Source organism: Eleutherodactylus coqui, unplaced genomic scaffold, assembly GCF_035609145.1.
Source record: "Eleutherodactylus coqui strain aEleCoq1 unplaced genomic scaffold, aEleCoq1.hap1 HAP1_SCAFFOLD_427, whole genome shotgun sequence".
NCBI classification, from domain to species: domain Eukaryota; kingdom Metazoa; phylum Chordata; class Amphibia; order Anura; family Eleutherodactylidae; genus Eleutherodactylus; species Eleutherodactylus coqui.
In genome coordinates this window covers 3465-75553 of record NW_027101707.1, presented here as the reverse complement: position 1 = coordinate 75553, position 72089 = coordinate 3465, and the positions used below count along the sequence as shown (strand labels likewise).

Here is a 72089-nt window from a genome sequence, read left to right as displayed (position 1 = left end):
GGTATTGCTAAAAAATAAATGAGGCCCCACAGAACTATGTCGACGGAAAAATAAAAAAAAGGTATGGCTGTCAGAAGATTGCGGAAGAAAATAATTTTAAAAAATAAAATATCTCTGGAAAAAAAAGTGGTAAAGGAAAAAATAAAAAAATAAAAATAATTTTTTTATGTTAGTAATCGTACTGACCCATAGAATATAGTTCTCACGTCATTTTTGCTGCACTGTGTACGCCGCAGAAACAAGATGCACCAAAAGATGGCAGAATTTACACTCAATATCTGACCACCTTTGCAAAATGGCGATCGAGCCACAAAACAGAAAAGGTTGAATATGTGGCATGCGCCAAAATGTGTCACCTTTTTACACCAGAAACCCGGCAAACATCAGTTAATACATTTCCCCTACAACATCCTGATAAAGTAGTGTAGAAGGAGGCCAGACTAACGAGAGAAGTTCTAATTACTGTAACAACTATAAGGGCGCAGTCAGACAAGCAAATTTTTCACGCATGTAAAAAAAATAAAAGCACATGGCATGTAGAAAATAATCACGTGACCGGGTGCATTTTCACTCACACGTCCTATGTTTGGTAGGTGCGCATTTTAAAGAATTCTAAAAAACGGACATGTGACCGCTTTCATTAGAAAGCATTGGTTCTAATAGATTCGTTTCGGAAACGCGCCTATACATGCAGGAAAACTTTGCTGGTGTGACTGAGCCCTAAAGCATGTGGAATGTCCTCTTACACAATGTAACTACATGACCAGCTACCTTGGCCAAATGGGAATTCATCCACTTGGTAAATGTTCTCTTGAACGGCTTCTTGCTCATCTGAAAAAGAAAGATTAGAATTACGATAGGATATTGGGCATTGTGGCATTATGGGGCCAATGCTACGGCTTAGGCCCAATGCCCACGGACGGAAATTCTGCAGCGGGATTGGCACGCTATCATAGGATTGCGTTAGTTTATGCACTCTAAGGGCGCCTACCCATTGGCGTTGCTGATTTTCGTGCGTGAAAAACGCAGCGTTTTTCGCGCCTTTTTTGCGGCGTTTTTCGTTAATTTCCATTGACAATCATGGGTGCATTAAAGGGGTTGTCTCACGCCGAAACGGTTTTTTTTTTTATTCAATAGGCCCCCCGTTCGGCGCGAGACAAACCCAAGGGATGGGTTAAAAAAAAAAAAAAGTTTATTACTTACCCGAATCCCCGCGCTCGCGGCGACTTCTTTCTTCCTTTACCAAGATGGCCGCCGGGATCTTCACCCACGATGCACCGCGGGTCTTCTCCCATGGTGCACCGTGGGCTCTGTGCGGTCCATTGCTGATTCCAGCTTTCTAATTGGCTGGAATCGGCACACGTGACGGGGCGGAGCTACGAGGACCAGCTCTCCGGCACGAGCGGCCCCATTCACCAGTGAGAAGACCGGACTGCGCAAGCGCGTCTAAAAACGCCAGAAGACAGCGAATTTAGACGGATCCATGACAACGGGGACGCTAGCAACGGAGCAGGTAAGTGAATAACTTCTGTATGGCTCATAATTAATGCACGATGTATATTACAAAGTGCATTAATATGGCCATACAGAAGTGCTGAACCCCACTTGATTTCACGAGACAACCCCTTTAAGAGAAAAATAAGGAGACATATGCAACTGACAGTTCCTATGTGAAAAATTGCAACGCAACGAAAAAAAAACAACAAATGGACAAGAACACATTCTATGCTAATTGCTCTTCAGAAAAAACGCAAAACGCAATTTAGCATCGCAGGAAAAAAAAAAAAATCGCCAGTGGGTAGGCGCCCTAATGCTGGCTTATGATAAATCGCAGCATGTCCTAATTCTGTGCGGCCCCACGCTGGATGGGTAAGTATGAGACTCTATATGAATACACATATATTATATATATTCTAAACACACACATTTTATATAAATATACAAGGGCAACATCACACGGGCTTATGCACAACTACGATCGCCGGTACGGAGCATAGTTGCGCATTAATGGAGGGTTTTTCCCCCTTCTCGGCCCGTTCAAACTCCATGCCATTGTGCAGAAGGCTGAAAATAATTGGGGGAAGATAGGTGCGACGTAGTATTCACTCCCGAGAAAAGAGCTGAAATCAATTGTCTCGTGATTATCACGGCCGCTTAAAGGAACAAAATCATGCGCATGTGTTCAAACCCCTAGTAATACAGTATGCTAGGCTGAAGAATGACACCAGGGGTGCGGATTTTGACTGTTTTTGGTTGCAAAAATGCTGCATAATTAGCAGCAGAAATTTCTACCGTGGACAGTCTGCAGCACTTCTGCCACCTGTAAGCATACAGTAAGTCAGCTTGAGGTATGCTGCCACATACAGAGTGGCGTCAGTAGTAATAGTATCCCCCAGAGTGGCTTCACTAGTAATGGGGACCCCACCCCCACAGAGGCCTTGGTAGTAATAGTGTCCCCCCATATACTTACCCTTCTCCTGGTCTACAGAGCTCTCTCTTCTCGGCGCTGCTGCAGGCAGAAGTGTGTGCACCCAAAGCAACACCTCCTCCCTTCTCCTCTCCTCCTGTGGAACAAATGAGGATCGGTCAGGGGAGAAGGATCCTGGATGCACACACTGCCGTCCACAGCGCCACTGACTGATTACAAGCCAGGGAGCTTGGACCCTAGGAAAGGCAGGACACAGGGTCCCAAAGTGGGACTGTCCTGCCTAAATTGGGACGTCTGGTCACCTTATATAAGGGCTTAAACAGATGAGTGCGATATGTAGAGAATAGAACCCATTGATTGCAAACGGGCTCATTGCGGCTGTATTTGCCCTATCTTGTGCGTGTTTGTGCACCATAGAGTCCCACGTGAGGTGGGCAAGCGCGCACATCTGCCTACGCAGGTATGCACTAAGTGCAGTGCAGATCTGCAATCATCCACGTTAGGCAAATTAGCCTTTTAAATCAGGGTGCGGTGATTCCACTGCTTGTGTGAACGAATGGAGCCTGCGGACATACACTCCATATTTGCACAGGCATGAATGTTAAATACACTCGTTCACTGCGCAAAAAATGTGCAGGAGTGAGCGTGTTACGTTACACGCTCGTCTGTCGTTGCCCTAAACCTGACTATATCTTGCACACAACCTCTTATTCTCCCAGACTTTAGATTGCACTCACAAGCTTGTCTAATAAAATAGTCTTTATTGTCTCAGTGTAAATAAAAAGTCCTATAATACCGTATTACTGCGCCAATTTGCAACCCCCAACAATAACTCACACAGCAACCGTAGATTTATAACATCCTCCTAACATTTCTGTATGACCCCTTTCTATCATTTGACACCTCAGCATTAATCCCCATTGTGGATAAATCCGTCTATGACCTCCATAGAAGCATCTCCGCCCGCTACCACCCAGATCTGCACTGGCGAGGGCGCTGCCCGCTGTAACATATGGAGATACACATCATGTATCTGGATGATGGACACTTATTAAATGACCTCTCACAAGACTTTATTATTCCTCTCATTAGCACAATTTATGTTTTTTCCTCCGCTGGGTTCATTTAAATTTCCAATCAACCGTAAGTTTTATAAAACTACAAAAGTTTCTGATGAACTATGGGCACCACTGCCAACCCAGACATCAAGTGCCATCCCTGCCCATCTACTAATAATGTGGCACTGGAAGAACCAGCTATGATTTTCTCCATTTCCCTGGGCACTAGACCATCACTCATGGTGGCCACATCACAGTGTATATGGCAGAGCAGGGTACTGGCAGGCAAAGTACTGGCAAGCCTGGTACTGGCGGCTTCACTGACCTTTGACCTCCAATCGGCCAACTGCCATTTCCTTTCAACTGACGACGGCAGCGGTTGGATCGAAGATTACAGGACTGAGAAAAATGGAGTCCAATGGACAAAAAGGAGACGTCGAAAAGCGCAAAAGAGAAGATGAGAGCGTGAGCGGACTCACAGCTATAAAGAGGAGGAGGAGTGGAGAGGATGAGGAGCCAAGACCAGGCACCAGCCAGGACCTTCTACCATCAGACCGCGGATTTGACATCAAGCGCTTCACCGCCCTTCAGATATTGGGCAGAGGAAGCTTCAGCGAGGTAAGTTATATGACTGTTATTTTCTGGGAATGGCGCAGTGACGGCTCCTCCACATATCAGTATTTTGCTCCCTTCTTTTTACGGTTTTTGCTGCGCAAAATTAATAGTTTGCTCAAATTATAGCACAGCTCATTACAGACACAATGATACCACATGTGGGGGGTTTCTTAATTTTTTTTTCATACAAATAGGGGAAAATGAGCAAAAAAATACTTTTTAAAATGTACTTATTTAATTTTGCTTTTTGACACTGTTTATGTCCCTGAAGGGGACCTGATCCATAGCAGCTATGATTACTATTACAACCTTATCGATTGTAAAAACAATCATAGGCAACAGTAAAGCAAGACGCCTCTATCTAGCATCCTGCCACCCATCGCAACCCATCGGCCCTCTGCGATTACATCGCAAGGGTCCAATGACATCACAAGGAAAGCGCCCTTCCTCTGTGAATCCTTTAATTTGCCGTGATCTACATAGATCGTGGTATGTAAGGAGTTAACAGCAGGGGTCACTGTCCTTCTGCACCCCGGCTGTCACAGCAGGAGGCCGGCTATCAGAAACAGTCAATGGGAAACCTCGCATCACACGCCATACAATCTGTTTTCCTGTCCCATTGAAAACAATAGACAATGGATTTTGAGGAACATGCAAAGAAAACATGCTGCAATTTTTTTTCCTTGCACCAAGATGCGGTGCGGGACAAAAAGAGAAAAACGCTCATGTATATGACTCCATTCAAAAGAACGGGGTTCTAATTTGCACAATCTTCTTGGCCATGTGAAAGCGCCTAGTGATAAATCCACCATGTGATAAATATATATGATTTTCCCTTCTGGCCGCTGTCAGTGATAATTTCTTATCTGCTTTCTTAAGGTGGTCCTGGCATCTTTTCCTGGAAGGAACACCTTCATGGCCATCAAGGTTGTTGACAGAGGAAAGAGCAAGGCAGACGTCATAAGGAGAGAGCGGCGGATACTCCTGAAGGCCCAAGACTGCCCCTTCATCTACCATCTGTATGCCGCACAGCAGTCTGCAGACCGGGCCTACTTCATCACGGAGTATCTGTCCGGAGGAAGCCTGGCGGCGATGATCAGGATGTGCGGCAGCTTGGACATCAACCATGTCAGGTGAGTAAATGACTAATCAGGAGACGGGGGGATACTGAGGGCGACATGACAGATATAGAAGAGTGGAGGGCGTACAGGTGACACTATGATGGTGACATGACGTCGGGGACTTATTTCATGTCATTGATACTACACTCTTTTCTCAGATTCTACACAGCGGAGATTGCATGCGGCCTCCAGTTCCTGCACCGACGCTACATCATCCATCGGTAAGCACAACTTTCCCACATCTCCCTGTTTCCCTGGTGAAGATAATGTACCCAGCTTTCCCAGAGTCCTGAATTAGGACTGGTTAAGCTGTGGTACATTATTTCTCTACTACATTATTACTGCATCACTCAACAGATTAACCTTTTTACTTTTCTTCATTGTAGTGACATAAAGCCGGCGAACATCATGCTGGACGGAGATGGACACATCCGCCTGATTGACCTGGGGCTGGCCCAAGACGGCGTCGTCCCGTCTAAGAAGATCAGCGGAGTGACAGGCACTTATAGATTCATGGCCCCAGAGGTGCTTCGTGAGAAGGACTACGACGCAGCAGTCGACTGGTGGGGCCTGGGGATTGTCGTATCCTGGATGGCGACAGGACAGTCCCCCTTCTACCACGGCTCCTCCAGGAGAAAGATCATCAAGTCCATCACCAGAAAGAAGCCAAAATTCCCATCTTGGCTAGATGCTGACGTAAAGCATCTTCTGAAGAGACTGCTGCGGAAGAAGCCAAAGAAGAGGCTGGGTGTCCACAAGAATATCAGAGGTCACCGATTCTTCAACACCGTGAATTGGGAGGAGCTGGAGATGAAAAGAGCAGAGCCGCCATTCAAACCCTTCAGCAGAGTTCCCAGGAATCGAGACCTGCCGTGGCCGGAGGGTGGTACACCCCTTCACCCTGTGGACGGATTTTCGTACACTTCACCAAGCTGGACCCGGTAAGATCTTCCTCCTCTAGGGTTGATGTTCTTCAGGCAGACCTCTGTGTTGATTATCATTGTTCCTCTGGTGTCAGACAGCTCAGGAGGTCATATAATAACATTATTATTGCTCCTGTAAATACCATGTCTCTACTTCTTCTTAGGATGACGAGAAGAATCCGATTGTGAAGGAAGCCGCGACCATCTGGTAAGTATCCTCTATACACACTCACACATACATATCTGTACACCTATACACACAGGACACCTACAATCATATCCATACACTGTAGCAAAACTTCACATACCGTAGAAAGCTTAATACATAAACCATTTCCTCTAACATAGCAAAGGACTTTGGGGAAAATATATTAAGACCAGCAATATGGCCTCTATTATGGCTTCCACAATCACAAAACTCCCAATACCTCATAGTAAAGACACAGTTGCAGAAAATAACTTTTTTATATCAGATCCCAATCAGATCCTGATACAAGTCATTATGTTACAGTAGTTCACTGGTTTATATCCACAACTGGTAACACTGACAATTCCTTCTTATGTCTTGTAGGCTCGGCCCACGACAACTGTCTGCTGAACACACGACTCTGCTGCTGTAGAAGACCCCGGCTTACCAACAACATCCTCTCTCCACCAACTGCATCCTGCGTATTACCATCATGCTACCCCGACCTTGGCATCCTTCGGCTGGCATCGAACATCATCCTCTCCTGAAGACCCTCTACGCCCCCAGGAGCGGCCTGTGCTTGATTGGTAACTGGCGAGTTCAGGAACAATAGCCCGAGTGACTATCATCCCTGAACTCCTGGTTACTAGTAAGACCTCGGCACAGGCCAGGTAAGCAGCACGCACCACATACATGAAGGTTAGACACTAGTGTAGACACTAACACATACATAGACACAAATATACACACAGATAGGTGTAGATGTCGGCTTTGATCTTGGGACTTGCTCTGATCGCCATATTTGGGGTCAGGAAGGAATTTTTCCAACTTGAGGACAATTGGCTCATACCTCAAGGAGGTTTTTGCCTTCCTCTGGATCAACTCACAGCCTTAAATAGGGTTAGGTCTTATTTATAAGGAATCAGCCACATAAATAACATAATATAAACATAAAGAAACACAATCTTTAGCTGACATCACATACACCAGGGAGGTGAGCGGCTGGCGTTTGATCCTGAGATTTATTCTGGTCGCCATATTTGGGGTCAGGAAGGAATTTTTCCCCCTTAAAACAGGATAATTGGCTCTTTCCTCAAGGGGGTTTTCGCCTTCCTCTGGACCAACACAGTCTATAAACAGGTTTAGTTCAATACACTTTAGATTCCCCACAAACAATAAATGGTAAGAGATTTATTTAGATTTCTGACAACAAGAATACATTCTAATAAGTCAGGTCAGATGTCGGCTTTGATCCTGGGACTTGTTCTGATCGCCATATTTGGGGTCAGGAAGGAATTTTTCCCCTTTATACAAGGATAATTGGCTTCTTCCTATCAAAGGGTTTTCGCCTTCCTCTCGATCAATAGCCTCAAAATACCTCATAATAAAATCTACCATTTCCTACAGCTAGAAATAAAATGTTCTTTCTCCCTCCATAAACCTTTGTGTCGGTGTCTTTATTTCTATTGGATGTCTTAGGCCTCATGCCCACAGCCGTGGCGGACTCCGCTAGTGGAATATTGCAACGGAGTCCACCACGGCGCCCCGGAAAACCCTAACACTCAGCTTCCGGTTCCGCCATGCTGTTACCGTCCTTCGAGCCGGTGCGCATACGCAGTACAGTGCATGATGCGCCGGCAGTGCCAGATGATGCAGGTAGGCACGCGTTTTTACGCGATACTTCCGAAGGATAGCATGACGGCTATGTCAATGGAAGCCGGCCACGCATATTCCCATGGCAAATAGAGCATGCCACCGTTTGTTGCACGCTGCGGAATTCTGCAGCGTGAACATTTAGCTGTTAGGTTCAATAGAACCGAATAGCTCCGGGGTAACGCCGCGGATTTCCGCCGCGTAAAATGTGGCAGAAATTCGGCAATGGGCATTAGCCCTTATTTAATGTTCTCTCAGACAAAAATGAGCGATAATCGCTACATGTAAACGCAGACATTGTGTACTTTTAATTTGATCGATGGATTTTAGCTAAACTTAAAATTCATCATGCAGCCGCTGAAAGACTGAGCACAAATACTCCGTTTGAACGTATTTTACTCATCCTTCAATAGACTGCAGGATGTTCTCCCTGTGGTATGTTTACACTAGCCAGGAGGAGAATAATGGAATGTGCAGGCAGCTGTTTGCACAGCTTGGAGTGTGTTTAAACACACACTGGTCTCTGCAAACAACTTCTAGAGGTCCTTTTACATGCAAATGAAGCTGATAAAGTGTTAATGTCCATTAACACTTTATACAAATAGATTGCTAAATCTTTCAATGTTTCAGTCCTTTGAAAGATTACCTTTGCACATAAAAGGGCCTGTAATTATGCCCCTTCAACCTTCAGGGCTCAGACAGACAGACATTTTTTACATGCGTATATTCGCGCATAAAAAAAAAACATGTGACCACATCCATTGACACCCATATGTTCTTTTGTACGTGTCAATTTTATGCACATGTAAATATCGGACATGTGACCGCTACCATTGAAAAGCATTGGTTCTATATAGATGCGGATCGCAAACGCCAAAAACATTCTCAGCAAAAAACACCCGTCTGCCTGAGCCCTCAGATCACATCTGTCTTTTTGAGTTCTAAGGAGAATTGATGGATCATCAAGAGTGCATGTACCACAGGGACACCACTTAGGCTGGGTTCACACAGGGCGGATTTACAGCGAAATTTCCCTGCAGAATTTCGCTGTGGCCGCTAATACCAAAATTAGCCAGGCATGTGGACGAGACTTGTCAAAAATCTCATCCACACGGGGCGGACAATCTGTTGCGGCAAAACCAGCATCAGCTGGCGCTACGGCGCCGTTTCCTTGGATGCAGCATATCAATTCTTTTTTTCGCTGCGGCCTTGATCCTCTCTATGGGAGAGCTGGACGCAATGGAAAAGCATGTGGCTAAGCCGCTCCAAAACCCGAGGCTAAGTCCTGTAGGTTTTGAAGCTGCACTTATCCTGCAAAAATCTGGCAGTTTTTTGCTGCGGCAAAACCGTGAAGCCGTCCTGAGGAAACCCAGCATTATGGTGTGAGAAGAAGACAACACAATATGATTAAAAAGAGCATCGCTATTAAGGTATTGTGCTTTACTGCCAAGGACTTTTAGTTCGGGTCATTATATCGGTGGTCAGGAGTCCTATGCGTCACCAAGATTTCTGGTTCCATCTATTTTAGGCCGGCTGCACACGACCGGGTCTGATTGCAGATGTGGATCCTGCACCATGACCTGCCCTGTGCCCGGCCGGTGACACCGTGTACCTGTCTCTTCATCTTCTATTTTGTACTGCGGATAGTTCGTGCGTGTCGACATCAGACACGTGCACTACAGTTTTTTATACCTCTGCTTTCCCCGCATCACCGCCTAGCAAGGACACGGGAGCGGACAATATGAGCGGACATGCGAATGTTCTATTGGCTTGAATTGGTGCAGAATGCTGTGGATTGTCCGTGCAGGAGGCGACTGCAGATTCCGTAATTCAAACCCCATTATGTGCACAGCAGAGCCCGGTTATGGACCTATTTGGCAATATGGCTATAAATTCCTTAGTACAAAGGTTTATAGCCCCTGTACACTATTGTGCACGTCTGTCGGGAACGGTATACATGGAAACATTCTCCAAGAAGCTGTAATCTTGTCATGTGAATGAGCCCCAAGAGAACCAGGGAGTTTAAAGGGCTTTTTCTCTGCTTTGAAGTTTTTAGGAAGAACTGTTAAAAAGGCCTTGGTGACTGGAGTTAGGGTCCTTTTACACAGTGATGATCATTTCTGCGCTTTTAGGGTAAATGCACACAGGCAGAAATTCTTCAGCGGGATTTCCCACAGAATTTCCGCTCGTGCACGCTGCCATAGGATTGCATTAGATAATGCAATTCTATGCAGACTGCCGCGATTTGACCGAGTGAAAACCCGCGCGGTAAACAAATCGTGTCACCTCTGGCGCGCCGCCTCTGCTCTGCACATGTGCCGGCTGGGCGGAAGATGGCACACAGCAGAGCGGAGTAGACGCTGGAGGAGGTAAGACGCGGGGGTCACTGCAGGAGCACGGCTCGCATCCCACTGTGAGAATTCTCGCAGCGGAATCCGACCCAGCGGTCTGCATGAGGCCTTATCATCGCTCAGTGAATGGAGGTGGAGGCGGCTGGGGATCTTTCCGGCCCATCTGCCTCTATTCACAGTAAATATGCAGTAATTCATAAATGTCGGTGCATGCACGTACACTGAACGATAAGTGCCAAAATACTCACCAATCTACTACAACACCCAGACAGATGGAAATATCTAACAAGTTAGTACACACAAGGGATTGTATTTTGGCCAGAATATGTAAGTCCACAAGCCCACGTCCTCTAGATGGCGACAGGCAGTAACACACACTGAACTGGACAATTCTCACCTAATGTGTAAACACCTACATACAGACCTTGAACATGTCACTGTTCACACCAACGAAGAGACAAGGGAATCCTACCCAGAACCTCATGTGTGCAATAACACCAAAGCAGAACATGCATGATGCCAAGCTCCACAGTTCTGAGAGGGAATGATATAAATGACAAATGACTAGAACCCTCTAGTAAGAGGGGCTGGTATATATGTGCAACAGACCGGTGGAGGTTGGCTAGCTGGAGCAATACACAACCAGCCAGCTCAATCATCCCACACCTGTGGAAATGTGCTGCTGGAAACCCGTAGCACTACAGGTCCCAGTAGCACAACATGACAGACACATATCGGTGTCAATGTATGTAATTCCTGCACTTCTGTATAGTAGTGCATTAGAAAGCCTATGAGGTTAGTAGAGGCTGAGCCTCCTCGGCCACAGACCCGGAGGCTACATCCAAGCTTCAGGGTTCCATAGCAACCCATTGAGACCTCGTAATCACATTACGGGGGTCCAATAGGTGACAGAGGGAGCCCCCTTCGTTTATCTGCCTCTTATATTCCGCCGTTACACTGCAACGTGCAAAGAGTTAAATAGCGTGTAACAAAAGGTATCTTCAGTCCCCACTGTTAGAACAAGTGCTCAGCCATTATCTGACAGCTGAGCACCTGCTCCCTCTGGCAGAAGAGACCTGCGACAGACTTCTAATGCAGCGCCATATTTCTACAGCGCTGAAGAAAAAAAAAGAGCTTTAAACGACCGCATCTGGAAGCAGAAATGCTGCATAATTTGCCACATTCCACAGCATTTCCGCCAAGTATAAACATAACCTAAGTCAGCTTAAGGTATCCTGCAGAGTGGCATCAATAGTAATAGTGCTTGCCCTATATCAGCCCCAGTAGTGATAGTGTCCCCCACAATGGCCTCAGTAGTAATATTGTCCCCTATAATGGCCTCAGTAGTAATCTTGTCCCCCACAGTGGCCTCAGTAGTAATACTGTCCCCCACAGTGGCCTCAGTAGTAATAGTGTCCCCTATATCAGTTCCAGTAGTAATAGTGTCCCCTATATCAGCCCCAGGAGTAATAGTGACCTCCACAGTGGCTTCAGTAGCAATAATGTCACCTTTATTGGCCCCAGCAGTAACAGTAGCCTCCACAGTGGCCTCATTAGTAATACTGTCCTCTGTATTGACATCAGTAGTAATAGTGACCCCCACAGAGGCCTGAGTAGTAATACTGTCCCCTGTGTTGGCCTCAGTGGTAATAGTGACCCTCATAGTGGCGTCAGTAGTAAAAGTGTCCACTACATCAGCCTCAGTAGTAATAGTGTCCCTTATATCAGCCCCAGTAATAATAGTGACACCCACAGTGGCTTCAGTAGCAATAATGTTATATATATATATATATATATATATATTGGCCGCAGCAGTAATACTGTCCTCTATATTGACATCAGTAGTAATAGTGACCCCCACAGAGGCCTGAGTAGTAATACTGTCCCCTCTACTGTCGCGCTTAGTAATAACAGTGACCCTCAGTAGTAATACTGTCCCCTGTATTGGTCTCAGTGATAATAGTGACTCCCCACAGTGGCCTCAGTAATAACAGTGACCCGCACAAAGGCCTCAATAGTAATACTATTACTGCTGGGGCTGATACAGGGGACACAATGATTAATGAGAATGTTTAGAATTGTAAGAATCATAAGATTTTTTGGTGACCTTTAAAAAAGAAAAGAATTGGTCACTAATTGTATTTAAAAAAAAAAAAAATCCCTAAAATCCTATATTTTCATACTGATCATCAACCCAACTTTTCCTGTTCTGTACGGAAAACTTTTCAGCAGTCACTATTATCACAGGCAGGATTGCAATGAAAGGTAACACCTACAATACATGTAGATAAAACAGGGTGTACCATTTAAAATAGGTAATGGTCACAGCTCACCTCTTCCCCCTCCCTGCGAAATTACCATTGAACATGTCAAAGCACATGTCTAGAACAGTCTCCCATAGAAGCAATGAGTCCCTTCCTGTCCGTTGTGTAAATGATCCATGAGGCTGCTGTAAAGCGTATCTCTAAATGCTGTTGAATGCAGAATGGGCGGCCCCATAGTCATGCACTGATAATAGAATTGAAGAAAAATCTACAAATCGGAAAATAAAAACAGATTACAAAAATAAAATGTGCTATTATCGGGTTTTAATTAGTAAAACCCTTTAAGGAACAGGCTGTTATGCACCTTAGGGACTGGACACTTTTTAAAGAATTTACCCATGTGCTGGTTTTACTGCCCTATTGTTTTTCCTTCAGCTACCAACATAATTTTTCCCCTGACATATGGGGCTATTTTTATATCTTTTTTCAATGACTTTTTTTTTCTATTTTTTTTCAAAAGATTTTTTGAAATTTATACCTGTTTTTTTCTTAGTTTATTTACGCTAAAATAAAGTACAGGAATGGGTTCCTCATTTTGCTTTGGATGTTTAGATATATATTTTTTGTATAGCTTCGGATTACAGGATGCATACGATGACGGTTTGGGTTGGTGTCGGCTTTGGGTCATTTTCTTTTTTACGTGTATAATTTTATTGTATTGTTTTGTTCTTTTACCAATTTTTAAAATAATTTTTGTTTACTATCTATGATAGCCATGACGTCGTTTTCACGACCGGCGGATATATGCTACCATCTGAGCTGTCTTCCACTTTCCCTCCCCCTCCCCGACTCACTGCCTCTCCTCTCCTCCGGCTGTTTGCAATGGCTGTGGAGAACAGGTGGGGAGGGGGCAGCAGCTTAGCTCCACCTCCGTCTCACCCCTCCCATTGCAAACAGTCAGAAGGGAGTAGAGATGTAGAGAGCTGTTGAGAGGGAGGAAAAGAAGAAGAAAGCTCAAATGGTAGTGTATATCGCCGGCCGTGAAAACGGCGGCCGATATACGCTCCTGTGAATTTTTTTTGCTCGTACCAATGGTAAAGATTAAAAATATTGCAGCAGGTTCTATTTTGAGTGATTTTGTTCAAGAATGCCCACTATTTTCTGTGGGTGCATGAAAAAAAGGCCTCTGGCTTCCATGACACCTGGACGGCTCCAGCTACGATTGTCAGAGCAGAGGCGTATTCTAAAGTGATAATGCGCTAAAGGTCAGTTTATTTGACGGTCACTTACCTTGCAACCTTTGCATCACATTTGCGATGTCCCTGGTGCTTCTGTTCGCGAGCCGTGAGGTGGCCATGTTGACTCTTCAGGGTATCCTTAGCTATAGGAATGTTGACTCCAAGTTTAGCTCTTAAGATGTCACACAATATCTTGCACGGCTCTCCTGAAGCATGCTCTACCTCCTATTCCCACTAGGCGGCTGATGCTTGAGTCACTGGCACCAAAACAACAGCAGACCACTCACGACTGCACTGCCGCTTTCAATCTCTTCTCATGGGTCCTGTCCTTAAGCTGCCTGAAAAGACACAGAGGTAGGATTTAGAAGAGACTTGCATGCTTTCTTGCAATGCTAAAACCTGTAAATCTCATTAGCAATTCCGACAAAGATTGGCAGGCCAGGATATGCAGTATTATTTATGCCAAGCAGACAATTACTGTTGAAAGCGCATTTCCTGCAACCGCGCTGTATAGAGTGAAATATCCGTAAATATAGTCATCCGTGTGAGCGATGCGCCAGTACTTTATATATCGAAGACGTAACTGCTACCTAGTACTATCCAAGATGCTTCTAATGTACTCTAACCCCGGACTTGTACGAAAGGCAACAAAACCATCAGCAAGAACACTATAAACGTTCTAAACAGGTAAGTGCTGTATAATGGGTTTAATCATTTCAAGCCTAATGCCCTCTAAGATGATTAAATACTGCAAATATATATACACCGAGGGTGTGAGAGCAGTGATCCCCGTAGAGGGACTGTCCATATAGCTGCTGTATGATCCGCGCCGGGAAAAGTCATTCTACACGCCAATATCCCGGTCTTCTGCTGTGTTAGGGCATGTAAGGGGTGTAAAAGACATTAAAGACCTCTGTGCAGGAAGATATGGGTAACTTCTAAGATATGATTAAAGGGAATGTCCTAGGGATAAAGAATAAGCATCTGATTGGCAAGGGTCTGACTGCATGGATCCCAACGATCAAGAAATTAGGAACTTTCACATGTCCATGAATGTTCGGACCAGTGGTCATGCGTGTGCACTACCTCTCCATTCATGACAGCCAAAGATAGTAGAGCAATTGGCTTGTCGATGTGACTACCACAGCCATGTGACCACTACAACCAATCACTGGCCTCGCTAGCATGTATGGCACATGTCTACTGAGGCCTCGGATTGGCTGAGGTTGTTAACCAGAAGTATAGTGCATCACTGCACCAGGAGAATAAAGAATGGCTGGGACCCCAGGAGCATCGGCACCAGAGTGCTGGGTGATTTAACGGAAGTGTAATGATTGCTATTTTTATAACATTTTACTGTTAGCTTTATTTCTTAAACTCTTGGACAATCCCTTTAAGAGACTGCAAAAGTGAAATTGACCAAACATAAACCCCTGACTATAATCCCTGTGGATGCCATAGAAGGTGGCTCCCGGCTCCGGATCCTTCTGTATGTGTGTCGCTCTATAAGACCAATTTCTGCATTGGCAGCACAACCCATAAATACATGACATTACCGGGCATCAGAGCAGCCGGATCAGGGCTGATCACTATTGATTTCTATTAAAAAAAAAGGGATGGTCTACCGAAGACAGATGTTTTAAAATTGAACACCTTCACCATAAAGGGCGTATATATACGCCCTCCTGGGGAAGGTTTGTGTGGAGCGGGACTGGGAGCCAATTTTACTCCAGAGATGGTGAATACCGACTATTTTTGACAGCTGATAATTCACCACAACTGCCATGATCAGCGTGAGCGCTAACACCGATGGTTAACCCTATAAATATCCAATCGGAGATTGAGAGTCCCGAACGGCGCCCTCGTGATGAGATTGCGAGGTGCTGTTCGCTTGTCATGGCAGCCCAAGGCCTTTTGAAGCCCTCAGGGCTCCCTGTGGCCCGTCATAATAGAATGCTGATAAAAATACCATATACAGCAATAAGTATTCCATCAAATGTTAAAGTCGATTAAACAACCTCAAGTTCAAGTACCCTAAGGGGACAAAAAAAAATTTATTGTAAAAAACATACTAAAAGTTAAAAAAAAAACAACTTTTCTTGTATTTATAATTAAAAAATACAAGCAAAAAAACCCCCCAAATATATTTGGTACCGCCGCTAATGTAAAAGTCTGATCTAAAAAATAATGCATTATCTATCCTGCAGGGTGGACGCGGTCAGAAAAAAGAAATTACACAATGCCACAATTGCGCCTTTTTGGTCACTCTATGTCCAAGAAAAATCACTCTGCATTTCATCTAACATTTTATTTTCTTGTGTGAATGCACTGGGGAATAAACCTTTTAACAGATTTGCTTTCTCCCCATCACCCTCTACCATTCTTACAGGGCCTACACATTCCATTTTAATCTGTTTATATACTGTTTATAGGAGAAGGGGCTAATAGATCCATTTTGGTGCACAGATGAATTATTGATTTACTTGTACTTGTAACACATAATCGTGTTATTACTAGTTGGGAATATTACCAGACTTGGCAGTCCTGGAGGTCACTGTTTGGCCTCAACCCATTAGTCCAGCCGTGAATCAACTCATCCACTCGCTGACGATTTGTGTCAGTGGTCGCAGCTGATGGTCTCCCACTGTGTGGTTTGTCTTCAGTGCTGGTTTCACCTTCTGTAAACCTCTTCATCCACCTGTGAACATTCCTCTTGTCAATGGTGTCATTCTGCAGCCTTTTGTGGATGTCGGACAGCCTTCATCCCTCCTTCATCAAGAACTCTATGACAGCACGTTGTTTCTGTTTGGAATCCATTACTGACCTGCAAGGAAGAACAAGATTCTGAAGGCCCCGTATAGAGGAAGAGTCCCTCCAACTACATGTGCAAGTTGAACAATCTACATCAATTAATAAAGAATTTATGACCACTTCTGCACTTTCGGTACAGCCCGCAGAAATATATACGTTTTTTTTTCTTTACTAATTTTAATAATAAAATGTCTTCTTTAATAATATAGTATTTTCTGTTGCCGTCTTCTCACCGCCATAACCTTTTTATCTCTTAAAAAGCCGAGTCACAAGTATAGATCCGTGACGGGAGGTGAAACTTTTTAAAAATCTTTTACGTGATCGCCGTTATCCATTGGATAGCAGCGACCATGTGACCAAGGACCACGGCCCCCTGTGGCATCTCCAGACTCTCGGCAACGTTTCGTAGCCAAGAGCGGGGGGATTTTATATTATCCCGGCTTTTGTGCATGCGCCCGCTATTTTGGCGACAGGCACGTCCGCAACAGCCAGGGTAAGGTCCACATATAAATCCGAGGGCCGATCGTAATCTCATCTCCCCTCACGGACATAATCCATGACGGGAGAGGTTTTCTTTTACACCTTTTTTAAACTTTTACATGGTCGCTGTTATCCATTGGATAACAGCAATGAAGTGACCGGGAACCACATACAGCAGCTTCCGGTGACAGCTCTGTGCTTTTGACTACTCATACTATGATCATGGGTTATTCGGGCGATACTGGCGATCGTGTAACTGTGGGAAGGGGGCTTCCTGCGGCCCCCCCATGACAGCTCCAGGTTGTCGGTTACCTCCGGGAGCTGGCAGCCAGGAACTGCGATGTCCAGAGCCTGCAGGGCTTTAATCCCCAGAGGAAGCATGTTTTTACGTCCCCGGGAATTACAGCTCACTTAGGCAGGACGTAAAAACACTATGGAGTGGTCAGATTAGCATTAATTGTGAAAACATGTCTCTAAAAATTACCAAAGAAGTATTTTAGTCAACTTAACTTCCTGGCAGAGGATAGGATAGGAATTCTTCACTTTCACCCCAAAACATTCATAGCCACAGTGTTGTAAAAGTGCTTGGGCTTCGCTATCGCGTTTCAAGTCATACAGGTGTCACACGGGTGTATTATTATTGTGCATGCGCACTTCTCCTATATGCAGCTCGTGATGTCGTTAGCCCATTGACTTGTATTGGATCGCTCACATCTGCGGGTTTTCACACGTGTATTACTGGTGCAGAGAATAAATCCACAGCATGTTCTATCTGGACGTGTATTACGTGTGCGTGGGGATTGGCGGGCGCAGCGAGTATGAATGTCACTGTGTGAGCCCGGCCATATACTCAGCATACATAAAGGGGTCGTATGACATTAAAACACGGACAGCGCAACGGCTTTCTTAGGCTGGGTTCGCACAGGGCGGATTTCTCAGAATTGTTGTCCACACGGGACAGCGAATCCGTCGCGGCAAAGCCGGCAAAAGCCGGTGCTGCGGCGCGGATTCGCTGGCCAGGCCGCTTCAAAACCTGCGGCACAGTGCCGCGGGTTTTGAAGCAGCGCTTTTCCCGGAGGAAATCTCACGCATGTGAGAACCCAGCCTTACATTACAGGACCCTGAGGGGCGGAATACGGCAGGATTACTTCATGTCCCTAAACTGTTGATCTAATTCCATGCTAGTCATCATACCCGCTCAGCTCCATGCCAGCCCTCACACCCCCTCACCTCCATGCCAGCCCTCATATCGCCCTCACGTCCATGCCAGCCCTCATAGCCCCCTCACCTCCATGCCAGCCTTCATACCCCCTCTCATCTCCATGCCAGTCCTCACAGACACCTGAACTCCATGCCAGCCCTCCTACCCCCTCACCTCTATGCCAGCCCTCCTACCCCCTCACCTCCATGCCAGCCCTCATACTCCTCTCACCTCCATGCGAGCCCTCATACCCCCCTCACTTCCATGCCAGCCCTCCTACCCCCTCACCTCCATGCCATCCCTCACACCCCCCTCACCTCCATGCCAGCCCTCATATCGCCCTCACGTCCATGCCAGCCCTCATAGCCCCCTCACCTCCATGCCAGCCTTCATACCCCCTCTCATCTCCATGCCAGTCCTCACAGACACCTGAACTCCATGCCAGCCCTCCTACCCCCTCACCTCCATGCCAGCCCTCATACTCCTCTCACCTCCATGCGAGCCCTCATACCCCCCTCACTTCCATGCCAGCCCTCCTACCCCCTCACCTCCATGCCATCCCTCACACCCCCCTCACCTCCATGCCAGCCCTCATATCCCCCTCACCTCCACGGCAGCCCTCATACCCCCCTCACCTCCATGCCAGCCCTCATATCCCCCTCACGTCCATGCCAGCCCTCATAGCCCCCTCACCTCCATGCCAACCTTCATACCCCTCTCATCTCCATGCCAGTCCTCACACACACCTGAACTCCACGCCAGCCCTCCTACCCCCTCACCTCCATGCCAGCCCTCATACTCCTCTCACCTCCATGCGAGCCCTCATACCCCCCTCACCTCCATGCCAGCCCTCATACACCCTCACCTCCATGCCATCCCTCACACCCCCCTCACCTCCATGCCAGCCCTCATACCCCTCTCACCTCCATGCCACCCCTCATACTCCCCTCACCTCCATTCCAGCCCTCATATTCCCCTCCCCTCTCTGACAGCCCTCACACCCCCTCGTGCAGGGCTTCCCTCCGCAGCCTCCTCTCCTCAGGCAGCCTTGTGTTGTGGCTGACAGTCCTGCTCCTTGGTAACCAAGTACAACAACTAGTCCGGGCTGCATGCTGACTAGACCAACTTGTTACCCCCGTGCCGTACAACTGACATGTCCTCCCGACCCCCATGCACACATACAGTATATACACACAGCAGTCTGTCTGTCGGGATATACAAGATATCACTGGCGTACATATACGGGGTGCTGGGGGTGCGGTTGCGACCCGGCCCCTGAGCCCCAGGGGGCCCACGGGGCTTACTTTGCAGTCAGTCAGGCGACACTGACTGACTGCACTTACTTTCACTATGGTCTCTGCGCAGGCAGGAAGCCTCTCCGGGCACATCGGCGCTCCTCCCAGGACCTCCGCTCAGACCCCTCCCCCATCTGGTTCTCCAGCACAGAGATCATCAGAGGGGAGGAGTCTGAGCGGAGTTCCTGGGAGGAAACGCCGATGTGCAAGAGGGGCTGCCTGCGCAGAGACCATAGTGAAAGTAAGTGCAGTCAGTGAGAGGGAACGTCCTCGGTATGATTAAGAGGGGGGAGGGGAGTGAGGGGTGTTCTGTGTGTGATGGTGAGTGGGGGAAACGAGGGGTGTTCTGTGTGATGGGGAGTGGGGGTGAGTGAGGGGGGTTCTGTGTGATGGGAGTGGGGGTGAGTGAGGGTTGTTTTGTGTGATGGGGAGTGGGGGTAAGTGAGGGGGGTTCTGTGTGATGGGGAGTGGGGGTAAGTGAAGGGGGTTCTGTGTGATGGTGAGTGGGGGAAACGAGGGGGGTTCTGTGTGATAGGGAGTGGGGGAAACGAGGGGGGTTCTGTGTGATAGGGACTGGGGGGGCGAGGGGGGTTCTGTGTGATGGGGAGTGGGGGTGAGTGAGGGGGGTTCTGTGTGATGGGGAGTGGGGGTGAGTGAGGGGGGTTCTGTGTGATGGGGAGTGGGGGTGAGTGAGGGGGGTTCTGTGTGTGATGGTGAGTGGGGGAAACGAGGGGGGTTCTGTGTGATGGGGAGTGGGAGGGCGAGGGGGGTTCTGTGTGATGGGGAGTGGGGGTGAGTGAGGGGGGTTCTGTGTGATGGTGAGTGAGGGGGGTTCTGTGTGATGGTGAGTGAGGGGGGTTCTGTGTGATGGGGAGTGAGGGGGGTTCTGTGTGATGGGGAGTGAGGGGGGTTCTGTGTGATGGGGAGTGAGGGGGGTTCTGTGTGATGGGGAGTGAGGGGGGTTCTGTGTGATGGGGAGTGAGGGGGGTTCTGTGTGATGGGGAGTGAGGGGGGTTCTGTGTGATGGGGAGTGAGGGGGGTTCTGTGTGATGGGGAGTGAGGGGGGTTCTGTGTGATGGGGAGTGAGGGGGGTTCTGTGTGATGGGGAGTGGGGGGGGTTCTGTGTGATGGGGAGTGGGGGGGGTTCTGTGTGATGGGGAGTGGGGGTGAGTGAGGGGGGTTCTGTGTGATGGGGAGTGGGGGTGAGTGAGGGGGGTTCTGTGTGATGGGGAGTGGGGGTGAGTGAGGGGGGTTCTGTGTGATGGGGAGTGGGGGTGAGTGAGGGGGGTTCTGCGAGCCGGCACCTGACTTCACTATTAGAGGTATGCTAGAACCGAGCCGCTGTATTGGTGACTGAGGGCTCAATGCCACAGCTGTAAGCCTACAACACTGTGGGAGACCACCGGCATCTCACACATTTCCCAACCATGCACGCTGCCGGCAGGGACCACATATGGCCTTGTGTAGCACTGCACATGCACAGGGGGATTCTTTTTTTAATTCCCCACTCTGTTTAGAGTGACAATGCGTATGAAAACAATGTAATGTGTATGGGCAGTGTATCATACAAGTGTACAGGGCTCACGTTACGTGGTACGCAGAGAAAGAGAGCATGCTGGGATTACCACGTGTGCATAATACGTGGTGAAAACCTGGTCGTGGACATGAGCCCTAACATGTGATAAAAGTTAGCTCATGCTGTCTCCAATGTATGTGTGCCTGTATTATGTATGTGTATATAGAATTATTTTTTTCTTTCCTGAGGAAGCAAAGCGTGCCTTGAGGCTTGTGTTCTGGATGTTTTAAAAATCTAAAACCCCTGATTACTAATGATCCATTGATGGGTCATTAAAAAAAACAGTAATGTAGCTAAAAGTGATATACAAGGAGTAGCTGTGAAAAGGAGTGGTGGGTGGACGGGTCTGGAAGGGGGCCCCAAGCTAAACTTTTGCACCCGGGCCCATGAGCCTCTAGCTACGCCCCTGCACGATATATCACAGCTCATCCTCCCGTCTCCCCCGACTCACCGTGTTCCCCGCCAGTGATGACTGCCGCATCCTCCTGTCAGCAGCCCGGCTCCCATCACCGGAGTAATGTCCTCCGTCCGAGACTGTAGCACTGAGGCGGAGAGTGAGGCAGCCGAGGAGGAGGGCTCTGCTCTGTCACCAGCCTGGAGGATGTCACGACAGGGGCCGTCTACAGAATACATGTCCCGACAGACGGCTGCAGTCCCCTTCCCACGGCCGTTCACACACTGCGGCAGCGGCCCCCATTCTGTAGGGAAGCAGCTGGTGGCCCTATTGGGGCAGATGAAGAAGCCATGGCTGGTGGCTGAGGGTTCTGCGATGGCTGTTACCTCACAGCCTGTCTCAGGGCTAGTCACACATCCGTATGTTTACAGCGTATTACATGGGATCTGTACGCTGTGCGATACGCGGTAACTCAACATCACTTACATTGCTGTACGCTTATCAGAAGGAACTGCGTAATACACAAGCACCATTAATACGTGAGTTAGAGCCCATTATTCTCTATTGCCAAGCATATATACGCGTATGTATATACAATTACATGCATACGGGCGGGGGGGTATACGCATCATCACTAAGGGGAGTATAAAAAGACACAGGTGTGCTGCGCATGGCGGGGTGCGTGAGTACACAGTCATGTGCAGTAGGATTTTGCCGCCATATGCAGGGTCACAGCCGGCTCCACGCTGCGCTTTACACTTTTGGCCGTGTGAGCCCGGCCTTAGAGCTTCTTCACACGACCATATGCAGAAAAACACTCGCCGCAGCGCATTATAGTGAATTAAGTATATTTGCGCTCGTGTTTGCGTGTAGTTCTGTACTTTGTGCGAACGCAGGGCCAGGTCACACGACACACCCCTCCGTGGATTAAAAAACCATTTAGCTTTAAAAGCTCCAGATGTGTTGTATTCCCCGTGTTTTGCGCAGTGTTTCACGCTCCCTCTTGCGTATTTGCGCTCCTCCCATAGACTTCTCTGGGGGACTTTGCTGCACAAACCACAGGAAAATACAACAGTTCCTACTTTTGTCCAAGTACGCAAAATCCTCGTGCAAAACGCACTCATCGGAGTAAATACATTGACGTTCTATTACACCTTTGCTTTAGGTACGCAAAAGCATGCGCAAATATGGTCATTATGTTGGCCATCGCTCCCGGGCCTGGCGTCAGCTGAAGGTCTCCCTCTCTTCCCTCAGGCGGCTGCAGCCTATCGGCCATGCTGGGGCCAAATGTATGAGCCCCCCAGGCAGGGCATCCCTCTCCAGGTAGTCGGAATAATGACAGCCCAGTTCCCTAAGGGCTCATGTCCACGGGCAAAAGAAGAATTAAAATCCGCAGCGGATTTTAACTCTTCTCCTGCCCGCGGATCCGCGTCCCATAGGGATGCATTGACCACCCGTGGGTAGATAAATACCCGCAGATCGTCAATAAAAGGGATTTTAAAAAAAATGAAGCATGAAAAAATCTGGACCATGCTCCATTTTCGTGCGGGTCTCCCGCGGGGACGGCTCCCGCGGGCTTCTATTGAAGCCTATGGAAGCCGTCCGGATCCGCGGGAGACCTAAAATAGGAATTTAAAAGAATTTACCCATCCGGAGCGGACCGGGAAGGTCTTCTATTCCTCACGGCCGGATCTTTCTTGCTTCGGCTCGGCGGATGTGCCCGGCGCATGCGCGCAGCACGCCGGCGACGTGCCGAGTTCATCCGCCGGCCGAAAAAGGAGATCCGGCCGTGAGGAAGAGAAGACTTTCCCGAACCGCTCCGGATGGGTAAATTCTTTTAAATTCCTATTTTCAGCGCTCATGTCCGCGGGGCAGGAGGGACCCGCTGCAGATTCTCCATGGAGAATCCGTAGCGGGCCTAATTTTCCCCGTGGACATGAGGCCTAAGGGCTCATGTCCACGGGCAAAAGAATTAAAATCCGCAGCAGATTTTAACTCTTCTGCACGCGGATCCGCACCCCATAGGGATGCATTGACCACCCGCGGGGTAGATAAATAACCGCGGATGGTCAATAAAAGTGATTTAAAAAAAAAATGGAGCATGAAAAAATCTGGACCATGCTCCATTTTCATGCCAGTCTCCCGCGGGGACGGCTCCCGCGGGCTTCTATTGAAGCCTATGGAAGCCGTCCGGATCCGCGGGAAACAAAAATCAGATTTTACTCACCCGCTCCGTTTCTTCTCTTCGCCGCCGCGTCATCTTCTCTCAGTCGCGGCCGGATCATTTTGCTTCGGGACGGCGCATGCGCGGGGCACGTCACCGACATCATCCTGCGCATCCGCCGGGCCGAAGAAAGAAGATCCGGCCGCGACGCAGAGAAGATGACGCCGCGGCGAAGGAAGTATCCGGAGCGTGCGGGAGGTGAGTTAATTCTGATTTATTCTGATTTTCAGCGCTCATGTCCGCGGGGCAGGAGGGACCCGCTGCAGATTCTCCATGGAGAATCCGTAGCGGGCCTGATTTTCCCCGTGGACATGAGGCCTAAAGGTGCCTACAGGCGGAGCGATTATCGTTCAAACAAGCGAAAGTGAATAAAAATCGTTCAGTCTAAAAGCGAGCCAACGACTGGACGACAAACGATATTCATTCGCGTTTCATTCATTTTCTGCAGGCATATACGCCACCATCGGCTCCTTCACTTATTGTTCCGTTTATACAGACTGAATGATTCAACAATGGATCTGCCTGTCTAAACAGAGAGCACAAGTGAACGAGGCCGCGGTGACGCCATTCGCCCGGTCGAACAATAATAGAATCGGCTCGTCTAAAAGGACCTGAAGACAACTTTATATTGAACAACCCGATAGCTAGGTTCAGTCTCCGGGGGACGGAGGTTGCAATTAGTTACAAACCCGCAACTAAAGAATAAGGCCAGTTTCACACGGCTGATAAGATCGGGTGAGATTTCTGCGTTGCGAGACGCACAAACATGAATCCCATTCATTTTAATAGGTTCATACACATGAGAGATATTATCCCACATGGCAGCACGGTGCTATGTGAGAAACAGATCGCAGCATGTTCTATCTGGCTGCGATATCGCCCATTGCTTATTGAAAGCAATGGGAGAACTCGGTCATCCTCCATTACAGCAGCGGCAGGAGATTCCTTCATCCTCTCGGGGAATCCCTTAAGATGTGGTGGGGAAATCCCTTCAGCCCTGACTGGGGTGAAGCGATTCCCTGCGGGGATGAAGGAATCCCCTGCTGCTGCTGTCACAGAGAATCTCCCAGAGTTCTCCCACTGCTTTCAATGGGGCTGGCGCTGCTGCCACATGAAAATGCCTCACATCCACAGGTCTTTCACGTGACCTTCTGTAACTAGTGCTGCTTAGAGTATATACAAGATTACTACTTGTACCCATTAGGCCGTGTTCACATGGTTGGACCTCCTGTAACTAGTGCTGCATAGAGTATATACAAGATTACTACTTGTACCCATTAGGCCGTGTTCACATGGTTGGACCTCCTGTAACTAGTGCTGCATAGAGTATATACAAGACTAGCTGATATACCTGGCTTTGCCCGAGTTAATTTGGTACTGGTGTTTATCTGGTGTTCACACGGAAAATCTTACGAAGTCGTGGTTACTTTAGAGATACTGAAGAAAAACATATGTTCACCATTTTGCATAGTTCTCTGCGTTACCCAGGAAACACCACGTGGAGGAAACCATGCGACGTTTCCTTTATATAAAATGTCATCAGGAAGTGAGAGAATTAGATTACGTACATAAAATTTGGACACTAATTCTTTTGCGCTTAGAATTGGCTAATCGAGTTGGGACCCATTAACTTTTCATATTTATGACACAATCAATGCTTGTGTCAAATTTCATGTTTTTATGACATTGGGAAGTGAGAGATTTTCATTATCTACGTAACATTTGGACGCTAATTCTTTTGCACATAGAATTGAATAATGGTGTTGGGACCCATTAGCTTTTCCTGTTTATGACATAATCAATGCTCGTGCCAAATTTCCCATTTCTATGACACCGGAAAGTGAAAAAATTACATTCCGCACGAAAAATTTTGAAGCCAATTCTTTTGCGCTAGAATTGAATAATCGAGTTGGGACCCATTAGCTTTTCCTATTTATGTCATAATCAATGCCCGTGCCAAATTTTAAGTTTCTATGACATTGGGAAGTGACAGATTTAGATTATGTACGTAAAATTTCGACGCCAATTCTTTTGCGCTAGAATTGAATAATCGAGTTGGGACCCAATTACTTTTCCTATTTTGGAGATAATCTATGCTCGTGCCAAAATTCATGTTTCTACGATATCGGGAAGTTGGAGAACGTTTGGCGAGTCAGTCAATCAGTCAGTGAGTCAGTGAGGGCTTTCAGCTTTATATATACAAGATTACTACTTGTACCCATTAGGCCGTGTTCACATGGTTGGACCTCCTGTAACTAGTGCTGCATAGAGTATATACAAGATTACTACTTGTACCCATTAGGCTGTGTTCACATGGTTGGACCTCCTGTAACTAGTGCTGCATGGAGTATATACAGCATTACTACTTGTACCCATTAGGCTGTGTTCACATGGTTGGACCTCCTGTAACTAGTGCTGCATACAGTATATACAAGATTACTACTTGTACCCATTAGGCTGTGTTCACATGGTTGGACCTCCTGTAACTAGTGCTGCATAGAGTATATACAAGATTACTACTTGTACCCATTAGGCCGTGTTCACATGGTTGGACCTCCTGTAACTAGTGCTGCATAGAGTATATACAAGATTACTACTTGTACCCATTAGGCCGTGTTCACATGGTTGGACCTCCTGTAACTAGTGCTGCATAGAGTATATACAAGATTACTACTTGTACCCATTAGTCCGTGTTCACATGGTTGGACCTCCTGTAACTAGTGCTGCATAGAGTATATACAAGATTACTACTTGTATCCATTAGGCCGTGTTCACATGGTGGAATCTGCATTAGTCTGTGTGCACACCTACCGTGTGTGCAAGTTGCGCCCGAGTGATTGGGGTTTAACTTGCATCGGACAACACGCGGACACTTGTCCATGTGCTGTCGGACTCACTTGGATATAGCACATAGCCATGCATCAGCGTGATACGGACAGGAATAGAGCATGCGATGAGTTAGCGGTCCTCGTTAATCTGCATAGACCCATAGGCTATAATGGGGTCATGTGCTGCCCGGGATTTACCACAGACAGCACATGGCCCAAAGGCTTCATGGAAAGAAGAGAAGTGACATGTCCCTTGTTGATGTGGATTCCGCAGCGGTGTATCCACATACAGACTGAATGCAAGTAGTTGGTGTGCGTACCTACGGCAGCTCTAATCCAGATCCATGTCAGAGATCTACCGTTAACATGCAGATTTATGCCATGGATTTCCATTGAAGTCCGTGTTGGATGTTTCTGACGCTGAATATGGCCTGACTACTGGAAGACGGGGAACAAGGGGTCTGGTGGGACAACCGTCATCGGTGGGGGGCATCAGGAGACGTCAGCAGCCGCAGGCACAAACTCTTCAGCTACTTGGTTTATGCAGGTTGAAAACAGACAAATATCCATCAAGTCCAACCTTACTAAGCGATTAAAATCACGCCCGCAAAACGTGACCAATGGTTTCACAAGCCGACATCCACAGAAGATCTGTACTTAGCTCTCCAAGATGTCTGGAACAACCTCCCTGCCGAGCTCTTTCACAAACTGTGTGCAAGCGTTCCTAGAAGAGCTGATGCTGTTGTGAAGGTAATGGGCGGTCACACCAAATACTGATTTAGATTCCTCTCTTCACTCACTTTGCATTTTGGTTTTTGATGAAACTGAGAACACTTCTTCTCTTTCTGAAAGCATTCTCACTTTGCAGCATTTTTCACACCTGCCTACGGTCTCCCTCATAGAGACATTTTTTACCACGACTAGAGCGGCGTTTTCAGCATCGCAGTATAGCGCTCCCATTGTTTTCGATTAGACCGCTCAGACAGCCGCTCGATTGCAGTGACTTTTAGCGCTGTGATTTTCCAGCAGGGTTTGTTCTATTTTTGAGCGTTTCGCGTTCCTCATCAAAACTAAAGTAAAATGCTGCAAAGCCCCGCAATATAAATCGTAGCGCTTACCACAACGCCTGTGTGAGGGAAGCCTGAAACTACTGTTGTTGTATGTGTTACATTAAGATTAGAGATGAGCGAGCGTACTCGGCCAGGCCCTTTTTTCGCCCGAGCGCCGCGATTTTCGAGTACTTCCATACTCGGGCGAAAAGATTCGGCAGGCGCCGTGTGTGAGTGGGGGGTTGCAGCGGGGAGTGGGGGGGAGAGGGAGAGAGAGAGGGCTCCCCCTGTTCCCTGCTGCTATCCCCCGCTCCGCCACGCCTCCCCCCGGCGCCCCCCGAATCTTTTCACCCAAGTACGGAAGTACTTGAAAATCGCGGTGCTCGATCGAGTAATTACTCAATACGAGTAGGTTCACTCATCTCTAATTAAGATCAAAATGTTTGAGATTCTAAAACATGAAATGACTTGGAAGTTCTGACAAACACATATATCCCACATACAAAACACGAGGCACAGGGATTACAGAATAAGGCCGCGCTCACACCTGCGTGACGGTCAGTTCACGGTTTCCATTTTTAGAGGAGAGAAAAAATGATTTATTACCCAAGTGATTTCAATGGGGTTTGAAAAATAACAGAAAGGCTTCTGTTTGCCTTCATTCTGTCAGGCCTACGTTTTTTAAACAGAAAAATCACGCTGCAGACTGCGCTATTTTATCATCCAAAGAAACGAAAATCTAATGAAATGGAAGCATACGGAAGCCTTTCTGCTTTATTGAAACCCCATTGGAATCAATGGGGAAAAAATGGATTCGTTGTTTTCTGTTTTATTTCAGTTTCTCTTCTCCAAAAATGGAGCAGAGAGACGGAAACCCTGAAGCGACCCCAACGCAGGCGTGACAGCAGCCTTATACTGCTAGAGAAGAAATTTGTCACATCTTAGAGAAGCGATTCGAGGAGCATCTGAGACCTTCCGGAATCAGCAGTAGTAATACTATAATAATGCTGACTAGTAATACAAAGTATAAGGGCAGGATCAGAATCTCCATGATTTTGCTCTGATTTGGTGATAAATCCAGTCTCATGTAACACTATCTTGCTGCAGGTTTGTATTATATAGCATCTTGTAAGATCCCCGATGAATATCCTTGGTAAGGGCCTCAACACACGGGCCGTTATGTGGCCGCATGATGGGACGATACGAAACCACTGATCACTGGTTTAGTTTCCACTACCGGGACGCTCGCATGTTGTGTGCAAGAAGAGTTACGGCAGGACCCGTCTTTTCACGCTCACACACACTGGCGCGAAGTTCGAAGAGTCAGAATATGTTGGGGTTTTTCTTGTTTTTTTTTTAAAACCCCGCTTCATACGCTAGAACAACAGGAGCTAAAATAATTCATGCAGATTAAAAATCAGCTTCATCCCTTTTAGCAGTGATTACTTGTGTGCAGTGACCTCTTCTTCTGCTTGTGTAGAGCTTGTTGACCACTAGACGCCTCTAAGACACACAGAAGGTTTTTCGTGGGATGTAAGAAGCTGGATGGTCATATTAAGGAATTGCCGACACCTGGACCTTTCTGACCAGACTGTTAGGAGGTGTTGGGACCAGTGGATGTGTAAGGGCACACAAGGGGACTGGGCTCAGGACCCCCTCGACAGACCACCAGTAGACAACATCATATGATCGTTCGACAAGTATGAGCAGTTCAGAAACAGGTGACACCATCGTTAGACCCCTGCATCTGTTGTATCCATTTCCAGGTGTTTGGCTAAAGGACCTTTGGTCTCATGGCACACATGATGTGTACTGCCTTTGACACCCACCATCACCATTTGTAGTGGTGTTATGCACGATTAAACTGGATGCTACAAAGTGGATTCCAGTTGTCTTCAGCGATTAATCCAGGTTTAGTTTGGGCATTGATGGCGGCTGTGTTCGTGTTTGGAGACCTGAGGGTGAACACTGCAATCCTGCCTTTGCTGTGGAGCGGTACACTGCTCACACTGCTGGTGTGATGATCTGGGGGCCATTGCATGACAGTCGGCTACCGCTAGTGGTGGTACGAGGGACAATGGCAGCTCAGTGATATGTTCAGCACATCCTGCAGGCACATGTGTTGTCTCTCATGGCGGCCTCCAACAGGATAATAGTTGGCCGCCCACAACAAGGGTTTCTAGGAATGTCTCTACAACACTGTCACACTTCCATGGCTGCCCAGTTGCCAGATTTATCGCCAATAGAACATGTATTGGACCATCTGGGATGCCAACTTCGACAGTCTACGAGTTTGCATGTTCTAGAGGCTCAATTACAGCAAATGTAGACCTCCTTCCTTGGTCTCTCACAACTCACAGCCTCTCCCACTCACAGAGATGGCAATACTCTTGATCTAGTCTTCCTCCGTCTCTGCTCTGCTTGCCACTTCACTAACTCCCCTATCCCGCTCTCGGACCATAACCTCCTCTCTTTGCCTGTCAAGCTGCCTAGAATCTCATCAGACCCACCAGCCTACCATATGTACAGGACCTTCAGACCGTTCACACCCAAAACTCTGGCATCTCCCCCTCCTAATTCAAATAGGCTATCATATCCCAACTGCTAAAGAAATCGACTCTTGACTCGACCGATGCTGCCAACTACCGACTCTTCTCAAATCTCCCCTTCATCTCCAAATTATTAGAAAGCCTAATTTACTCCCGCCTTAAAAGCTATCTATCAGAAAACTCTCCTCTTGACCTCCTACAGTCCAGCTTCTATCCTCTACACTCGACAGAAACTGCTCTGACTAAAGTGTCAAACAACCTCCTAACGGCTAAATCGAGGGGCAACTATTCCCTACTGATCCTCCTCCCTTGCTGTTGGGGTCCCCCAGGGCTCAGTCCTCTGCCCCCTCCTTTTTTCCATTAACACAGCCACTACCATCAGGACAGACCATCAGGAGATTTGGCTGTCAGTACCATCTCTACACCGACGACACCCAGTTATACACCTCCTCTCATGACATTACAGCACCGTTTCTTCAGTATGCAACCGGATGTACGTGGTCTCTAACCCTATGTCCACTCTCTACCTTAAACTGAACCTCCCAAAAACTGACCTTCTCCTGTTTCCGCCCCCTACTAACCGACCTCATCCTGACATCTCCATCTCAGTGTGAGGCACCACAGGCCCATTCGACTCCAATCCCTCCTTTACCCCTACATCCAATCTCTGGCCTGAACAGTTCGCTTGCACCTCAAGAATATTGCTGCGCTCCAGTCGGCAGCTCTGTCCAGGTCTTGGACAGCTCCTCTGCTGAAACCTAGCCATGCTTCTCTGTTTCCCTGTCTTGTCCCCACCATGTTCCTGATTAGGCCTCCTATATAAAAATGGCCATGCTTCTGTTTCTGATTAAGCCTCTTGTATAAAACCAGGCCATGTTCCCACCTCCTTTGCGTGAATATTGTGCCTCAGCAGCCATTGATCAAGCTCTACTACTGCCTGCTTCTCTGCTATTCAACGAAGACCTTCTGATAAGACCCCTGGCTTCCCTTCCGACAACGTGACCCACTTTCTCCATTTCTAACTCAACACTGAGACCTTCTGATACCGACCCCTGGCTTCCCTCTTGACAACACGACCCATCTACTCCATTTGTTCTGCCCATAAGACCTCCTATTGCGGACTCCTGGCTCGTCCCCAACTACTCTTTCCACATCTGCGGCTGCTACACCTAATGCTCCAACCCAGTACCTAAAACAGCTATAGAGATAATGTATGAATGTTCCTTATGAGAGGAATTATATACAACTGTAGAAGTGTCATGAGGATTTTTTACGGGGGTTCCAGGAGTAGGTGAATGAGCAGATTCCGCCAACCTGGAGTCTTAATGCCACACTGTATGTGAATGATAGATAATAAATGCAAGGCATTGGTTGGATGTTGGCCAAGATACATGAGCCCACTAGCCACTTCACGGTTCCTTGCGTTGTAGTGGGTCCCTACACTAATATAAATGCATCACAGAAGGGGAAATCAAGAATTAAAAACAATCACAGAAAATGGCCGTTACTTACTGAGTAAGGAGTGCATATAGATGCATCCTCTCACCATGCAGGTAGCTGACCACCAAATGGAGGAGCCAATAACACCTGTGCAGGAGACCGATAAAACAACCACTCACACTGCCTCTTGATAGTGAGGGGGGTCCTGCACAGGTGTTATTGGCTCCTCCATTTGGTAGTCAGCTACCTGCATGGTGAGAGGATGCATCTATATGCACTCCTCAGTCAGTAATTAACGGCCATTTTCTGTGATTGCAATGGGGCCGCCAACAGCAGCCGTGGCCCCATTGAGGGCAATGGACACAGACCTGCATTCATGCATGTTTGTGCATGTACATGGGTGCGCGGTTTTGTGTGCACCTATGTATGTACAAGCTCATGTGAATGCACTCTCATGCTGAAAAAAGACACATCCATCCAGGTGAGCCTATTACTCCCAAATGTTGATCCAAAGGAAGGCAAATAAACAAACAAACAGTGAGGTAGAAGCCAATTTTCCTCAATGAGGCTGGATGTCCATGGGCGAGGTGTCATTGCGAGATTCGTGGCAATAAATCGCACACGGAACTCGCATGCCAGGATTATTATGGAAAGCGTAGCCTACTGCACACAAGCAGAAAATGAAAGCGATTTTCCGCTCGTGTGATTAAAATTGCTGCATGCAGTGACTCTTCGTGGTGAGCCTATCATTAATATAGGCTGATCGCGAAGACCTTTTATTGCTTCCCCCTCCTCCCCTATGGCAGAGGGGGGAGCACTAAGGCTGCCTGTTCATGGGTGTTGCGGTTTTACGCCCGCGGGCAAGCAGATTTCTGTCGTGGAAGGACACTAAAGTCACCGCAATTATCCTATCATTATGATAGGTTCATCGAGGAAAATATCGTGACATGCCGCAAATTTTATACTTGAGCGGAAAATTGTGGCGGATTTCCATTTGTGTACATCGGGCTGCGCTTTCCATAGTTGTCCTATGGCAAGCGTTCATTGTGTTACCCGCATGTGGATTATCGCCGCGGATAACGCAATGCAGAATTGCCCGTGGACAGGAGGCCTTAGGGCTTTTACCCACTAGCGTTTTTTTCATGCTGCAATATCGCTGCGTTCCCATTGAAAAAAGCGCAGCGATATCACAGGGGAAAAAAAATCCTCCATGACTCCAATCTGGCGATTAGAATAATCCCCGGATCACCAAACCTTCTGTAGTAATCAGTGATATAACATGTAAGATTGTATCGCTCAAGAAAGGCGTCCAGGCCCCTCTTATATTCTTTTACCAACTTTGCCATCACCACGTCCTCAGGCTGAGAGTTCCATAGTCTCACTGCTCTTACAGTAAAGAACCCCCTTCTATATCGGTGTAGAAACCTTCTTTACTCTAGATGTAGAGGGTGCCCCCTTGTTACAGTCACAGTCCTGGGTATAAACAGACGATGGGAGAGATCTCTGTATTGTCCCCTGATATATTTATACATAGTTATTCGGTCGCCCCTCAGCTGTCTTTTTTCTAAACTAAATAATCCCAATTTTGATAACCTCCCTGGGTATTGTAGTCCGCCCATTACGTTTATTACTTCAGTTGCCCGCCTTTGTACCCGCTCAGGCTCTGATACGTCCTTCCTGAGTGCCCCTAGACCTCTTTTAATGCATCTGATGATCCTATTTGCCTTGGCAGCAGCTGCCTGACACTGGTTACTTCAGTTAAGTTTACAGTTAACTAAAACCTCCAAGTCCTTTTCCATGTCAGTGTTACCCAGTGGTTTCCCATTTGGTGTGTAATGGTGACATGTATTTCCCTACCCATGTGCAGAACCTTATATTTATCATTGTCCCTGCCATTTCTATGTTTTGCCTCTAGGTGGCAGAACTTACCTTACTATGATTTTGTACTTGCTATAGGGCACAGAGCTTTCCCTGTACAGTTCCACAGAGTTTATGGTAAAAAAAAAACAGACAAATCCCATTACTATAAAAGTAGTTATTTTATATGAAACATAACTATGTTTTAACCAGCCAGCTCCTTTGTGAAGACCCGATGTCCAGGTGCGGATTTTAATTATAAAATCCATGCGTGTCTCCTGCACAGGAGATCTGCGCGTCTTGCCACCCATAGGGATGTATTACCATCCGCATGGCAAGTAAAAGCATGCGGATATGATTTTTTTTCCAGTGTGCGAGATGCACGCATAGGAAGGAATCGCAGCATGCTTCAATTTCCAGCGGGTCCAACAGCGACGGGTTCTATTGAAATCAATGGAATCCACCCTCACCACAGCACACCTGCAGCTGTCACTGTGGAGGTGCTACAAATCCACAGGAAAGCAGGAGATTTGAAGGGAAAAAAAAAAGCCCAGACACATCCGCAGTGCTGAAGAAAGAAGATCCAGCCTGTACGGAGGGGAGCCGCGCTGGATTCGGTGAGGTAAGATAATGTTCTTCTCCTCTCCATGTCCCCGTGCACACAGGGATTCAGCAGTGTAATCCGTGCATGCAAGTGGACATAAGGCTTTAGGATTAGTTTTGACCACTCACAGATACAACTGAATATACAATTTATTCCACCATTATGGTTATAGTGTACAATCCACATGAATTAGGAGAAACAGAAAGAAACATAATTGCGGTTTCATGTCATGGTCAAAATTCTTGCAAATGGTGCAAATTTTCAGCAGTTTTTTCCTACATAGATAAGTGATAATGATGCATTATAGTAGCAGCATTCTGCTGTTTTATTACAGCTAGGCTACTAACATGACCAGCCTTTGCAATGTCTTAACCCTTTCCAATCCACTGTCTGATGTCTGAAGACATTATGATTTAAGGCTGTACAGCTCCGATGTTAGAAGACGTCCATCGGGGTTCTCTTACTGTATATTGCCAGCCTCTCTGCTGTCGGAGCCTATCCAACGTGTCACCTCATGCAGTACTTGCTTTAGCCAACAGATAGCGCCATTGTATAACAGCAGAAAAAGAGTAAGTCCCCTAGGAAAACCAGGATACAAATTGGATTGGAAAGGGTTAATAGTTGTAATAATGGTATAATGATAAGGTCTTATGATTAAAAAAAGATCAATTGATTAAATGTGTTATAATTGAGAAAGCGACCTGGCTATGTGCTAGGAAAGTAAAGGGTTTTAAAGAATACCAATACCCCTTCCCTTTTATCCATATGGCCCAGACTGCGATCATGACTTCTCCCAGTCACAACCTGTGTCTGCAGAATTTGACACATAGACATCTGTGACTCCTCAATTTTCTAGCCACCTGCCTTTGTTTTGCATACTTCTACATAATCTTCCTATCCAGAGTGGCCCAGATAGTAATAAAGCATAAGAGTATTCCCTTTTTGTGCTCTCTGTAGGCACCACAGAGTAAGTACCACTTTTAGTGCCCCATACAAAGTAAAAGTGCCTTCTTTTATACTCTCACTAAGTAATAAAATCCTATACGGGCTCCTTTAAGTAACAATGCCCCTACTGTCCCCGTTCAGTAATAATAATGCCCCTCATGGCCACCTTCTAGTAATAAAAATAATGCCTCACTTGTCCTTCTTTTGGTAATAAGAATACTCCTCCTGATCATAATAATAATATCCCCTTTGCCCCCTATTGTATGCATTAAAATTAAAAACCACATACACTCACCTGGGTTTCATGGTCACGTAATCGCTACGTCTAGTGCCAGTCCCTAGCATTGGTGAGGCTGGAGACTGATTGTAGCAACCACGTGACCGTGTAATGTGAAAATCAGTGCAAAACCAATGCTGAGTGAACTTCAGAGCCCATGAGCCGAGAAGACAGACCCCGGTGAGTAAATGTGTTTTTTTTATTTTATGTCACTTCTGCAGTCAAATTTAAAAAAAATTGTCACCCCCAGCACCGGCCCCAGGACCCAATCGACCCACTGGGAATTTTCCTGGTGAGTTCACTGGCCAGTCCACCCATGCCTATCATCAATAGAAGACCTGAGAACAAAGATCCCCATTTCAATTTTCTGGTTTCGCCTGTCGCTAGCTGGTAATTTGACTCATTTTGACCACTACATTCCTCACTGTTTATTAGCAAGAGCTAACCTACTGGCAGAAAGCTACACGATAAGATGTGCCGCTAAAGTAGAGGATGTATATATACATTGTAGCTGCATGGTGCATCAACAAATACAAATGCTGAAGGGGTTAATATTTGCAGTTTCAGTGCACTGGTGTTGATTGACAGTTCCTGATCAATTCTGAATTAAAAGGGATTTTAATATCATATAGCTACAAGAAAAAGTAAGTGAACCCTTTGTAATTAACTCTTTTTCTACATTAATTAGTAAAAAATGTGGACTGGTTGTTATATACAGGACAATTATAGACAAACAACTGTAGTTGCCTGAGGTTGGGGCCCCCACAGCTCTTGTTTGGCTATCTCATGTGGAATGTGTATGTGTGTATGTCTGTGTCATTGTTGTCACAACCAACTTGTATGTTCTTGCACCCCTGTCACCCTAACCTGCTCTGTGTGTTGTGAGCGGTTTCTGTCTGGGTTAGGATTGATTGGGGGGCAGAGTTTAATGTAGGGAGAGAGACAGAGAAGAGAAGATGTGGTAGGAGAGATCGGACACAAGAGGGAAAGCTGAGTCTCAGACCAGCCAGTCTGAGCCAATCACAAGCCAGGGAGATAGTGATACAAAGATGGTGGACCCAGCCGTCAGAGAGACTTTTTCCTCCCTGCAGCAGCGAAAGTACGAGTCAGAGCAGACCCCACGGAATCTGGAAGGAACACAGGCCTAGGCATTGTGAGTGCAAATTATCCCAACTAGGTCAGAAGTCCAATAATATTTGTGTATATTTATTAAAAGCGCCAAAATTGGGCAATTTTTTTTTAAATTCTCATTTTTTCACATTTTCAATTGTAATATAATAAATATGTACAAACATACTGTACACATTTTTGCTAGGATATATATTTCCATCCGTTTACCTTATTTTGGATGCAGATTTGAAAAGCTTTCGTTTTTTTAACCATTTAGAAGCCGTACAAATTTAACATTGATTACACTGCCCAATGATGATTTTGTTTCGGGCTCAAAATTAGCGTATTCTTATGTATTTTCATCTGCTGAATTCAAAAATCAACATACAAATGACCGATTAGCTCTTGCTTTGGAGATACAGTGACATATCATTTCTTAGAGTTTACATTCTTATTTTGTTGGAGGTTTTTTTGGGGTGGGGGTAGTTCTCACACCTCTCATCTGACATAACACAACGTTCTCCATATGTTTGTAGGTTATAAACATAATAAGTGTTGCTATGACTGAGTTTCATATTGTTTTTGCTTTACCTTTTCTCAGAATTTCTGGTTTTGGAGTGCCTTTGAAGTGTAACATTTTCTATATCAAAATGCCACAAAAATGTGTAAATTTAGTGAAGAATTTTTGTTACATTTGTGGTGAAATAACATTTTCGTCTCAGAAACGCAATCTTATAAAGACTGCCTATCAGCATTATTTTGGTATGAATGTAGGGGACCATGATAAGTCATGGGCTCCACATATATGTTTCAACTCTTGCTCAGTTAAACTACGAGATTGGCTGAAAAATAAAAAATTATCTATGGCTTTTGCCGTGCCTATGGTTTGGCAGTAGCCTACAAACCATACAGATGACTGCTATTTCTGCTTGACTCAGCCTATAAAGGAAGGATTGTCAATGAAGAAAACAGGAACAGTTCAATACCCAAATCTTCCATCTGCTATTCCACATTCAGATAGTTGACCAGTTCCTATTCCACCCCAACATTATGAGTTTAAAGTAGAAACTGAAGAAAGTGTGGAAAAAGAAGAACTCAACAAGCCTTCCACATCCCATGACCCTGACTTTGAGGTAAAAGATGATACATGGCACAGACTGAGTCATGCGGAGTTGAGGGATCTCATTCGAAAGCTTGACTTGTCAAAGGAGAAGGCGTAACTTCTAGGGTCAAGACTACAGCAATGGAGTCTTCTCCAACGTCAGGGGGATCTGCTTCTTTTTTTCGGAATAAAACCAATCTGGTTGCTTGCTGCGACGTTAATGGCTGGATAAAATGTTTGAATCTGAACCATGATCCAACTAAATGGAGGCTATTCATAGACTCCTCCAAGCTTAGTTTGAAAGCTGTATTACTTCACAACAGCAACCGTCTTCCTTCTTTTCCTGTTGGTCATGCAGTTCACGTGAAGGAGACTTTTATGCAAACATGACAGCCCTCCTCGACTCAATCAAATATGCTGAACACAAGAGGAAAATCTAAAAGTCATGGTTGTACTCTTAGGAATGCAACTGGGGTACACTAAATACTGTTGCTTTTTATGTATGTGGGACAGTAGGGATAGGAAAATATTTGAAAAGAGGTCTGCAGCACTTGGAGTAGGGATAGGAAATCAGATTACATTCAAGCGGACTGGCCTGCAATAAATCTTGACTCTGCCGAGAAAAATGTCGTTGCTGAGCCTCTTGTGGACCCAAAAGATGTTCTTCTTCTACCCCTTCATAAAAAGCTTAGTTTAATGAAAAAACAAAATGGTAAGAATTTTGCCATGGATTTTGGTGCAGTTTGCCTTAGGTCTTAAAGGTTGAATTCTGCTCTCAAAACCCACATACAGATTTAGAATCCGCCATGTACACTCATTGTCAAAAAACAATCTCTCCCATAAGAGAAGTTGTTGGAATGGAATGAAACTTTCTCTCTGATATTTGATACAAGTAAGTGATTACAATATCAGTGCAAAAGGATAATTTATTGTGAAAAACTGACCCCTTGAAAGGAGGCTCTAGTACCCTGCTGTATCGTCTCTATCTTGCATACAAGATTTGATAAGGGGGAGCATGGAGGCTCTAGTACCCTGTTGTACCGCCTTTTGCTTGCATACAAGATGTCATAAGGGTGGGCATAGAGGTCTAATACCCTGTTGGGCCGCCTCTAGCTTGAATGCAAGATGTGATAAGAGATGCATGAAAGTTCAAGTACGCTGTTGTACTACCTCTAGCTTGGATGCAAGATATGATACAGGTGGCTATGGATGTCAGAGAAATTCTAAGTACAGCACCAATCAGGCCCACCCCACTTGCCCCGCTGCCGGCGGTAAAGAAGAAAACACCACACACGGAAGTCTGGTATAGTTCCTCACACGGGGACATGACTGCGCCGCGCGCTTTATTACAGATTACATGGGATCTCATACCCTTTGGTCTCATAACTAGAAATGGGTGATGAGCTCATTGGCTCAACTCCACCGTATAACCATATATGGAAAGTCCGGATTTCCGGCCTGAGATAGTGAAAGTTCAGATGCATAGTTGAACAGTCGTTATCTTGATATGGCGCCTCTGGCTTATGTACAGAAAATCACGTATTCAATTAACTCCAGTGCAAAGAATCACCCACTCAATTCTAAGAAAGCAGCTAAGCATGCATTCTCCATATCTCTTCTCTCCTTCACTTTAACCTTCATCCAGTTTCTTTGGACATTCTTTCTCTGTTTGCCTTGCAAAGCATCTTGTCATATCTGATGTAAGGCGAAGTATTGTTTTTCATAGAGTTAGTACATATGAGAATAAAGTTAGTATACATATAAAAAGAAAGGCACATAACTATATCTATATAAATGTATATATTCCAGTGTTTTCTTTTCTACCTACAAGGATATATATATTTCCTTCTCAAACCCCCCTAAAAACTTAATACGGAGATCAAGCACCAGACCTTGCACTCTTCCTCGGTCGCCTCTCCCTTGTGTCAGGGTTTCTCCACTGCCCGTAAGTCCCTACTCCTAGGAGGGGGGATCCCTACCTCACCTCAGAAGGAGGCCATGGATTCCCTGGGCTTATTTCCGGGCATCCATACCCTCTATCTGTACAAGTTAACACCCCACAGGGTGTCCCCTCGCCGGAAGCTAAGGTCTTCTGCACTATCCCTAGGCAAATGGGAAGTCCACTGACAGTTCATCTTAGGAGATCGGGGCAGGCGAAGTACTAGTACATTTCTCCATTCTTCTGGTAACTTACGTGGTTGGCATTATCGGAACTGGCTCTTCATCTTTTTCAAACAAGGGAAATTTTGGTGTCATATTGTCCAGTCCCTTACTCACACTCTTTTTGATCAAAGGGATAATACACATACAGAAAGTTGCATACCCAACCTCTTTCTGCTAAAATCATATCCAGGGCCACTCTAGGGCCATGGATGCAGTGGGCCCTAACTGGTCAGCTAACCCTTGTAAAGCATCTCTGGTGTAGTTTACAAATCTCTGCCGATTGTAATAGATATAATTCATCCAATCTACATTATTATTAACAGTGACAATAGCAAATAAGGACTCAAAACCTGCTTTAATCTGATCTCAAGAATTAAATTCATCCCGCACCCCCCTTGGCACTCCTATTACATCTATGTATACATGTGGATCAAAGTTACCACCTTGAGTGTCAACATCTCTCTTAGCACGATGCGGTGTTGGATTCTTACCCTCAGTGTACTCTTCATATTGCACATTTGATTGTATTAATTTGTTCTGAAACAGGGGGCTAGTGTACAGTAGTCAAAGGTGTGTGTTAGAGGAATTGTACCACATTATAGCATGTAAAGGATATGCAGGATCATGAGTTTTTTCAGTGCGAAGTGTGGATCCAAGTGGGCTTTCCTTCGAGCTTGACTGCAGTGGGGGTGGTAAGCAACATCTGGTAAGGACCTTTAAACAGGGTTTCTCTCTCAAACTTTTTACATAGACCCTGTCACCTGGGTTCAGATTGTGACACTCATCTGTAGGACCTGGGAGAAAAGCAGAGACTGCAGAATGCATTATTGACAATTCCTTGGAGAGACCTATGACAAAATTAACAAGAAAATCATTCCCCAAACTCTGATACTGTGGCATGTACCCTCCTAAGAAAAAGAAAAACCAATGGGAGACACTCAATTCAAGATTTGCCCGTTTTCTTCATTGCCTTTTGTATCTACTTTCCCACTACTCCGTGGATGGTAGGGTGTGTGAAAAGCCTGGAATATACCCAAAACAGACATGATGTGTTGCATTATTTCACCTGTGAAGTGTGTACCTTTGTTTGACTCAATCACTTCCGGTACCCCGTATCTCCGGATTACCTCATTCATGAGCTTCTATGCGGTTACCTGCTTATTTACTTTGGCAACAGAGTAGGTCTCCAACCTGAAAAACATCAACAACAACAACAAGCACATATTCATGCTTCCCAACAAGTGGGAGCTGAGTGTAGCCAATTTGCAATCCCTGAAATGGGTAGAGTGGTCTAGGCAAGTGTTATGTGGCAAATTTACTTCTGCCCTGTTGCTTACGGCAAAGATCATGCAAAATTGGACAAATGATGCAGCAGCTACAGAAAACCAAGGAGCCACCCGTCCTCGTTCATGCGTTGACATAGAGGTGCGTCTTTCCGTGCGTCAGCTGGGCCATCATGGGGCACAGGGACCGTGGTAGGCAAGTGCTGTTGACTGTTCACCATATGCTGTCCCTTTTTATTCCATTTTTCCTTTTCTTCCTTGCTGGCTTGTAACTGTAAAGTCTTTAGCATATCAAAGTTCAAAGTTTGTATCAAAGTCCAAATTCATATCAAAGTCCAAGATCATATCAAAGTCCAAGGTTTAGTCAAAGTTATTGTTAAATTCTTCTTTTCTTCTTTTCTTCCACGGCTTGAGGGCCGCTACTTTTGCTGTGTGGTCTGTGATGGTGTTGCCTCTTGCTTCTCCGGTGTAGGAATTGATGTGAGCTTTCCACTTTGTCGGGTAGAAGTAGGGCCTCCGTGAGACCGCTGCATCATTTTTAATTGGCTGTCCTGCTGAGGTAAAAAACTGTCTGGCCTTCCCTGTTGGGCCGTAATCATGAGCTATGCCAAATGCATACCGGGAGTCAGTGTAAAAGGTTGCCGTCTTACCTGTGGCCACTCTACTCGCCTCAGTGATGGCCTTTTTAGTTCCGCTTCTTGTACTGCGACATGCGGAGCATTCTGCTTTTAGGACATCTTGTTGTGTGACCACTACATATCCAGTGTGGAGTCGTCAATCACCCTGGTACCATCTATAAAAAACAACTCAAAATATGCATTGTTAACAAGGGCTTTCAGTAACTTTTTAAAACTTAAATTTTCTTGTTGCATCAATGCTAGACAATCAGGCTGATATTCTATTTCAAAAAGATCAGAATCTTGTTGCAAAAAATTTAAAAATGGCTGATTTGCAATACCTAGATCACCTATGCCTTCTCCTCCCCCCCCCCCTTTGAACCAGGATACTCAATTGTAAGAAGAGTAGCCAAGTTCAAGGTAGTATCACATTGTAAAAAGATTTGATGGATGCAGATAAGGCCTGTAAGATGTTAGCACCAATAACAGAGACATGAGTTACATCGGGGCAGAATAATCTACAAACATCTATTAATATTGGAAATGTGATATCCTTTAAGCAAATTCATTATTAATCTGATCCTGCCTGCAATGTCTTATCAAATTTGAGAGAGAGAAAAAAAAACAAAAAAACTTTTACTAGCTGCTCAAGATCCTCACCCCCTCCCTTGTGGACAAGAGGGATGAAACATTACGTCCTTTACATCATCTAGCTCCACCCCTTCGATATTGGTCGCTTGCGTCTTTTTTTTTCACACCTTCATTTCAGCTTAACCGTCCAAGCATCCACATCACAACCAAGTAAAGTCCCATGCATGGGGGGGACCTCCATCCCTAGTCAATATCTGCATCACACATCCCACATTCATCACAGCCTGAGCACTGGGCATTAACTTTCATCCATCCATGCGCTCAAGTCTGCTCCGTCACCCCCTATTGAAGGTGTCCCAGTACACACAGACGCACAGACAAAAAAAAGTTTGACAAACAAACATACATCAGTTGAAAAACATTGAGGTGAGTGCTATAATGTTATAAAGTACATGATTCTATTGAGATGAGATTGTGAATGAGCGCTATCTTTGACAAATTATGTGAAAAAAGTTTGCTGAGTGACTGAGACATTCTCTCTTTCTTATTTACTGAAGCTATTATATGCTATATTAAACGCTAAAGTATTTTAGTTTCTGTGACCCTGAGTTTGGAGTGAAATCTGAAAGCCCCCACCTTTGTAAAACCAACTGTTATCTCTCCGAATATGCATTCACTGACTGAGTTGTTTTGCATTTTCAACCCCTGTATAAGTAAGAATATACCTTAGAAATTGCTATATTTCCTGCCTTGTAAGACAGTATAATTAATTAAATTCATTATAAGCTTTCATTCCATTTAAGCAAGCAAAGATATTTTCCAGGGTCATTATTTCATTCTCTCTACTTTATCGCTTGACCTTGAAAACTAAACACAAGCTCTGCAGCTTCATGTAAACAATCTTTCTCATCTAAAAGCAAGCTCAGTTAACCATTTGCACATACAGTATATACATATATACACATATATATATCCATCTAGTATGGATTATACATATTATACACCTTTTCCTCTCTCTTTGCCAACAAATCACATGCATTGTAACCTTCTTCTCGACTTTGCTTGTTCCCCATATTTCTCTCCCTACCTAACTGCCAATGTAACCTTCAATAGACACTCTCCCGACACCCTCTTGATCACTTACTGTACTTTCCAACATTTCACTTACGGATACTTTACTAAACAAATAATGTGTACATACTTAACTCTCTCTGACTGTCTCTCTCTCCTCCTCACTCCAGCACTTTCTAGGAAACCTTGGTCTTTCAAGGCACGCTTCTTGGTCCTAAAGACCTCCTCCCAGACACCATGCTGTAATCTACCGTGCGGGTCCTTGTTACACATTTTCATAAGTTTTCTTACATTTTACACATTGGAACTCCTGTCTCTCCTCCACCAATTGATCCGCACGGCGGCGGCCCATAAAGGGCTCTGTCTTCTTTAATAAGATCTTACGCATATTAGAACAACAACAATAATAATAACACGCTCCATAGAGTGCATCCCTCTTAATTCCAAATTGTCAGCCCCTTATATACCGGCAAAACAACCGAGGGTCCTTTCTCCTATGGAACCAGCCTCACAGAATGCATCTCTCTGAAATCAAATCGTTAGCCCCATATATAAGGCAAAACAACCGAGAGTCCCTTTTTCTATGAGACCTATCTCATAGAGTGCATCTCCTCCTCTGCTAAACCATTAACTAACTAAACTAAAACCGAGGGTCCCTTCTACTATGAGACAAAATGAAAAGTAAGAGGAAAAAAAATTCTGCAGATACAACAATCTCCACTATTGTTAAAACACTATGGACTTCAAAGTACAAATAGACTACAGACTAGTTTCTGGGTGAGCGATTGGTGCGCATATCACGGTCAGTGGTCCATGACGGCAAACCCGAAGCCCACACGAGTTACCGTGTAGAACTCTTAACCCAACCCGTCCGGTCACAAAACACAGATAGTCCCTCCTGCTGCAAGACTCGCAGTGTAAAACACAACATAAATATATGCTGGTCTTACGTGGAGTTCTGTGAGTTGATCAGGCTCGGTTTGCAGCAGGACGGCTTCCCCGTGGCGTGGATCCGGGTGGACAGGGCTGCACGGCTCCGGTTTTGTCGTCCCGGGTTTCGGCACCATTTGTCAGAGAAATTCTAAGTACAGCACCAATCAGGCCCACCCCACTTGCCCCGCTGCCGGCGGTAAGGAAGAAAACACCACACACGGAAGTCTGGTATAGTTCCTCACACGGGGACATGACTGCGCCGCGCGCTTTATTACAGATTACATGGGATCTTATACCCTTTGGTCTCATAACTAGAAATGGGTGATGAGCTCATTGGCTCAACTCCACCGTATAACCATATATGGAAAGTCCGGATTTCCGGCCTGAGATAGTGAAAGTTCAGATGCATAGTTGAACAGTCGTTATCTTGATATGGCGCCTCTGGCTTATGTACAGAAAATCACATATTCAATTAACTCCAGTGCAAAGAATCACCCACTCAATTCTAAAAAAGCAGCTAAGCATGCATTCTCCATATCTCTTCTCTCCTTCACTTTAACCTTCATCCAGTTTCTTTGGACATTCTTTCTCTGTTTGCCTTGCAAAGCATCTTGGCATATCTGATGTAAGGCGAAGTATTAAGTTTTTCATAGAGTTAGTACATATGAGAATAAAGTTAGTATACATATAAAAAGAAAGGCACATAACTATATCTATATAAATGTATATATTCCATTGTTTTCTCTTATCTACCTACAAGGATATATATATTTCCTTCTCATGGAGGCTCTAGTAGTCTGCTGTACCACCTCTAGCTTACATACAAGATGTGATAAGGGCAGCATGGAGGCTCTAATACCCTGTTGTACTGCCTCTAGCTTGCATACAAGATGTGATAACGGTGGGCATAGAGGCTCTAGTATCCTGTTGTACGGCCTCTAGCTTGGATGCAAGATGTGGTACAGCATGCATGAAGGCTCTAGTACCCTGTTGTACCACCTCTAGCTTGGATGCAAGATATGATATGGGTGGCTATGGAGGCACTAGTACCCCGTTGTACCATCTCCTGCTTAGATAAAAGATGTGATATGGGCAGGCATGGAGGCTCTAGTACCCTGTTGTACCGCCTCTAGCCTGGATGCAAGATGGGATATGGGTGGGCATGGAGGCTCTAGTACCCTGTTGTACCACCTCTAGCTTGAATACAAGATGTGATACGGGGGCATTGAGGCTCTAGTACTCTGTTGGGCTGCCTCTAGCTTGGATGCAAATTGTGATACAGGGGGGCATGGAGGCTCTAGTAACCTATTGGGCTGCCTTTAGCTTGGATACAAGATGTGATACAGGCGGGTATCCTGTTGCATCATTTGCAGGGAACGGGGCTTATGGCTGGCATCAGTATTGTGGAGGGAGTGTGGGGACTCCCACTGCTTCCCTAAAAGAAGCTCTGCAACTTCCTCCTACACCAAGTCCCTCCGGCTCCTGATATGGTACTCCACTCTCCTGATGTACCACAGGATGGGGTGCCCCTGCACCAGATAGATCAAGTGCTCCTCGTCTATATAAATGTATGTCGTGTTTTTGAAAGTTGCCAACAACTCCTGCCTCCACGCTGCTCCAAACAGGCCTCCACACTGCTAAGAAGCTGATGAGCACGTCCGCTTAAATTTGCATATATTCCCATAGCAATACGCATGAAAATGCATCACAGAAACATTGCAAGACAACACAAGGCAATGCGAGAATACAGAGGGTCCTTAGGAACACATGGGCAAGAAGACATACCATTCTGAAACAAGACAGGACATGCTGCGGTTTTTAATTCTCGCAGGATCACATAAAGAGAAAAGTCGCACATGGGAATAAACACATTGAAAAAAATACATTTCATAGTTGTGTCATTTTCCGGGCTCTTGCATCGCAGAAAACTGGCGCAAGTTTCTCGCCTGTGTGATTCCGGCCTTAGAAGTAAAGAGACATTCATGTCTGAAAATTATTTTGATAGTGTATATTTTGATGTTCTGCAGCAGCTGTGGCACAGCACTAAAAAATACACCCTGCAGCTGGTAGGATAACGGTGTGAGAATGGCATTTTTTGCCACATTTTAGAGTCCTAAGGAAAATGATCATACTATATACATTTAGAAGAACTTTTATATATGGCTTTAAGCTAAGCACAAAACTTTATATTCCCAGTAAAGTAATGGAGCAGCTTAGAGTTAAGATAAGTAGGTATATTTTCATAGATGCTAAATAAACAAAAATTAACTTCAAAGTCAATTAGTTTGAATTATTATGTTTAGTTTACCTGTTTGTACAACAGCTTCTTGGATTTCGCATAAACATTCATCTTGAGCTCCCAAAGCTTTTCTGAAATTTAATTTGTTTTAAAGGGGTTGTCCCGAGGCAAAACCGCAAAATTTTATATTATTAGCCCATTCCCCCTGTCACCCCCCGTCATAAAGCAGCCCTTTTGAGCGGTTATAAACCGCATCCTACTTACAGTTTAGCAGAAATAATAACTTTTAAACTTCTCCATGTAAGATGGCGCCTGCGTTGTCCCTGGGTGCGTTCCACGGTGCAATGCTCGCTCTTCCTGGAGGCCTTCATGCGCGCTCCCGAGACGCCGGTCACGTGAGCAGGTGACTGACGTCATCGGTGGAGGCGTGCACTTGCAAATGAATGAAACGCCGCTCCAGCCGCCACATTGGCTGGTCGGCAGAAAGCGTCACAGCGGGAGGTGGAGTCTACCGGAGAAAACAGCAAACAGCTGTTTCTCCCATCTCTTGACCACACAGAAGCGCAGGTAAGTGCACCTTTCCGCGGTACTCTTTCATGCTTTTATTAGCACAGGATCATTGCCTTATGCAGTGAGTCTGTGCATGAAAAATGTATTGTGCATGCCCTGTATAGTAATGTGTCTTACATTTTTATAGTGCCTGCCATGTGCTGCGTTTTTTTTTTCCTGCTGTGTGCTGCTATCGCGACTGCAGTGTTTATTGTGCATGCCGCCTGCTTCCATTCGCCTGCCATGTGCTTATTTTTTTATTTTTTGTGCCTACCGTGTGCTTTCATGTGCCTGCCGTGTATTTTTTTTTTATTTTTTTTTGTGCCGGCTTTTTTCTTTTTTTCTTTATTTTTGTGCCTGCCGTGTGCTTTCATGTGCCTGCAGTGTATTTTATTTTATTTTTTTGTGCTTGCCGTGTGCTTTTATGTGCCTGCCGTGTGCCTGCCAGGGGTATTTTTTATTTTTTTGGTGCCTGCCGTGTGCTTCCATGTGCCTGGCGTGTTCTCGTTTTTTTTGTGCCTGCCGTGTGCTTCCATATACCTGCCGTGTGCCTTCCATGTGTTTTTTTGTTTTATTTTGTTTTTTGCCTGCCGTGTGCTTCCCTTTTTTTTTTTTGTGCCTGCTGTGTGCTTCCATGTGCCTGCCGGGTTCTAACATGTGCCTGCCGTGTGCTTCTGTGTGCCTGCCATGTGCTGCTTTTTTTTCTGTGCCTGCCGTGTGCCTGCCATGTCCTTTTTTTTTTAATTCTTTTTTGTGCCTGCCGTGTGCTTCCATGTTTTTTTTTTTTTTTTTTTGTGCCTTCCGTGTGCTGTTTTTTTTTTTTGGTGCCTGCCGTGTGCTTCTTTTTTTGGGGGGGCCTGCCATGTGCTTCCATTTGCCTGCCGTGTGCTTCCATGTGCCTGCCGTGTGCTTCCGTTTGCTGCTTTTTTTTGTGCCTGCCGTATGCTTCCATGTGCCTGCCTTTTTTTTTTTTTTGTGCCTGCCGTGTGCTTCCATGTGCCTGCCATGTGCTGCAATGTGCATGTGACTGCAAACCGCTTTGAATCAGCATACATTCCGCACAATTCATTCATACAATTATCATGCAATCTTCGGAAAATTTGCATGGAATAGACATAGCATCTGCATGCAATCTACACACAAACACTGCCTTCAATCGACACTATTAACCTGCATTCTACATACAATATGCATGCTATCTGCCTACAGACTGCGGATAATGCTAGCTATCAACAATGTGTCCACAATCGCCCAGTAATCAATCTAAAATTTGCCTAAATTATGCCTGCCATGGACCTTTAAAAGATTGTTATTAGAAAATGCTGCTGCTTCCATAACTGTTATTGAAGTGCCACTAACTTGGTGTTTTTTTGTTTTTTTTAAAGTTTTTTTGTAGTCCAATTCAAGAACAAACATGTACCAGGAAGATCTTGAATTTGAGGAGCTTGATTATTCATCCGATTCTTTTGGAGAGGTAAGTTTTTGCTGAAAATAGAAAGGTTGCAGCAAACCAATGGTAATAAACAGAATACATTTTTTTTTTTTTTAGCAGGACTTTTAATCTGATAGCGAGGAAAATGATGAGGATTTCCCCGAAACTCGGCATTATTCGGCGGTATGTGTTGAAATATGTATAAAATTTTTTTTGTTTATTGTTTGAAACCGCAACTATGCATCAGTCCTGTACAATTTATTATTTCAATACATTATTTCATGTGTGTATATACATACACACACGTGTGTATATACATACACACACGTGTGTATATACATACACACGTGTGTGTGTGTATATACACACATGCGCGTGTGTATCTGTATATACATACACACGTAGGAACGAGTTTATGTGTATATACAGTCACACGTAGGAACGAGTGTATGTGTATATACAGTCACACGTAGGAACGAGTGTATGTGTATATACAGTCACACTTAATTACGTGTGTACACACACATTATATTTAATATATATATATATATATATATATATATATATACACACAGACACACGCGTGTACGTGTTTAGGCATACACCGGTACGCACGCGTGTACGTGTTAATGCATACACACCCGTAAGTCAGTATATACATACAAACACGTACGTACATCTGTGTATATACATACAAACTCGTACGTACGTCTGTGTATGTATGCACATATACATACAGGAATCTGTGCCCTGCCTAATAAGGATGATCATGCCGCTTTCAGCAACACCATACAATTAAAAATGTACCCCTTCCTTTTTTCCTAAAACATTAAATACAGTATTCTTCATATTAATCCCTTCTTAGGTTCAACAACAACTGGCAGACTCGCTATATGCTCAGGCGGACATAAGCAGTCTCCAGTGTTTTCAAAACGATCCGCAGGGTGCACCAGAAGCGGGTGCTTCAGGATCCACTGAAGATCCCCATGGCAGGCTTGCCAACAAAGAGTGGTGTCACTGTGGGCAGTGCATTTGCATGCCCACAGTGGCGGAGTGTGTCTGTTGTCGAGAACACGAAGTAGTCCTACAGATGTTACCAGAAGCTTGCGTATGTGTTACACAACATCCGTTATTTGCTCAGTATGCGCTTGTGCGCGAAAACATAGAACACGCGATAAGACTATCTGCACTGGTCACCCGGAGACAGTACGACACCACAAACAATAGGTATTTATTACAATTTTATTGTACAACACACAAGACAATGCAAGTATAATTTTTAACAAAGGAAAAAGTTTATTTGAAAAGGAAAAAAGGTTAGTGAAAAAGGCAACATGGAAAAACATAAGATATCAATGCGTCTTTTTTTTTTGTTTTCATGTAGACTATTAAAATTTTTTTAATAAGTTTAGAAATATTAATATATTTCCTTTCGTTTTTTCTTAGGGTTATGCGTGTGGGCGCATATCGCTCTTATACAGCGTGGATACATGGATTCTTGGGGAAAAACAATAGAATCCCCATACCAGCGTGTGTGATTAAATCAATACGGACAGCTTACCCTGATCCGCAAGGAAATTACACTGATTTCCAGTTCTACATGGACCCGACTGAAAGCAATTTGGATTTCCAGTTGAACTTGTAGGATGTTTTAATTTGTGCAATTTTGTATTCAGGCTTTACAGATTTTAAAATGTTAATACATTTTTTTGTGAAATATAGTGTGTGGTTTTTTTATTTGGAACGTCTCGACTATAATCACTAATCGTTCTATCATTATGTATATACATGACTACATATGCGTATGTTAGTGTGTATAATATATACACACACAAACTGTGGGTTGTGAGTGTATGTATTTTGACACACATATATATCTGTATGCCTGTGTATCTGTCTGCCTCTCTCTATCTATCTGTCTGCCTCTCTCTATCTATCTGCCTCTCTCTATCTATCTGCCTCTCTCTATCTATCTGCCTCTCTCTATCTATCTGCCTCTCTCTATCTATCTGCCTCTCTCTATCTGTCTGCCTCTCTCTATCTATCTGCCTCTCTCTATCTATCTGTCTGCCTCTCTCTATCTGTCTGCCTCTCTCTATCTGTCTGCCTCTCTCTATCTGTCTGCCTCTCTCTATCTGTCTGCCTCTCTCTATCTGTCTGCCTCTCTCTATCTGTCTGCCTCTCTCTATCTGTCTGCCTCTCTCTATCTGTCTGCCTCTCTCTATCTATCTGTCTGCCTCTCTCTATCTATCTGTCTGCCTCTCTCTATCTGTCTGCCTCTCTCTCTCTATCTGTCTGCCTCTCTCTCTCTATCTGTCTGCCTCTATCTGTTTTTCTGCCTGCCTGCCTGTGTATTCCTTTGCAGGTCTCTATAAGGGAGGAGGGAGCTGTCCAGTGCTGAACCTTTCCCCTGCACAGCGAGGCAAGGCTTCGTTATAGCAGGGAGCTGTCGAGTGCTGAAGTCTCAGCAGAAAGTACTGTAATAGCTGCAATGCACTCCCAACATCGATGGTGTGATGGAACAAATAGTTTTCTTCACCAAAATATGTGTGGGTATATATGCATGTACACACATATATATAGTATACGCGTGTATGTCTATGTATGCATGTATGTAACATACCCACAGGTGTGTGTGTATGTGTGTAATACATACATATATGCATACGTCTGCGTGGGTGTGTATGAGAGAGATTATATATATAAATATATATATCTCCCAGACAGACGTAACCATGTACACATGTACGCTTGTACACTTGGACAAGTGGACACTTGGACAAGTGGACACGTGGACACTTGGACAAGGTGCGCGTGCGTATGTATTCGCAAACACATGCACCTACTTTGTAAGTCATGTTAGTACAATAACTTACATCAAAAAAAATTTGCAATGAGGTATTGGTTAATAAAATGACCAAATTAAGAATTTTTGTGCAAAAACATTTTATAAATATTATGGCTATACTTTTAAATACGAGTGTCATTAATTTGGTCATTTTACCGTAAGCCCGCAATCCACGACAAGGATCCTCATTCTCTTGCGAGACCAATCTAAAAAAATTAAAAATTCCCTAACTAAAAATTCTACCGTAAAGGACCGAATTTTTTACAAAATTTAAAAAATTAATAAAAAATGTAAAATTAGTTAGAAACACCCGTGGAAAAATGCATAGGATTTATGGGATAAGACCGGCAACATTTCACATTGTACCCGTTATACATTCTATACAAAAAAGACATTTTATGCAGATGATTGCAAAGAGTAAAAAGGGATGTTAATGCGATTAACAAAAGGGACTAGAGGGCATAGGAAATAAATAAGGATAAGTGACCAAAATGTTAAATAAATATCACTATACACTAGAGATGAGCGAACGTGTTCTTAACGAACACTTACGCACCCGGACACCGGCTTTACCGAGGACTTCAGTGTCCGCGCGTAAAGATTCGGGGGGCGCCGGGGGGCGGGGAGAGGCACGGCGGCGCGGGCGGCAGCAGCGGGGAACAGGGGGGAGCCCTCTCTCTCTCCCTCTCCCCCCCACTCCCCGCCGCACCCCCCCGCGCTGCCACGGCAACCCCCGAACTTTTTTCGCCCGAGCACGGAATTGCTCGCAAAGTTCGGTGTTCGGGCGAAAAGGGGCGGAGCCGAACACGTTCGCTCATCTTTACTATACACACATGGAAATAAGATTGCAACGCACATGTAAACTATACAAAAGACAAAGTAAGTAATAAAGAGACACAGATAAAAGAGACAGACGAACCGTTGAAAATTGTAGTTCACTTATTTACAATAGACAGACATGAAACAATGGTTGCACATGATACAAAAATATTACTAAATTTTTCGTTAAAGTTTGTTGGTTTTTTGTTTTTTTTTTTATACCCACCAAAATTTTTTCTTGATTACCTTGGAAATCGACTTTGAAATTTGTGAACCAATTCCTCTTCACTGGGTTTCACAACAGGTGCAATATTATGAGGGAATTCTGAGGATTTTGAATGCCAGGAGATGGACATCTCACCTTTGGCGAACATCACAATCTCACGAATTATGTCAAATACAAATGCAATGGACTTAGGCTCATAAAGAGCTTTCAAAATCCACTGCTTCCGTGCTTTTGAGTACTCCACTCGGTAACACTTCCGGTCCTCTATCCCGTCTTCTGATTGTGTTTTTCTGAGCTTTTGAATCCTACCTACGTTGTAATTGTGGTCTAGAACAGCAAGTTGCGTTCTAGCCACCATTCCGTCATTAAAAAAATGAATTCGTTTGGGCCTGTATTTCAATACACTTGCGTGAAAAATCTCCAAATCGCCAGTGTGACAAAAATTGGAAAGATGGCGGATGTCTTTCAGTAAACTTGTTTTCAGAACCACGGTTTTGAATTTGGTATGTGCTGTAGTGTTAGGGGCTAACCAAGCGGTGGTTGGTTCAAGAAGGGCGTGACTGCAGCGGTGATATTGGGCATTGTTCTCCCACTCGTGAACGTTGATAATGTGATTTGTTGCCGATTTCCATTTTTCTACCAGTAATTCGGGATTTTTTTGACTGGTATGCGAACACCACCACAGATGATTTTTGAGGCTCGATATCCACGGGGAAATGGTTGCGCAGTGTGTGCTTTTGGAAGCCACAAGCAACTGCTTGCCGACAGCTTTGGCCACATGCCAGACATCAAATTCATGCATAATTTCTGGGAATTCCTGGCGCATTACCTTACGTATGGAGACATGCCGATTAGTTGTGACTATTTGAATGTTTAATTCATCGGCGATCAATTCAATTAGTGTTTTCTGGAATGCAGTGGTTTCGAGCGAAACTGACGAAGCAGGTGGAACAAGTTGTTCCAACGTGAAGCCCACAATTTTTTTTGCTCTTCAACTCCAAAAAAGTATAAACGGTGTACTTTGCTGAAAAACCCAGGCTATCGGATTGCCCATCGCCAGCTAAATACAAGGGTGTTGATTTCATTTCTGCTATTAGATTTGCCCTCTACTGCATCCAATGATTATCTATCACTGAGAATAATAAGTGATGTTGGTGGCGGTAGAAAGTGGTTTTTGAGATTCCTTGAAGTTTCAGAATATGTAGCATATTACTAACTTTTGCAAAATTAGATCTGCTAAGAAGGACACTGGAAGCAAGTAAAATGTTCCCCGCCGGGCAATTGTGGATGAGTGGTTGGCTTCGCCACAAGTTGCAGGTGTAGCCTCTTTCACAGAAAGATTTCACAATTACCATTGATCCCTTTGGGAAAATCTTGACATGAGTTAGTTTAAGAAAGCATTGATTTCGGTAAGGGCAAGGGATCATTGAAAATAAACCCATCAAGGAGCTTTTGAAAACTATGTACTTTTCTTCAGCGGATGGGTCCATCTCTGTTGGAGCTAAGGTTACAAATTCTGGTAAGGGGTAGCTCAAGGGGTTATTGGAATCAGAAGGAATGGCAAAATCCTCACTACCGGAACTCTCCGATGCTTGCGATGCTTTGAATGTCGAGTCGTTTTGATCATCAGAAAAAACACTTGAAAGGCTTTCCTCAAAAGTAGAAGCAATATTGCAACTTGAGGGTTGCATATTGATTCTATCGGCCTCATTGGCTGTTTTGGATATTGGGCTCTCTTCTGGTATCTCTTGGAAGGCAGTATTACCCATATTGGTTTTTAATGGTGTAGAAGAGCACGGAGTGCCCTGTGGGATTTTAAATGAAATTGGATTCCGGTGTGGACTGGCTTCTACTTCATTGCATTGGATGCCAATGCTTCTTGACTGGAGTTGTGTCCTGTGTTGCGATTTATTTGCCGCTGCTTGACAGGCCTTGCATTTACCCCTCCCTGCATTGCTTGCTTCGTTGTCGGTTTCTCTTTGCTCAAATTGTCTTTTGAAATTGACAATTACCTTTGCATCTACTGTACAACCTTCACTGATTACTGTCATAGGAATTTCTAGCTGTGTTTCATCACCTTGTAGATACACGTCGACTGTCATTTCTTGAACCGCGCTAGGTGCAACCAGGGTAGATTCTTCGTGCGAAGTCTCTTCCCTCGAAGTTTCTGTGGCTGAACTTTCTGGCTGCTGCGTCTCCCCAATTCTTCTGCGTTTTCTTGAAGGTTCACCTTTCTTCGCTAACCGGGTCTCAATTTCCAACGCTGTTGGGAATATACTTGGCACAGCATTGGGCTTCAATTTTTTACGGTCGCCGACTGTTATGTAGCAATCCTCCAAGAAATGTTTGCTGCACAAACGATAACTGTAAGAATCTTTTTTTGGGGAAATCTTAGTAAGCCACTCTTCAACGTCAACAAAGATGTGAGGAGCCTGCTGTAGCCAAAGTCTTGTTTTTTCGATATTCGTTGGAAAGACATGAAGACAAGCACTTTCGCCTCCCTTCTTCCAGGATGTAGTGCAAGTTGGAACCACGCAGCTAGGCATTGTGATTTTGTGTTTTAAAGTGACTGATCTGCTGTGTGTGGGAAAGAAAATGTGGTGCAAATACTCACCCTCCTGCAGTAACTTCGGAAGAATATCACGAGTCCAAACCCAGGAATCTCCAATGGCCACCGATGCGCTCCGACGTATACGCTCTGCATTTTAAAGACAAGAAGGTGTAGATCAACAGAGATGCTAAGCTACAACAACCAACCCACCCACCCACAGATACAGACCAACAGACACATCCATCCATCTGCACATACACATACATACATGCATGCATCCATCCCTATACACACACACACAACCACACACACATCCGCCCATGCGGCCCCATCCATGCATCCACACAGACTTATGCACGCATCATCACGTACAAACACATCCGCCCTTGCGGCCTCATCCCAACGCCCATGCGGCCCCATCCATGCATCCACACAGACTTATGCACGCATCATCACGTACAAACACATCCGCCCATGCGGCCTACACACATCCACCCATGCGGCCCCATCCATGCATCCACACAGACTTATGCATGCATGCATCATCACGTACAAACACATCCGCCCATGCGGCCCCATCCATGCATCCACACAGACTTATGCACGCATCATCACGTACAAACACATCCGCCCATGCGGCCTACACACATCCGCCCATGCGGCCCCATCCATGCATCCACACAGACTTATGCACGCATCATCACGTACAAACACATCCGCCCATGCGGCCTACACACATCCGCCCATGCGGCCCCATCCATGCATCCACACAGACTTATGCACCCATCATCACGTACAAACACATCCGCCCTTGCGGCCTCATCCCAACGCTCATGCGGCCTGCACACATCCATGCATGCATTCATTCATTCATTAATTCAGCCTCATCCATCCGTGCATCCGCACGCACTTATGCACACATATCCAGCCATGCATTTATTCATGCACCCCAGACACCTCACCCCCCCACCCCCCAGCGCCCACAGCACCCCAGACACCTCACCCCCCCCCCCCCCCCAGCGCCCACAGCATCACAGACACCTCACTTACCCAGGCAGCTGCACGGCTTGGATTGTGTTCGTCCCGGCTGGCGGCTGCTGGTCCCGTGTGGCTCCCGGCTGCTGGTCCCGTGTGGCTCCTGGCTGCTGGTCGGTTGTCCCGGCTGGCTGCTCCTGGATAGTCCCGGCTGGCTGCTCCTAGATGGGAGCAGCCAGCCGGGCTCCCGGAAGGCCATCGGACTGCCAGCTGCCAGGATGCCACACGGGACCTCAGCAGCCGGTGAAAGGCACACGGGACCAGCAGCCCGCCAGCCCGGGACCGAACACAATCAAGCCGCTGCAGCTTGCCCTGGTAAGTGAGGTGTCTGTGATGCTCGTGGGCACGCTGGAGAGGCTCGTTCACAGAGGGAAGAGAAGAGACTGCGCAAGCACGTCTAAAACGGACTGGTGAGGAAGAAATTAGACGGCACCATGGCGACGGGGACACAGAGACAGCGCGAGGACGGAGACAAGTAAGTGAATAACTTCTGTATGGCTCATATTTAATGCACAATGTATATTACAAAGTGCATTAATATGGCCATACAGAAGTGCTTACCCCCACTTGCTTTCGCGGGACAACCCCTTTAAATGCTTTATGCAGGGCTCTTAAAAATGTACATCCTGCTTGTACCCAGCAAGATAATCATTATGTTATATGAGTAATGTATGGAGGGGGCAATATACATTAAAAGGAGCTTGGATAAACAAACAAAGGCTTCAGCCAAAAAAATAATAATGAACCCACAAAAGATAATAGGTTCACCAGCAGACGGTCTTTCAGAATGTTTGCACAAAACATAATCAATGTTAATACTTTTGATGGGTACATAATTTAGTTTTATGCTTTCTTTAGAATTTAGCATTTTGAAGGACTTGTGTACAAGGTAGAGCTGTAAGCACTGTGTGCTGCCTTATGGTGCCTCCATAAGCTGCCATATCAAGGATATTTTCTGCCGAGAAGCAATGGAGCATAATCACTCAGACTAGCATTTCATATGCTGATCTAAGTACTGCTGTTCACCGTGATCGATCAGATTTTTGCCAAATTGGATTGGGACTCTTGCAGCCTCTGGTACGGCAAGCTCCTGGGTACATTCATGACTACACAGGTGTCCACAGGAATTCTGAGCCTAAAGTTGGTCTTCTCAGTTTTTTTTGGATAGGACGTGATGCGGTTTCTATTCATACTTGTATCCCACATGATGTGGCTATGTTGGCTTAACAGTATCATTTGAGACATTACAGCAATTATATGATTGATCTACAAGAATTTATCACAGAGGCCATGCTGATAAGTCTTTGGCTTTACCCAGAAAGAAACAAGATAGGAAGATGAAACTTTACATTTATTCCACATACTCTCCACTGATATCAACACTCTTCTTACATCGGTATTCCAAGTTCTGTAAGCCTTGCGAAAAGAAGGATTTCGGTTGTGCCTCAAACCAGTCATCCGTACCAGCCATGGTATCAGAATTGGTGTGAATTTTGGTACTCTTGAGGTGTTTCTTCAGGTTTGAAAACAGATGAGAGTTGGAGGGAGTTAGATCTGGTTAATAAGGTGGGTGGTCAACCAGCTGGAAGCCTAGCTCCACCAGTTTTGCCGTGGTTGCTTGTGCAGTGTGAGCAGAGGCGTTGTCTTGCAGGAACAAGATTCCTTTGGACAGCTTGCCATGCCTTTTGGCCTTCAGAGCTGCCTTCAATTGGTCCAAAAGTTCAATGTAATACCTTGAATTGATGGTGGAACCATTTTGAAGGTAGTCCACTAGTAGCACGCCCTCCTTATCTCAGAACACAGAAGCCATCACCTTAGTGACTGATTTTTGCACCCTGAACTTCTTTGGGCGAGGAGAACCACTGTGCCTCTACTCTATTGACTGCTCCTTGGTTTCAGGGTCATACAAATAAATCCAGGTCTCATCCATAGTGACCAGTCGATCCAAGAAGTTCTTATCAGTCTGGAAACGCTGACAAATGGACTGGGAAGTTTTCACTCGCATGCTTTTCTGATCTTTTGTCAAACATTTGGGGACCCACTTTGCAGATAGCTTCTTCATGTTCAAATGTTCATGGATAATGACACAAACACGTTCACGAGAAATCCCCATGATGTCTGCTATTCCTTTAGCTGAAATTCTCTGATTCTCCAGTATGAGGTTGTGCACAGCATCGACGATCTCCAGGACAACAACCTCTCTCGGTCGTCCAGGACGTACCTCATTATTGGTGCTGAAGTCGCCCGTTTTATATTTGGCAACCCAGTTCTTAACTGTAGAATATGAACGGCATTGATCCCCAAATGTCTGTGACATATCACCATGAATATCATTTACGGACTTTCCTTGCAGAAACAAGAATTTTATCACTCCTCTGCTCTCATTTGCTGCGAATATCACCTTAGACTCCACCATTTTGTTTTCCCGACTGCCTAGATCACTGTTGCCATAAGCTACAAACAAAAAATTTTGAAAACATATATTAGACATATAAGGCTTTCATGTGATGTAACATTCGTTACCATAGAAACAAAAAAAGAACACAAAGCCAAAGACTTATCAGCACCCCCTCGTATCAGTTCTGTCTGGTAAACGGGGCTTTGAATACCCCGCCTCCAACAAAGCGAGCACTGTGATAGGATCGAACGCCGGCTATGACTGGCTGGCGCACGATCCAATCACAGCGCTCGCTTTGCTGGAGGAAGGGTATTTAAAGCCCCGTCACCAGAAAGAAATTATATAACATCAGAATGTGCCTCAAGCAATTATATGTATATAAATAAAAGTGGAAGGTGAATATGTAACTCACCTGGTGCTCGAAAGGTTAATTCATCTCACTGGGAGAACCCTCCGGCACCTGTTGTCCAAGTCGGCTTTAGGAAGTTTCTTTTTCTGTCCACTTTCTCCTTGGTGGGGAAGAGGCGTCCAGGGTAACACAGGCTTTTGCTCTCAGGCAAAGCCAGTTCAGGAATATCACTATATACTATTTAAAACCTACCCGCGCCATTATGAACTACGAAACTTCTATTGATAAAATCTTTTATTCCGCTACGTGTTTCAGAACTATTATTGTGACTTTGTGAAGTTTAATACATTGTTACACAGTTACATCTTCCGCCTTCCAATTCATGACGTAATGGATGTGGGAGGGATTCCCCTCTTTCTAACGTGAATCATCACCCGATTTAGTTTGGACCGCAAGGTGCGTCTCAATTTCTCTATCAACTTTATTGACCATCCTGTGATCTCAACAGGATTTATCTAAGTGCTCCGCCCTCAGTCATACACTGGAGATAGAATTCTTTTCATCATTATTATAAATTCATTCTTAAAACCTTTCCCTAAAACCATCTACCAGTATAATACTGTATAGATAAAATGTTGTTAACCAATTATATCTCATTTAAAAATATTTTGTACACAAACATTATAAAATATGCATATGCATATTAGAAAAGCCTGTTAATAACCAGTGCCATCATAATCATAAATTAAGGATCATATTTAAAATATGTTACAATTAGAGATGAGCGAACGTACTCGTCTGATGCTCGGGCGAATATTAGGGTGTTCGGGATGCTCGTTACTCTTAACGAGTACCACGCGATGTTCGGGTTACTTTCAGTTTCCTCTCTGAGACGTTAGAGCGCTTTTCTGGCCAATTGAATTTCTGGCCCTGTGACGTTCAAGCCCTATACCACCCCCCTGCAGTGAGTGGCTGGGGAGATCAGATGTCACCCGAGTATAAAAGTCGGCCCCTCCCGCGGCTCGCCTCAGATGCCTTGTGACTGAGTTAGCTGAGGGAAAGTGCTGCTGCTGGTGCTGCTGTAGGGAGAGTGTTAGGACGGAGTGTAGGCTTCAAGAACCCCAACGGTCCTTCTCAGTGCCACATCTATCCGTGTGCAGTACTGTGGAGGGTGCTGTTAGCAGTGTTGCACAATTTTTTTTTTTTCAAAATCGGCTGTCTGCAGAGCATTGCGCCCTGCAGTAATAGTCCAGGGACAGAAGTGGTGGTTAGGCAGGGAGAGTGTTAGGAGTGAGTGTAGGCTTCAAGAACCCCAACGGTCCTTCTTAGGGCCACATTTAACCGTGTGCAGTACTGTGCAGGCTGCTGTTAGCAGTGTTGCATTTTTTTTTTTTCAAAATCCGCTGTGCAGAGCATTGCGCCCTGCAGTAATACTACAGGGAGAGAATTGTGTAGGCAGGGCCAGAAGACATATATTATCTGATTGAATATAGTCAGTGGGCCTTTTCTTTTAAAAAAAAGGGAAAAATTGTATGTGCCCTGCCTCTGTCAGTCCTCAGCGTTCTGTGTACGTGTGTGGTGAGTGGAGATAGTAAAAAATGCATACGCAGCCAGCTACGTTTAACAGCAGGCTTGCGCCAATTTATTTCCTGCCTTCCTGGGAAAAATCACCGCTCTGCTGCACTTCATATAACTGCATTTCTGTGGAACAGATTTCTTATCTGATTGAATATAGTCAGTGGGCCTTTTCTTTAAAAAAAAAAGGGAAAAATTCTATGTGCCCTGCCTCTGTCAGTCCTCAGCGTTCTGGGTACGTGTGTGGTGGGTGCAGAACGTTAACAAAAAACATACGCAGCCAGCTACGTTTAACAGCAGGCTTGCGCCAATTTCTTTCCTGCCTGGGAAATCAAATCACTGGTAATACACCATGCTGAGGGGTAGGGGTAGGCCTATAGGATGTGGACGCGGGCGAGGACGCGGAGGCCCAAGTCAGGGTGTGGGCACAGGCCGAGCCACTGCGGTGGCCAGGGGTAGAGGCAGGGCCAGACCGAATAATCCACCAACTGGTTCCCAAAGCGCCCTCTCGCGCCATGCCACCCTGCAGAGGTCAAGGTGCTCTACGGTGTGGCAGTTTTTCACAGAGACGCCTGACGACCGACGAACAGTGGTGTGCAACCTTTGTCGCGCCAAGATCAGCTGGGGAGGCACCACCACCAGCATGCGCAGGCATATGATGGCCAAGCACCCCACAAGGTGGGACGAAGGCCGTTCACCGCCTCCGGTTTGCACTACTGCCTCTCCCCCTGTGCCCCAACCTGCCACTGAGATCCAACCCCCCTCTGAGGACACAGGCAGTACCGTCTCCTGGCCTGCACCCACACCCTCACCTCCGCTGTCCTCGGCCCCATCCAGCAATGTCTCTCAGCGTATCGTCCAGACGTCGCTAGCGCCGCAGTTTGAGTGCAAGCGCAAGTACGACGCCACGCACACGCACGCTCAAGCGTTAAACGTGCACATTGCAAAATTGATCAGCCTAGAGATGCTGCCGTATAGGCTTGTGGAAACGGAGGCTTTCAAAAGCATGATGGCGGCGGCGGCCCCGCGCTACTCGGTTCCCAGTCGCCACTACTTTTCCCGATGTGCCGTCCCAGCCCTGCACGACCACGTCTCCCGCAACATTGTACGCACCCTCACCAACGCGGTTACTGCCAAGGTCCACTTAACAACAGACACGTGGACAAGCACAGGCGGGCAGGGCCACTATATCTCCCTGACGGCACATTGGGTGAATTTAGTGGAGGCTGGGACAAAGTCAGAGCCTGGGACAGCTCACGTCCTACCCACCCCCCGAATTGCGTGCCCCAGCTCGGTGGTGGTATCTGCGGGGGTGTATGCTTCCTCCACTAAACCCTCCTCCTCCTCCTCCTACGCAACCTCTGTCTCGCAATCAAGATGTGTCAGCAGCAGCACGTCGCCAGCAGTCGGTGTCACGCGGCGTGCCAGCACAGCGGTGGGCAAGCGTCAGCAGGCCGTGCTGAAACTACTCAGCTTAGGAGAGAAGAGGCACACGGCCCACGAACTGCTGCAGGGTCTGACAGAGCAGACCGACCGCTGGCTTGCGCCGCTGAGCCTCCAACCGGGCATGGTCGTGTGTGACAACAGCCGTAACCTGGTGGCGGCTCTGCAGCTCGGCAGCCTCACGCACGTGCCATGCCTGGCCCATGTGTTTAATTTGGTGGTTCAGCGCTTTCTGAAAAGCTACCCCCACTTGTCATACCTGCTCGGAAAGGTGGGCCAGCTCTGCGCACATTTCCGCAAATCCCACACGCACGCTGCCACCTGCGGACCCTGCAACATCGGTTTAATCTGCCAGTGCACCGACTGCTGTGCGACGTGCCCACACAGTGGAACTCTACGCTCCACATGTTGGCCAGACTCTATGAGCAGCGTAGAGCTATAGTGGAATACCAACTCCAACTTGCGCGGCGCAGTGGGAGTCAGCCTCCTCAATTATTTACAGAAGAGTGGGCCTGGTTGGCAGCCATCTGCCAGGTCCTTGTAAAATTTGAGGAGTCTACCCAGATGGTGAGCGGGGATGCTGCAATCATTAGCGTCACCATTTCTCTGCTATGCCTCTTGAGAAGTTCTCTGCAAAGCATAAAGGCAGACGCTTTGGAATCAGAAACGGAGGCAGGGGAAGACAGTATGTCGCTGGATAGTCAGAGCAACCTCATGTCTATATCTCAGCGCGTTGAGGAGGAGGGGGAGGAGCATGAGGAGGAGGGGGAAGAGACAGCTTGGCCCACTGCTGAGGGACTGGGGGGACGCCCCACTCTTCCCGCTCCCTTCCAATAAAACACGTGACCACTTCTTAGTAACAAAACTTCTTTATTAACAAAACTTCTTTATTAGACATCTATATATCACTCTATGCTGGCATAAATTATGTGGGAAGGCCACAGCTTATTTATTATTAATATATAACATCAACTTATTTCCTTCTTTCCATGCCTATCGCCTATTCTTAACTTCTAATGCTCTAAACCTTTCAAGGCGTGAGAAAGCCCGTTACGGCCTGTACGCACCCTCAATCTTCCAGCTGGCATGGAAATACCGCTAAACCGCCACGAAGGATGCAGCCTGCCTACGCTGCCATCCGCCCCCCACATGCCAGCGTCAGCGCCGCCTCAACCCCGTCCTGCAACCCCGATAAGAATGTGTCCATGCCTATGTCGCTTAAATGGACACCATCCTTCCTCCACATCCCTGGCACCTTCTTCTCCAACTCCCAATGCCTAATGGCTACCCCTCCTATAGCCTTAACAAACTTTGAAATTTTAAAATTCACATTTTTTCTGACCCTGTCAATCGCCTCCACATCCCTTGCTTCCTTCCACACTCTCCTAGCGATTATGTCGGACCATACTATAACAGTCTCCTCAAAACATTTTTTAAACCTCAGCATATCCTCCTTCATGAGGGCGACTAACTCCGCTACCTTCACCCTCCCCAGATCATTACCGCCTGCATGAATTACTAGGATTACTTTTCCTTAAGATCATCTGCTGATACACAATACCTCGTGCAGCAGCCTGGCCCATTGTAAACCTCTTATCCCGTGCCATTTCACCTGGACCTCTTTCAGGCCCAGGTTCCTGCCAATGGGCCGGGTCCCCGCTCTTTTCTCTGCCCAATGAATGAAAGAGTGGCCCACCACCCAAACTGTCCACTCCGAACCTGCAAAACAAACACATAACGGCACACCACAATGTAACTTTAACTATAAAACTCTCAAATTTGGTCGGACGTACGCCCTGTACGCCTCCGACCTCCAGCGTCCAACCCGCTTCACCTCGTCTCCTCTTAATCCGCAAGCGAACGCCGACGTTGCTGCGCCAATCCTGAATGAATGCGTGCCAAACTCGCTGGGTTCGAAACCTAATCTCTTCAAGCATGAGCGCATGACCGCCCCAAATTGGAACTTGGTTAGTGGGGCGCCTGAAGCATGCGCCAACAGTTGTCCTTTTCCGCTGTGTTGCGACAAAAACTGTTTCAGCAACGCCACAGGACACGCAGCTGTCCCCAACGCCGCCAAGCGCAGCCACTCGCCTGCGCCATACACATTAGTCTTGGACTTTTTGATGCATAACTTTATATCATCTGTACTGCACAGCACATCCTCGAAACGCAACCCCCCCAGCTTCCTACAGCTGGGAGCCACTATTTCGCTCAGTCTCAATGCTGCGAAAAACGCTAACGAAAACGCAACACGAAAGAGCAGCACCTCGCTTTCGTCTTTGCACACTGCTCCCAAAACGTTCAGCATTGCATTTAGCAATTCAAATGTTATCGGCCGCCTGTCGTCTCTTGACGACCTTTCTTTTTTCCAACCTTTAAGTATCTGTCCGAAGACAAAATCCTTTGTCACATCGCGCCGTCCGTGCAGGCGCAACAAAAACGCAATGGCCGATAAGTGCTTGCGCGCCGAGCTCGCCGATGCGCCCCGACGCCGCAGCTCCGCCATAATGTCTAACGTCACCGCTGTCGCCCGCGCTCCATCAGGGAATTGTCCCCCTGCTGCCATCAACCATGTTTTCCATATTGCATATATATATATCGCTTCCACGTCGATTCCGCAACGGAGTTGCGAATCAGAGTCGTGAGCTCTCTTCTACTATCTCTCATAAGATCGCCGGGCAACATGTCCCTTTGACATCCGCTGTCGGGTGGAGTTCCCTGAATCTCTCCATCTGGAAACGAGAAAGAGCGTCAGCCGTGTTATTGTTTACTCCGGGTACGTGTCTCGCCTTCAGCTTCATATTATTTTGCAGGCATCTCAAGACCAAATGGCGTAAAACTGCCAAAACCAAGGGAGATCTGGATGTCTGCTTGTTCACCGCTGTCACTACAGCCTGGTTATCCGACCAGAAGCAGATATTCCTGTTTTCCAAAACCGGCCCCCAGATCTCCACCGCCACCATTAGCGGAAAAATCTCCAGCAGTGTTATGTTCTTCACCCACCGTCTTTCGAACCATTCTCTGGGCCATGGTGCACTGCACCAACTGTCCTCCAAAATTACACCAAAACCACAGGAGCCCGATGCATCCGACATCAGTCCCAGCTCCTCGTTTGCAACTTCCGCAGTTTCACAAATCACCTGACCATTGAACGTTTGAAGAAAGACTTGCATGTGTGCAAGTCCTCCTTCATACCCTTTGTCACTCTGACGAAGTGGTGTTTCTCTTTTATCCCGACTGTCGCCAATGACAGCCGCCTTGCAAACTGGCGGCCCATCGGAATGACCCGACACGCAAAATTTAACAAGCCTATAATTACTTGGAGCTGGTGCAGTGTAACTTTTTTAGAACTGCCAGCCAACTTAACTTCTTGCCGCAACCGCGCTACTTTCTCGTCCGGTAAACGAAATACCATTGCCATGGTATCGATTTCAATGCCTAAAAATGTAAGACATGTCACCGGACCGACCGTTTTCTCGCGTGACAGCGGTACTCCCGCTTATTCCCATCAGATCCTGAAATTATGCCAATAACAACCCGCATACCTCTGAATCTGATGGCCCGACGAAAAGGAAATCATCCAGATAATGTAACACCGATCGGATGCCCGTCTCGTATCGAAGCATCCAGTCCAGAAATAAACTGAACGCTTCAAAGTAATAACAAGAGATGGAACACCCCATCGGTAAGCACATATCCACAAAATATAAGCCGTCCAGGCGGCAGCCCAACAAGTGAAAGCAATCTGGATGCACCGGTAATAGTCGAAAAGCGGACTCGATATCAGCTTTTGCCAACAGAGCCCCCTTTCCGGCCAGTCGTACTAGGCAGACAGCCCTATCGAAGGAAGTATATGATACGGCTGTTTGCTCCTTGGAAATCCCGTCGTTGACTGACTCGCCCGTCGGGTAGGATAAGTGATGGATAAGCCGGAACTTACCCGTTTCCTTTTTTGGTACCAAGCCCAAAGGTGAAACGCGTAAGTTCTCGAATGGCGGTTCCTGAAAAGGCCCCGCCATCCGACCCAGTTCTACCTCCTTTAGCAGCTTCTCCATCACCATCTCTTTATTGTCTTACGCCGATTTTAAATTGCGACTAAGCGTTAACGCCGAACACGGTTGATGCGGAATGACGAAACCCGTGTTAAAACCTTCTTTAAGAAGGTTTGCTTCCCTTATCCTGTGGTACTTGCCTAACCACTCCTCCAGGAACAGCGCGTTCACTGGCGTTGCCCCCGGGCGACGCTGTGGCCGCGGGCAAGTTTTGCTTTTGTCTCCGAAAACAATGTACCGCTGCATGCGCACCGCCGCAAAAGGAGCACTCGTGCCGGAACTTACATGCTGCAAGAAACCGACAGTTACCCTCATTGAATGCCCAGCAGGAACCCGAGGGCTTATGTGCCACGGGTGCCTGCTGTCCACCAGTTACCGCGTTATTGCTCTGAAAAAGGGGCTTCGACGGCTTTTGCGCCGGGATCAACTGGATCCAAGCATCCGTCGCTTTTGTCGCCCAACTCACGTTACTCATTCCCGAAATCCGTCAACGAAAATCTTCGTCATAGCGCCACCATGCTGCACCGCCGTGCGGCTTGTAAGCGCTATGAATAGTGTTAATATATACCAGTAGCTCCGGGCCTTTTCCCGGCTGGTACTGGCATATAACGTGAGCCAGGGTCAACATGGCTTGTAGCCAATTGCTAAATGTTTTAGCTATTTTGGGCTTCTTGTCCCGTTCAGCGAAGCGCTCCTTATCAACCGACACATGCTCCACCGATAGGAGCGACCAAATGTCCACGTATATTCCACTTTTGATTTTCTCAATTGTGTCCTCCGCGAGGCCCACCCCCAGCGGGGCCACGCCACAAAATAGAGAATCTGAAAAACGTAGACCATCTTTTACCGACTCTTCGCTTTTCCCGGTCGCCACCGCTGGCGAACACCCGGTAGCGTGAGCCACATCACCAACCACGGGTGAGTCTCGTCTCCCCGGGTTAACACACGACACCGTTCCTTTACCTTTATCAAACTCATTCACCAGCGCTCTCAGCGCTACCATAAAATTATTCACGTTATTGGGCGACGAATCACCCCACACTCTATCACATTGGGACTCACCCTCCAATTCGTCCTCCGGCCCTGCCGAGGGGAAAGACGGGTGACTCGGTCCCGGTTGGCTCCTTTCCGGACTCGCCACCGCGTGTCGTACCCTGTCCCTATTACGGGAGACACCACGGGGTAGCATGCTATAGCCATAGGACGCCCTGGAGGCTGCGGCCCGTTCGCCCTGCCTTTCGGTACGTGAGGCCCCCCTCTCATCTGTGGAGGAAGCCGGTGAACATGGTAACGCCTGCTGCGAAGCCCAAACCGAAGTCCCATAGCCGCTGCGCCTACCGCTCCTGTCCACCGCTTCCGAACGCCTGTACCCTCTGGCGAAATGGGGCGCCTCCCGACGTGTACAAGGCTCACCAGACTCCGATGACGAGCTATCTATCCTTGCTTCGCTGCGCCAGCTTCCTCGCGCCATGCTGCCAACCCCCTGCCTGCCGCCTAACCCCCCCTCCGTCCCGCTACCGACCCCTTGACTACCGGGCAGGTAGCTTCCCCCCCCCCCTTTACCCTTCCTCTGTCTCACCTGTCCGCTTTGCTCCACCCCGTAAGCCCCTTGCCGGCCTGAAGTGCCTTCGACTGCTTGTGCTCGACTGTCCTTCGCAAAAGGGAAAGAACCCCGGGGCGACATGTGACCGCTGCTCGCTGCCCCTCCTCCTCCTCCCTCCTTCCTTCGTACCCCGTAAGCCCCTTGCCGGCCTGAGGCGTCTTTATAATATATCCCGCTGCCCCTCATATTAGGGCATGAGCCCTGGGGCGACAAGGGGGCCATACTGCCTAATAGTACTCCCCCCCCTTCCCCCCCTCTGTTTTCCCGCCCTGCGCCTCTTCCTTCTCATCCCCCCCCCTCCCCCTTGTACTGCGCTCGCGCTGCTGTGGCCGCTTGCGCTGTTTCCAGCCTCGCTGCCACCGCTGGCGCTCATCTCCCTCCGCTCGGGAGTCCCGGCGCCGGTACTTCTTCCGGCCCGCGGATCCATCCGCCCGCCGCCGCCACGGCGCGCAGGCCGTCCCCCTTCTCTCTCCGCCTGACGCTGGACAGCCGCGGGGCAACCCCTTCCCACTCTGGACTTACCCGCTCCTGATGCCGCTGCTGAAGTCCCGGTAAGTCCCTCGGGGGTTTCTTCTATTCTTCCGGCGCTTCTTCCGGTCGCGCCCATGTTGTTTCCCGCCGCGGCTCGCTGCGGCCGCGCTCCGCCACCGATACTTGAACGCGCAGGTCTCGGGCTTGCGTTCTGGCCCCCCTTCTTCACGGCTGGGCTCGGGCTCAGCCTGGTAGGGGGAATCCTCCTTCTCTGGGGTCTTCCGCGGGGCGCACTGGAAGCCATCTGCGCCGGCTGTTCTTCTCCTGCCCCGGCTTCTCCCGACGGCGTGGCTCCGAACTCCGCGGCCATCCTCATCAGCCACTCAGGTCCCTGGCTGGCAACAGCTTCCTTGATCTGCAGAACAAGCTGGTCCATGTTTTCTCTCTTTTAATCTTCTGCCTTCCTTCACACGTCTTCCTTCTTCTCTTACTCCACGTGGAATGGCACACTACTCCTTCTCCTTCTCTCTTCTTCCTGCATTAACTCCTCCCACCTCCTCTGGTCGCTTAACCCTTTCCTGTCCTAATCTCCCACCCCCCAGTCCCTCGCTCCTACGCTACCTGCTTTGTAGCTATCTAGGGGACAGATGCAGCTTGCCTGTCATCCTTTCAGCGTGTATGGCCTGAGGAGGAGGAGGAGGAGGAGGAGGAGGATCCTGAAAGTGATCTTCTGAGTGAGGACAGCCATGTGTTGCGTACAGGTACCCTGGCACAAATGGCTGACTTCATATTAGGATGCCTTTCTCGTGACCCTCGCGTTACACGCATTCTGGCCACTACGGACTACTGGGTGTAAACACTGCTCGATCCACGGTATAAGGAGAGCCTTTGCACTCTCATTCCCGAAGAGGAAAGGGGTTCGAGAATGATGCTATACCACAGGGCACTGGTGGACAAACTGATGGTAAACTTCCCATCCGCATTTTCGCGGCCCAGGTAGCAGGGGAGGCGCAGAGATCAGGCAGCATGTACAGCGCAGGCAGGGGAACACTCTCTAAGGCCTTTGACAGCTTTATGGCTCCCCAGCAAGACTGTGTCACCGGTCCCCAGTCGGCGGGAGCACTGTAAAAGGATGGTGAGGGAGTACGTAGCCGATTGCACGACCGTTCTCGGTGACGCCTCTGCCCCCTACAACTACTGGGTGTTGAAGCTGGACACGTGGCCTGAACTCGCGCTGTATGCCCTGGAGGTGCTTGCTTGTCCTGCGGCTAGCGTCTTGTCAGAGAGTGTGTTTAGTGTGGCTGGGGGAATCATCACGGATAAGCGTACCCACCTGTCAACCGACAGTGCTGACAGGCTTACACTCATCAAGATGAACAAAGCCTGGATTTCCCCAGACTTCTCTTCTCCACCAGCGGACAGCAGCGATACCTAAGCAATACGTAGGCTGCACCCGCGGATGGAAGCATTGTTCTCTATCACCATCCAAAACGGGGACCTTTTCGCTTCATCTATCTGTGTATTCTATTCATCCTCCTCCTCCTGCTCCTCCTCCTGAAACCTCACATAATCACGCCGAACGGGAAATTTTTCTTAGGCCCACAAGGCTCAGTCATGTAATTTTTCTAAACAATTTTTATACGTTTCAATGCTCATTAAAGCGTTGAAACTTTCACCTGAACCAATTTTTATTTTAACTGGGCTGCCTCCAGGCCTAGTTACAAATTAAGCCACATTAACCAAAGCGATTAATGGGTTTCACCTGCCCTCTTGGTTGGGCATGGGCAATTTTTCAGAGGTACATTAGTACTGTTGATACAGCAATTTTTGTGGGCCCTCGCCTACAGTGTAATCAAATTAATTTTTAGCCCACCTGCATTAAAGCTGACATTACCTCAGCTGTGCTGGGCACTGCAATGGGATATATTTATGTACCGCCAGTGGGTTCCAGGGAACCACCCATGCTGTCGGTCCACACTGAGTTGTAACTGCATGTGTCCACTTCTAAAGAACCCCAGTCTGACTGGGGCATGCAGTGTGGGCCGAAGCCCACCTGCATTAAGCACGACATTACTACCTCAGCTGTGTTGGGCAATGCAATGGGATATTTTTGTATGTACCGCCGGTGGCTTCCTGGCACCCACCCATGCTGTGGGTCCACAGGGAGTTGTAAATGCATCTGTTTCCACTTCTAAAGAACCCCAGTCTGACTGGGGCATGTAGTGTGGGCCGAAGCCCACCTGCATTAAGCACAACATTACTACCTCAGCTGTGTTGGGCAATGCAATGGGATATTTGTATGTACCGCCGATGGGTTCCTGGCACCCACCCATGCTGTGGGTCCACACGGAGTTGTAACTGCATGTGTCCACTTCTAAAGAACCCCAGTCTGACTGGGGCATGCAGTGTGGGCCGAAGCCCACCTGCATTAAGCACGACATTACTACCTCAGCTGTGTTGGGCAATGCAATGGGATATTTTTGTATGTACCGCCGGTGGCTTCCAGGCACCCACCCATGCTGTGGGTCCACAGGGAGTTGTAAATGCATCTGTTTCCACTTCTAAAGAACCCCAGTCTGACTGGGGCATGCAGTGTGGGCCGAAGCCCACCTGCATTAAACATGACAATACTACCTCAGCTGTGATGGGCAATGCAATGGGATATTTTTATGTACCGCCGGTGGGTTCCAGGGAGCCACCCATGCTGTGGGTGCACACGGAATTCCCATTGCGGAGTTGTACCTGCCTGTGACTATATATAAAAAAACGCGGTCTGACTGGGGCATGCAGACACCTTGACAGAATGAATAGTGTGTGGCACATAGGTTCCCCATTGCTATGCCCACGTGTGCAGCTCCAGATGGTGGTGGCACAGGATTGGATTTCTGATTGCTTCTGTACAGCATTGTGGGCTATCGCCCCGCCACTTTTAAAGAGGGTCGCTGCCTAGCCGTGCCAACCCTCTGCAGTGTGTGCCTGCTTTTCCTGTGGCAGACGCACTTATAAATAGACATGAGGGTGGCGTGGCATGAGGGCAGCTGAAGGCTGGGCAGGGACAGTTTGGTGTGCGCTGTGGACACTGCGTCGTGCGGGGGGGGGGGGGGGTTGCAGCATGTAACCCAGGAGAAGTGGCAGCGGACTGTCATGCAGGCAGTGATTGTGCTTTGTTGGAGGTAGTGTGGTGCTTAGCTAAGGTATGCATTGCTAATGAGGGCTTTTCAGAAGTAAAAGTTGTTGGGGGGGGGGGCCCACTCTTGCCGCTATTGTGGCTTAATAGTGGGACCTGTGAACTTGAGATGCAGCCCAACATGTAGCCCCTCGCCTGCCCTATCCGTTGCTGTGTCGTTCCCATCACTTTCTTGAATTGCCCCGATTTTCACAAATGAAAACCTTAGCGAGCATCGGCGATATACAAAAATGCTTGGGTCGCCCATTGACTTCAATGGGGTTCGTTATTCGAAACGAACCCTCGAGCATCGCGAAAAGTTCATCTCGAGTAACGAGCACCCGAGCATTTTGGTGCTCGCTCATCTCTATTCTCCACCACAACATTATGAGCTTGAAGTAGAAAATGAAGAAAGTGTGGAAAAAGAAGAACCCAACAAGCCTTCCACATCCCATGACCCTGAGTTTGAGGTAAAAGATGATACAACGCATAGACTGAGTTGAGGGGAATTGAGTGATCTCATTCAAGACCATGACTTGTCAAAGGAGAAGGCTGAACTTCTAGAGTCAAGACTACAGCAATGGAATCTTCTCCAACGTGATGTCAGGGTCTTACAAGTACAGAGAACGTCAGAGGGATCTGCTTCCTTTTTTTGAGAAGAAAAACAATCTGGTTGTTTGCTGTGACGTTAATGGCTTGATGAAATGTTTGAATTTGAACCATGATCCAACTGAATGAAGGCTATTCATAGACTCCTCCAAGCTTAGATTGAAGCTGTATTACTTCACAATGCCAACCGTCTTCCTTCTATTCCTGTTGGTCATGCAGTTCACATGAAGGAGACCTATACAAACATGACAGCGCCCTCGAATCAATTAAATGCGCTGAACACAAGTGGAGCGTGCTCGCTCATTTCTAGAAATCCCGTTATATTCAAGTGGACTGGCCTGCAAGAAACGTACTGTTTGTACGTAGTTTGTAAAAGGGGTTTATGTTGGGGTGTGAGCGGAGTCTGCGGTGGAGAGGCAAGGAGGGTTTATTACTAAGTTCATAGTATCGCTGACGGGACCAGCGTACTTTCTGTTCTATGGAGTC

General features: G+C 46.6%; 1 protein-coding gene and 1 long non-coding RNA gene across 3 annotated transcripts; both read left to right on the top strand.

Moving 5' to 3' along the window:
• The first annotated feature begins 5177 nt into the window (after positions 1–5177).
• Positions 5178–8435, top strand: LOC136590892 (protein kinase C theta type-like). The gene is made up of 4 exons (XM_066588415.1): positions 5178–5234; positions 5381–5443; positions 5609–6049; positions 8399–8435. Exons 1-4 carry the CDS (start codon positions 5194–5196, stop codon positions 8433–8435), a joined length of 582 nt encoding a protein of 193 aa, XP_066444512.1. The 5' UTR covers positions 5178–5193.
• Positions 8436–19788: 11353 nt separating this feature from the next.
• Positions 19789–50175, top strand: LOC136590893 (uncharacterized). 2 transcript variants are annotated; one of them, XR_010787774.1, is made up of 6 exons: positions 19797–19866; positions 35930–36012; positions 48412–48500; positions 48576–48641; positions 49324–49685; positions 49905–50175. It is a non-coding gene; the product is annotated as an uncharacterized lncRNA (long non-coding RNA). The 2 variants fall into 2 exon arrangements; XR_010787775.1 differs by lacking the exon at positions 35930–36012 and having other exon boundaries at positions 19789–19866.
• Positions 50176–72089: the final 21914 nt, after the last annotated feature.

Coding starts and splice junctions, on each gene's coding strand:
- LOC136590892 (XM_066588415.1), top strand. CDS start 5,194: ATGATCAGGATGTGCGGCAGCTTGGACATCAACCATGTCAG. Junction 5,444..5,608: donor CGACGCTACATCATCCATCG/GTAAGCACAACT, acceptor TCTTCATTGTAG/TGACATAAAGCCGGCGAACA. Junction 6,050..8,398: donor GAGATGAAAAGAGCAGAGCC/GCCATTCAAACC, acceptor ATCCTTCAATAG/ACTGCAGGATGTTCTCCCTG.